The following is a 65,049-nucleotide window of genomic DNA, read 5'->3' on the forward strand; positions in this document are numbered from 1 at the left end:
ATTTATTTGCTAAAACAGTTGATGATTATGCATGATTAAATTATGCGTATTAAATCCTTTTTGCAAAACTCATGTTTTAACTGATTTTGGTAACTGAACAAAGGATTTAATGGATTCTGGAACATGTTGGAACTTAATTTAAAACATTTAAGAATCCTAGGAATTACAGGCAATTCATCAGAAATTCACCGAAGTTGAAAATGATGAAGAACAAGAAGAGAGGCGGCTCACAGGTTGAAGGAGCAGGCTCTTGGAGTCCAAGAGCTGGCTCTTGGGGGACTTAGAGCTGGCTCCAAAGCTAGGAGAGCCGGCCCTAAGCATGCTAGAGCAGGCTCTCTCTTTTAGAGAGCAACCTCTTTCAACGGGTGTTCAGTTTTTCATTTTTCTGCGACTGTATGGGCTACGGGGCTTGGATTTTCACATTTTCAGATTCTATTGGAAACTGTAATGGAGTGTTTAAAGATGTTCTAAGCCTTGTTAAACTTCAGGAAATGGGTTAATGCATAATAAAGCAATAGATGTTCATAGCTTGAACAGTAGTTAAGTCTGTAATAAACTGTTACTAATTCAGTTGGGAAGTATTTTAAATCTATTGAGCCTTGGTTTAAATCATTCTCTGTAAATGAAATTTGATTAATTTGGGATTATTAATAGTCACATGGAATCAGTAGGTTGAATAGTATATAATTTTAAGTATATATCTGGACTGTTCTTAGAGATGAAGGATTTAAATTGCATAACTTTTTGGGTAGCAATTTATTTGTGAAGGGAATTATTGTTTAATCATGTTTCCATGGTATAATATAAGCGTGTTGGATTACGGAATGATTATATGCTTATAATGGATAGATTTACTGATACATATGTTAAATGTATTAATAAAGCTTGGATAACTGTGTAGTAGTGTAAAGTAAGCATGTTCAATTAAATATTTTGACTCTGCTTGTTATGAATTAGTTGGTGTTTACATTCTTGGTCTGTATTATCAACTTCTAGACGGATGAGTTGTATGCACTGGTATGGGACAATGACATACCAGGAATGGTTTAGTTTCAAAATACTAAATCCAACCTGTATTGGAATAAGGGAATGGATTATAAATAAATCCTACTTATATTTATGCTAAGTAAAAGAAGTTGCACAAGCTGAATGATTAGCTGGATTACTTGTTATCTATATTGAGTCAAAGCAGCTGCACAAGTTGAATGGCCAACTGGATTTCTTATAGATGGATATGATAGGACTTTAAATATATTTTTATAGTACCACGATATGAGCTTAAGTCTCAGAGTCATTGGTTAGGGTGCGTATACGCAATGGATGCATAGCTGGATATAGCAGGTAGGTGTACCCTGTTAGGTCTAGGTACTCATGCCCACATTTGGGGTGCGTTTTCGCATGTTGCCTTCTATTCAGGTTGAGACCCCTACTGTAGTCCAGTGAATGTCTTTAGTGTGGATATATATATATATATATATATATATATATATATATATATATATATATATATATACGGATTATATAGTTATTGTTGAGTTGGTTAGAGTGTATATGCGTATCGAGTCTCTGCTTGGATTGTAGTAGGATAGAACTTGTTCGTGGGTCTGACCTACTCCTATTTTTTAGGTCTACGTCAGTTCCGGGCTTGAGCTTGTTCGTGCTGAGCAGAGATGATCTTCCATTTTACCAACGATGTAGGACTTCCTTCCAGATATTGGATTTGGATTTTATCTTCAGTTTTACTTTCATTCAGTTTAGGATTTTTATTAGGAGTCCACTAGAGATGGATTCCTGAGTTGTTTTACTTATGGATGTTTTAGATTATTGGAATTTAAGTATATTTAATATTAAAGGATTTTATATTTTAGTTTCTTTTAGCTCATTTTATTATTTCTTTAATCACTTTGTATTCCGTGTTCGTTTTAACATATTAATTGTTTGATATCCCTCGGGTTTGGGCCTGGGCTTGATCAACTCGTGTCTCGGATCCGAGGGGTATCACAGAAGGTGGGGTTTTTGTTGATCCTTCAAAGATTGAGGCAGTTCTAAATTAGGAGCAACCCAAGAATGTTTTTGAGATCCGAAGTTTTCTTGGTCTAGCGGGCTACTATCGTAGATTTGTGAAGGAATTTTCCCGTCTAGTAGCTCCTATGACTCGCTTGACTCGGAAAGGGATTAAGTTTACATGGAATGAAGCCTGCAGGTCTTCCTTTTAGGAGTTGAAGATAAGATTGATTACAGCTCCAGTGTTATTGATACCTGAGTGTAGCTTGGGTTATGTGATTTATTGTGACGCTTCACATGATGGTTTGGGTTGTGTGTTGATACACGATGGTAGAGTAGTGGCTTATGGGTCTCGACAGTTAAAGACTCACGAACTTAACTACCATACTCATGATTTAGAGTTAGCGGCAGTCGTGTTTGTTTTGAAGTGTTGGAGAAACTACTTGTTTGGTGAGAGATTCGAGGTATTCTCGGATCACAAGAGTCTCAAGTATCTTTTCTCCCAAAAGGACTTGAACAACATACAAAGGCGATGGGTTGAATTTTTGGAAGATTATAATTTTGACTTGCAGTATCATTCGGGCAAGGCAAATGTGGTAGTAGATGCCTTAAGTCAAAAATCTCGTGGGATTTTGGCCGATTTGGCTATTCGAAAATGGAAGATGCTTAAAGATCTAGCAGAAATAGGATTATAGTGTTTTGATGACGATGTTTGCTGTGAGTCGGCATTCTTGTTTAGTCTTGTGGCTCAGTCTACTCTTGTCAGACGAGTGATTGAGTCGCAGAGACAGGATCCAGATTTGGATACCATTCACATCTTGATCTCCAGTGGTGAGACAGTGAAAAATTTGACCTTACATGCAAATAGAGGTCTACGGTATAGAAGCTTGTTGGTTATTTCCAATGGATGTCGTGAGGACATCTTACGGCGTGAGGATATCTTACTGGAGTTTCACACTTCCTGCTTTACAGTTCATCCAGATGGTACCAAAATGTATCACAATTTGAGATGTCAGTATTAGTGGAATGGAATAAAGAAAGATGTTGCGCAGTTTGTGGCTAGGTGCCTTACCTGTCAGCAGGTGAAGGCCAAGCATCAGAGATCAGCCGGTTTATTATAGCCATTGCTTGTAGCGCAGTGGAAATGAGAACAGATTGTTATGGATTTTATGATAGGTCTTCCTAGATTATGGAGGGGAAAAGAAGCCGTATGGGTCATTATTGATATATTGACCAAGACGGCTCACTTTTTGCCTATTAAGGCAGCATATGACGCAGATGCACTTGGTATTCTTTATATGAAAAAGATTGTGAGGTTGCACGGAGTTCCCGTGGCTATTATTTCAGATAAGGATGCCAAGTTTACTTCGAGGTTCTGGGAAGGACCTTAGGCAGCGCTTGGTTCATCGTTGCACCTTAGTACGGCATTCCATCCATAGACGGACGGCCAGTCGGAGCGTACCATCCAGATCTTGGAGGATATGTTTCGGGCATGTGTACTTGATTTGTTTGGTAGTTGGAAGGATCACCTTCCACTTATTGAGTTTGCATACAACAACAGTTATCAGACAAGTATTCAGATGGCTTCATTTGAGGCGTTGTATGGTAAACCTTGTAGGTCTCCTGTTTGTTGGACTGGGGTGGGCAAGACAGCCACTTTAGGACCCGACATAGTACTCAAGACTATTGAGAAGATTAAGCTGATCAGATAGAGGTTGCTCATAGCTCAGAGTTGACAGAAGAGTTATGCGGATAGGCGGAGACGGCCGCTATCCTTTGAGGTGGGAGACCACGTTTTTCTTCGGGTTTTTCCACGGAAGGGGTTAATGAGGTTCGGAAAGAGTCGCAAGTTGTCACCACGATTCATTGGACCTTTTAAGATCTTGGACCGGGTAGGATAGGTTGCTTACAGACTTGCTTTGCCACCGTAGATGGACAAAGTCCACAATGTCTTTCATGTATCGATGCTATGGAAGTACGAGCCGGATCAATCTCACATTTTGAATTAGGTTGATGTGGACATTGATGAGGATGTTTCCTACGAGGAGGGACTAGTTCAGATCCTTGACACACAGCAAAAGGTGTTGAGGAATAAGACGATACCATTGGTGAAAGTTCTCTGGAGGCATCATAGAGTTAAAGAGGCTACTTGGGAGCTTGAACAGAAGGTTCGCTCCAAGTATCCAGAGTTGTTTTCTCCCTCAGGTATGGCTTGATTTCGGGGACGAAATCTTTTAAAGTTGGGAAGAATGTAATGCTTGTGTCTTATATATATATGTAATTGTGGTGTGGGATTATATATATATATATATATGTATATATATAAGAAAAAAAATAGATATTTTGTTGTTAGTGGTGGGGCCCATCCCCACTCACTTATTCTTTAGTGGCTAGAGGCCACATTTTGGCCTCACAATTCTCTCTTTCCCTGGTAGCACACAGTCCTCCTCTCTATTTTTCTTTTTTTCTTTTTCTTTTCTCAAGCTTTCAAAGCTTGATTAATCTTCAACCTTTTAGAGATTTTTGATACCGTTTGTGGCAAATCGAAGAGCTCGGCGAGATTTTCAAGTGGGTGTAAGCAATTTCAGTTTTGGTGCATCTTAGGATTTTTGAAATTAGGGCACAAATTAGGGGTTTTGGAGGTAGGGGTTCCTAATTCATACATCTTGCAACTTTATGAATTATTCTTCTTGTTTGATGTCTAGCATGCTATATTTGTGTTGATTCCTTTAAAAATGACTTAATTGTTGTATCATGAAGTATATGATTATATGTATGTATTTATGTGGTATGAGAAAGTATGCTTAAATAACTTTATTTCATGCCTTTGTAATATATGTGCTGAAATTTGTAACTTAGAAGCATGATGTTAAATTTTAGAGATTTCTATAAAGCATGGATATTGTGAATGTTGATTTGCAAAGAATGAAATTCTTTATTGTCATAACATTGTAAAATAATAAGAATCCATGCACATCATTGGGAAAGAGATGTGAATATGAATTTGAAAAAAAAAAAAAAAAAATGTTTTTTTTGGGAAAGAATTTTGAAAAGGATTTTTGTGAAAATCCCGGCCGCCTAGGAGTTGCCTATGGATCGCGGCGTTAATGAGGCCTAAAGGGGACTAAGGTGATCGCCTTAGCGTGATTAAGTTACTTGAGCCCCAAATAACACCATGGAGTTGCCATAGGTCAGGGACAGTTAGCCAATCTTCCTTTCGTGCCGCCATGGAGTTACCATGGGACGGGTTGTACTAACGGTTTGAAAATGATGACGGATGTGATTTTGAAAATGGGGAGCGACATAGCATAGCATAGCATTCCATAGCATCACATTGTCCATTTTGGCCTTGTAATTTGTTGTATTTTCTCCTCGGCATAGCATGATCTCGCTTCCGATATTTCTATTCATTGTTTGGATTCACGGGGTCACAAGAGGTATGTCATAGGCACCACCTACTGAGCTTTATGCTCACGCTATTATTTAACATTTTTTTTTCAGGACATGGGAAAAAAGTGGCGGATGACGTTCCACCACAGACCTAATTTGGATTAGAGGATCATTTTGCTATTTTTGTATCTAAGTCCCATCATTTTTTTGTAAAACCTTAGTTTGTTATATCTGGTATAGAGACTTATGAACTCTTGTTATTGTAATTTTGCTTCATGGACTGTAAGTTGATGTAATTGGAGTAAAATTCTAGTATGTGAGCATGGGACTATGTATAAGATAGGTACTCCTTTGTTATGGATGAATGGGATGATGATGATGGGCTATTTTGAGGAAGTTGTTGATATTGTTGTTTTGGGAATGTTTTATATTATTTGCATTGTGTGTTGGGACAGGTTGAATTAGTTTTGAAGGTCTAAGAGAGGCCATTGCTTTTTTTTCTTTTTCTTTTTCTTTTTTTTTTTTCTTTTTTTTTTTTTTAATGCATTTCAGCAGGTTGTTGTCAAACCCTTTTTAGTAGAGGTCATGCCGAATTTTTTTTTGTAATTAGTATCATTTTAGGGTCGTTACATATCACATCTCCTAGAGAATTTTTCTGCATCCCGCGACATGTTTGGCCAAAAGTATCCTTGCATCGTTGTTTTTTGCGCCAGAGATCTTCCTCCTAAGTGATTGCCACACACACCTTCATGGATAGCTCGCAGGATCTGCCCAGCTTCTGAGGGGGTAACACATTTCAAATACGGGCCTGAGAAAGACCTTCTATGCAATTGGTTATGGATAATAGCATACTTTACAGCATTTGATCTGATTTTCCTTGCCTCATCTCTTTGTTCGGGCAATACACCATCTCGTATAAAAGTCATGATTGGATCGACCCAACTTGGCTTGTACAATATGACATTCACTTGTCGCAGATCCGCACTAAGTGGTTCTTCGAAGATGAAGGGTTAAGATAACACATCAACTGGAATCACCTTTACTAGTGCTTTTCTAGAACTTGACGCACTACAGGCTAACCAATCGGCATCCTCATTATATTCTCTTGGCAATTGAATGGACTTAATCTGATCAAAGTTTTTTGTTTCATGCGTAACGGCAAAACGGTATACTTCCATTATTTCATCTTTGGTACCATACTCCCCAGTAACCTGCCGAACGATCAGCTGTGAATTGCTAAAAGCAAGTAGACTTTTGACCTTCAGTTGTTTGGTTAGCCTCAGTCTTGCCAACAATGCTTCATATTCTGCTTCATTATTAGTCGCTCTGAACTCAAGTCTGATCGTTTGGCTCAGCGTTATGCTTTCTGGTGTCTGCAGTTTGATCCCAATACTTGCCTCCATTTGATTTGAAGAGCCATCAACGAAAAGCTTCCATGATGAGCTTCCAAGGTCTTCTTCTATGTCTTCTGCATCACATTCCAACAGGAAATCAGCCACTGCTTGCCCTTTTATGGTCGTTCGGGGTTCATATATTATATCAAACGAGCTCAGCTCTATGGCCCACTTTGTCATTCTTCCTAACAGATCTGGCTTATGCAGGATCACCTTTATAGGAAAGGTGGTAAGAACGACGATAAGATGGGATTCGAAATAGTGCCTGAGTTTCCTCTTTGCATTCACCAATGATAGGATCACTCGTTCGGCCTTTGAGTACTTTCTTTTTGGCTCAGCCATTGTTGTGCTGACATAGAACACTGGGAATTGCTTACCTTTTTCACACTGCACCAGAACGACACTTGTTGCAATGCCGGACACACCCAGATACATGAAAAGCTTTTCACCTAGTTTTGGGGCAGATAAGACCGGAGGGTTCCGCGTATACTCTTTCAACCTAGTCAGCGTCTCTTGTTGTTCATCCCCCCAGGCTTTTCTTCCGTGTTCCCTTATTGTATCGAAGAAAGGTTTGTAGCGATCTGAAAGCTTTAAAATGAATCGACTCAGTGCTGTTATTCGCCCGGTGAGTGCTTGCACCTCCTTAACTGTTCTCGGTTCTGCATTTTTTATCAAAGCTTCTGCTTGGGCTGGGCTAACTTCAATCCCTCTGATATTGACCACGTGCCCCAGGAACTGCCCAGAACCTACATTGAACGAGCATTTGGTCGGGTTAAGCTTCATACCGTACTTCCTCAATACCCCTAACACATTTTGCAAGTGTTACAAATGATGGTCCTTCCTTTTACTTTTCACTACCATATCATCAATATAGGCCTCTACAGTTTTGCCCATTTGACTTTTGGAAATCCTGCTAACCAGCTTTTGGTAAGTGGCTCCAGCATTTTATAGTCCGAACGGCATTACCTTATAATAATAGATCCCCCGCTCGGTTATAAAAGAAATTTTTTCCTCATCATCCAGATCCATAAGGATTTGATTGTAACCTGAGTAAGCCGTCTAGAAAGGTCAGCTGTTCATACCCATTAGTGGCGTCCACCATCTGATTAATTTTCGGTAACGGGAAGCTATTATTTGGAGAAGCTTTGTTCAGGTTAGTGAAATCGATACAGACTCTTCATTTCCCATTCTTCTTCTGCACTACAACCACATTTGAGAGCCAAGATGGGTACTGAACTTCCCTGATGAATCCCACATCCAACAATCTATCAATTTCATCAGCTATAATTTGATTGCGTTTTGGAGCGAACCTCCTCTGCTTCTATCTAAAGGACTTGACGCTAGGATTTACGTTGAGGGAATGACATGACATAGAAGGATCGATTCACAGCATATCTGAATAGCTCCAGGCAAACACATATGCGACATATCCTCACCATTATAACATGCTAATTAATTAAGTGAACACGATATTTAAAAACTATAGAATATAAATCAAGGGTTGCATCTCAATGTGAAGAAATTATATGTTGCAACCGTTGAAACGTATAATTTCTCATCAATGTAAGGGTTTAAGTTTTTTACAACAACAATAAAATAAATAAATAAATGAATGAATGTTGTGTTAATTGTCAAAGAATTTACTCATGACGCGAACCGTGTTACAATAAGTAATGTCACATATTATGTGTTGCAAATGAAGATAAATAAAAAATAAAAAAAGTTAAATAAAATACTTATATGTGCAAACTTAAATTTCTATTAGTAAAGTCAGAAAGTATCATTAAATTATCGCTCGGTGGCATAGTTGTTTGTTGCTGCTTCTCACATAATTTTTTTTGAATTGAAATTTTATTTTTCTTTCTTTAAAGAAAGAAGGAAAGAATAATAATGATAATTTCTTAAGAAATTTTTTTTTTTCCTAGTTAATTATCACACGCCTCTCCAAGAAATTATTTGCACCTATCAAAAATTGATTATGAGAATAAGTTCTTAATTTCTTAAGATTTATCATTTAATTGTTTTTCATATTCAAACAAATAGAAAATTTTCTACTTTTGTTGTTAGGATTAATTTTTTTCCCATATATAAAATTTATTATAAAGAGGAAAAACCATACAAAAATGTTTTAAAAAATAATAATTAAAAAAAAAAAAAAGAAGAAGAAGAAGAAGGAGAAAAACACAAATGAGGCCCATGGGCCAAAGAAAGAATCCAGGGAAGGATCCAAACGAAAGAAAAACGCATTACATTTCGCAGAAACAGAGCCCAAAGAGAGCCCAACAAAAACAGCAGCTTTTGGACTAGTATTCTTTTGAGGTTAACTTTGGAGTCTTTAGTTTTAGTTTTATTTTTCATAGATTTATAGTCATAATTGTAGGCTTTATATGCATTAGTTGTAAACATGGAATATAGAATTTGACAAAAACAAAATTTCTAATTACCCAAAAAAAGGACAAACAAATCTTTTTGATGTGAAAGACTAATTTCTCTCTGACTTAATATCTCTACTGGCGTACCTAATTTAATATCACTATGAAACAAAATCACCCTTATTGATTTTGAAGATTTTTTAACAAGCAAGCTAGCTTGCAATTAATTTGCATACAAAAACATAACAATTCGGTGACACACATCCATATTTTTACGGAGGCGTGAACTTCTAACCTCTTTTTTGAAAAGTACGGGCATGTTCCCCGACCTCCCTTTGAATATTAAGGGTCTGTATTGCGGAAGAAGTGGATCAATCCACCTAAAGACTACATTCATAAAAAGTGTACATTACTATTCATGACGAGTCTCCATTTATAGCAAATACTTTCTTTCCAAATGAACACATCTCAAATAGTGAAAAGGTGTAGGGATAGTGATGAAATGGTGAAACCAATTTAACATTTGAAAGCTGAGACGATATTCAATACTGTAACTGACTTGATAATCTCAACTACGTGGTGCTGTTACATATTCACGCTCTTGAAAGTAATGGACTTGTGCTAATACCAATGATGGGATAACACTATGCTTATTATGAATAATTTGACATACATGTATGGAGACATCAAATGTGTTTTATATGCCCTTTTTTAAGGATGTAAGACAACAAAACTCAAATCATGGCACCGATTATTGGGTACTAAAAATTCAAAAGAGACTAAATTAATGGTGGTAAAGTTTTAGGTTGATGTCAATATTCAATTGAGTCCAAAATGTGCTTTCTTTTCCGAATCATGACCATCACTAGCTATCGTCATTCCAATAAACCCAACCCAAATGTGGAAAATTTCAGTCTAGCACGTAATGATTTTTGACTAAAATGAGGAACACATTTGGGAATTTAGACCGCCCTTTCCTTTTTAAATGAAATGGACTTCAATGGAGCATGAAAAAATCAATGGATTTGACGGAACTCAAAGGGAACTATTCCTACATGGAAAATGTTGCTTCCGTGAAAAGAAAAAACAAAATGTTGCTTCTACATATGAACAAAGGTGGTACAAGATGTCCATGATTTTGAATATATTTTTGACATTCGTAGCAAGGACAATGTTATATTATTATTATTTATTCCCGTTTTGATAATTTAAAAAAAATATGTTACTTTATTATTGATCCAATTGTATACTTTCTCCCTCATCAATGATAATCTAAATATTGTCAAGAAAAGACAATAAGAGACCTACAATAACCTACCGAAGCTTAGTAGTTTTTATTCCTTTCTCTATATATATTTGGCAAATTATGTTGGATCAAATTAAATTGAAAGAACTACATGCCAGATTTTTTTATTTTTTATTTATTTCTGCTGCATGCCAGTTAAATTAACTTGCAACTTATAGCTGATCAAAATCTTATATAAATATTAGGGGTGATAATTTGTATTTGTGAGTCATAATCTTGTCGTGTTGATGTAAGGATACTATACTAAATAGGTAAACCTAAACCCGATTTATTTAATAATCATGTCAAGAACCCTCAACACTAACCCAACTTGTTTATTAAATGAGTTTTAAACGTGTTAACCAGTTTAATAACATGTTTATCAAAACGAAACATTTAATATTTAATCAAATAATGAATAATATAAAAAATTTGACACAATTAACCTAAATATTTAAAATAAGAAAAAAAAAAATCATAAGGTATAAATAAGGTTTATGTTAAATGCTCATATTAATTAGGTTTACAAAGGTAACATATTATGAGTTAAACATGTCATAAATGGATTAAACGGGTTGAACCCTCGACCCTAATCCGACACAATTAAGTAAATAGGTTAATTGTGTCAAATCATTTATGACCTAAATCCATTTAATATCAACTCAAATTTACTTCGAGTCATGTTAGCAGATCGTATCGTAATTTGCTGCCTGTAATAACTATACGTGTGTGTGTGTGTGTGTGGGGACCAAATAACCACTCGACATGTAGTAATGTCTACATAAGCAAAAACAAATGGGATACTCAAAAGTCAAAAAAGGTGTAGCAATTGATCAAGTAAGTTGACCAGCAGCCCAGGATCCCACAATATCAGCAGGGAGTAAAAATAGGATCGGCATTACCTGATTCGTCCTCATAGCTAGCCTGCAGCCGACCAAATCTTAACTATAGATCTCAACAAAATCAGAATATAAAGTATAAATCAATTTTGATTATATTGTAAATATCCAACAGAGCATTAGGGGAATGGAAGGTGAAAAAAGAGTGTGAAATTATATTGTAAATTAAAGTCAATTCTTGTATTTAGAGGCCGGCGCTCGAGGAACAAAAAATTTGATACAATTTTGGTGTGAGTTTAATTGACTTATATATTTACCAACAAATTTATTCACTTAAACCATATATATATATTCTTGTATTCAGAGGCCGCATATATATGTAAGTGAATAAATTTGTTGATAAATATAAGTCAATTAAACTCACACCAAAATTGTATCAAACTTCTTGTTACTCGAGCGCGGCCTCTGAATACAAGAATATATATATGGTGTAAGTGAATAAATTTGTTGATAAATATAAGTCAATTAAACTCACACCAAAATTGTATCAAATTTCTTGTTACTCGGCCACTGAATACAAGAATTGATATAAGTGAATAAATTATATATATATATATACGGTGGATTAAGTGAGTTGAATTTAAACCATATATATATATATATATATATAATATTTTTTGAGGGGCATACATATATATATATTATATATTATATTACGTGCAAAATCTTAAGCTTATATCAAAATTTTATATTATAGTTGTTAAAATTCTTAAAAATATTCAAATATATATATATATCAAAATGCATTATTAATACAACATTATTTCAAGTGACTTTGCTAAACCTAAACTAAAAAGTGTGAGCTCGATCCAATGCTAGATTGCCTTAAAGCATGAAGTCTAAAAAATTATTGGGAATAATGTGGCAGAGAATTAATGATGCTTTAATGAACTCAACAGCACACCCATAATATATACACCGTAGATGATAGATCGGAGATGCATTGCTAATATATATATATATTTGGTAATTAAAAAGATTGTCAAGTTCGAGCATGGCTAATATTTATTACAAGCCAGATATATAATTATATAGTATATACTTACATTCATTTCATCCAACATGCATGCATGCATTAATTGGAAAGAAATCAGCAAGAGAATTAGAGAAGATGAGACTAATTAAATATATAGTACATTAATCTAAAGTAAATAATTCAAAATAGACAAAAGTTGTGTACGTGGACATTGAACAAACAGAAAGCTGAGGAACCCAAAGCTTGTGTATCTCTCTTTTACAAATCACTGGAGAAGACTGATCGATATGAAAAGTCCAGCTTTTCCAATGCTTTTTCCCCTAGTGTTATACATACAAACATATACTCCATATGTGTGTGTACATATATATATAGGTATTACACATGACCAAATTAATGCATGGGTCCGGCTTGAATAATTTAGTCCACTGATCCGAAAGATGAGAGAAAGAGTCCCACCTTACATCAATCTCTTCACGAGCTTTCAGTCATGTCTCTGATAAATGTACTTGCATGTTTTAACTGTTCAAATCTTCTGTTCCTCAGCTTTCTGTCCCATCCACTAATATTCCAAAGGAATGTGGGACTCTCATTAGGTCTGCCTCCACCCTCTCTTTTTACTCCTTTTCCTAATCCCACTGACTCTTCTGGTAAATAACAACATCAAGAAAAGGTAAGAAACTTGATAAAAACTACCTTGCCCACTGCAAATCTCATATGAAGAAAATATACGATCGAGCTGTACTACAATAGAAAGATCTCAAGTTATTCGCGTACGTGGGCCTTATACGCATGCAAATGAAGTCAGAATCCTTTCTAGTGTGTAGTACTGTATCGAATGGCTCTTGGCTCAAATACGTGCGCATGAGCCAAGAGCTGTCCGATGCAATATTCCACTTCAGATCTCTACCACATAGGATTTCAACTTTAAATCTCAAACCAGAATGGCAAGGCCTATAAGCATGACCATAAACAAAAATTGCACCATATAAAAATGACTAACCATATAAGAGTCTGTTTTAGTGGGGGTTTTTGTTGTTGTTTCAAAGTAATATTATAAACCCCTCTTAGCTTCTCCAAATGACGTGTTATTGTTGTTATTTCCTGTCCAATCAAAGATACTGAATGGATCCAAGGCCTTCTTGTTGCTTTCTCTCTCCTCATCTCCAGCACTGAATCCTTGAGTGAACAAGAGATTTAGAGGGTCAGCCTCTATTTCTCCTAATTCTGCAAAGAAGTCCTCAGACTGGTTGGAGTAGTAGTCTGGCAATGCTGGCCTGTAAGTCTGAGGAAACCCTTCACTGAACTGATCACCATCGTCTATGTCCATTTGCTTATGATCAAGCTCTTCCATCTCCTCTTTCACAGATGGACCACCTGTTGTGGAACTTTCAGTGACAATGGACGACGACACGTTGTCGGTGAGGCTCTCCTTCTGTTCCTCATTCAAGCTTGTGGTCTTTTGGGACTGAGAAGACGGAGAATTCTTTGAAGCTGCAGTGTTCTTTGATGGTTGGGACCGAGTAGAACCGGCAAGAGCATTTCTCTGGGTTGGCCATGGATGGTTATGTTCTGAAGTGTATGTAATGACCAACATGTTGGGGTCAGTCCGGCTCCGTTCCACTTGTTTCCTCGCCGAACAGCCCTTTGAGCTACTGCATCTGTAATATCCCCTGAATAATTTCAAATAAAATAAATTAAACAAACTATTCATGAAAGGTAAACAAACTAAATTATGATAAAAAATAAAAAAAAAACTAATGGTTCAATAATCTTTAATACTTGTAACAATTTTGTTATTTAATTTGTGTTTGATAAAATAGTCAATGTGTTAGTTAATTCTATGTGTGTTTTCTTCAATTTTCAATTATAAAACTAATTAACTTGGTTGTGTAAAAAAAAGTATACTTATTAAGCTATGTTTGGTACCATTTTTGAACTAATTTTTCTCCGGCCACTTCCAATTTTAAAAGCAACAATTCCATACTACCGAACGTGGCTTACAGATTCTTTGGAACAAGCAAGAAATTAAGATGAGTATATAATAATCTTAATCAAATGTCAGAATATAGAAGAAGTCTTATTGTTCTGTTATTTTCTTATTAAGATATATAATTAATATCTGTAATTTTCATACCTTGGATAAGGAGAACCTTTGATAGGCTTCTGACCATACTTTCTCCATGCCCAGAGATCAGATGGAACTACTTCTCCACTTGATGGCCTGCTGTTTGCTGGAGCTGGTGCTGGTATACAAACTACCTTCTTTGCTTGGCTCTTTCTGGATAATTCGAAATCAAGGTTGTTTTTGTCTTTAGTTTTCACAAATCAAGACACAACAACATGAATTGATCGAAAGAAGCTATAAATATTAATATGATAATTATTTTTATATGTAAAGCTTGTGGGTTGAGAAATTCATTATTTAGGAGTTATTTTTCTTAATTTGGTGTGTAGGAGGTTTTATAAATTTGTACATTTTGGAAGATCGAAGAATGATTTTTGGCTTCTTTTCTTCATGAAAGCTGAAAGGGATAGTAAAATCTAAAGGCCATATATACAAATGAAAACACAACTCTTTTCAGGTGGATTTATGGAAGAAAAGTAGCTATAGATAACTACATGAAAGCTATACATGTCTGTGAATAATATATATTATGACACAACTTGGGCAACCTTTTCAGGTTGATCACGACCAATTCAGACAATGTGTTTAATTTGGTGGTATAATGTTGACAAAAAGCAAACTCATCTGGAATCATAGAGCTGCTTATGATAAAACTTAATTATATTATCTTAACATGAAATATATAACAATTATAAAACCCTATCTTCAGATCCTCAGCATGAAATTAATATAGATATACCCAAATTTATATAACGTTGATTTCCCAAAAATTAAACTCAACGCGTTTATTGTTAATTTAAGAACCCTTCTCTCTTCTATAATCTAGGTATTACATAAAAATATAAACTTGAAAAAAAAAAAAAAAAAACAAAAACAAAAACAAAACTAATTAATATAACATTAAATCACTTTTGTGTTTAAAGACAATTCATGCATTAATCAAGCCAATTTCTTTACCTTCTCTTTATAACAAAAACATATTAATTACCTACAATTCAACACCCCCTTTTGTTAATTGAAGAACCTATATATGTGTTTTCTGTAATATGGTATAGCATAAAATGTGAACTAAATTGACAAAATCAAATCACTTCTATTAAAAAAAAAAAGGGCAATTCATTCAAGAAAGTTACTTCACCTTCTCTTTATACCACTATGCCTTGGAGATGAGATCTGTACCCCAGCTGTGTTCTCAAACAACAAACCCTTGGAACTGTTACCACTAATCACATCATTAGCAATTAAGCCAGGACTCCTAATCCCCCTTGGTGAAGCCGCAACCACCACCGGCGAATCACACCGCGGAACCGGCAGCTTAGTATTATTGGGTGAGATCTGAAGCATCCTTGAAAAAATATTGGAAGGTCTCTTCATCTCATCATCTATAGTATTCTGACCAAAAACACCACTATACCCAACACTTGCAGTATTGTTGTCCTCAACACCACCTTTGATCATAGCAGTACTAGAATTATACTTTGAGTCCTCAAAAAAGCCTGAACCAGGAATATCAAGCTCATGAAGAAGAGGATGATTGCTCATCATGTTCGAAAAGGGATCGCCAAAATGATCATTCATCGGAACTGTATCGATCCCGGAAGTGTAATTCATGGGATCGGAGTGGAAGAACAAGGGTGGTTCACCGGATGTGCCTGTAATTGCTCCGCCGCTTGCTAGGACTATATCAGCTAAATCACCTTGATGAATATGATTCTCCATTCTCTGAAGAAAGTGACTATACATACTTAGAAATCAAACCAGCTAGCTAGCATAAAATACAATTTCATTTGACCTCTCTCTCTTTGGTAAAATATATATGTGTTGTACACCAAATACAAGTAAAGGAAGTGATTGTTTTATATATATATATATATGGTCACTCTAAGTATTTGATTAAGCTAAGAAAAAAATGGGGAGCTGGGTTGTTTTGTTGTTGAGGAATTAGAAAGAATGAAAAGCTGTGTTTTTGAAGGTTCAAACAGGTTTTTGTTCTTCTCAAAAACAAAGAAAGAGCTAGAGAATGGATTTAGAAAGAGCTAGAGAATGGATTTGAAGAGAGAGAGAGAGAGGAGAGAGAGAGAGAGAGAGAGTCAATCGCTGACTTTTCATACAAAACAGCTCTTCTCCATACGCAAGAAAGAAGGGAAATGAGTTTTAAATTTGTAATAATTTACTTAATCTAATAGGGTCTTGAGCTGGCCGATTAATTTATACTATACTATAGTATATACTATTTTTTAATAATATTATCAAAGGGTTCAATTTTGATCAACTGTTTTTTTGTATTTTATATAACACGTAGTTTAACTTATTTTTGTTCTCTCTCACCAGGCATGTTATATTGTTAATTTGTTAATGTATAGCTTTGTTTTCTGTGTATGTATACCTGTAATTTTGCTACTAACCAAATTGGAGACCTTTCACACTAAAAAACAAATGTCATCTTCAACGGATAAGTGATGGAAAAGTAAAGTGGCGGCAACTAGCCGCATTTTTCGGAAACGTTTCGAAATGGGAGCCGTCCCGTTTCATTGCCAATCGGCCCGTTCCTAAATATCCTAAAACGAATGACAACTGTCGCTGCTTTTATATATATAAACTTGGATCCTTTCATGTTACACTGTTTTCATCTTTTATTGTGTTTTATGTCTTTTATATATATATATATTTTTGCTAAATTTTATGTCTTATATTGACTACATTACTTATATAATAAGTATGTATTTTTTACATAGTTGTAATGCTATGATGTATAACGTGTTGCACAAGACCTAAATTCCTGTATACACTGCATTAACATACAAACATATATTCACACACACAAATGACTTATCCACTAAAAGTTATTTCTTTTGAAAAGTTTAGTGATTGTTTGTTTCATTTCTGATAACAGTTTTTAATTTTTGTAAAACAATATTTTATAATTTTTTATTTTGTAAATTATTGAAAACTGTTTGTTTTTTTATTTTATTTTTTATTTTATTTTATTTTTTTAAATTCAATTAAATAGGCTTTAAAGTTTTGTTAAGAAAAAAAGATACTAAAGCCTAGTTTGATACACAAAAATAGAATGTGATTGACATTATATTTCAATCATTCCCTTATTTAATATGACATTTAAAATTTCAAGGAATAAGAATCCATTACACATGCATCTAAACGGATGGAATGAAAATCCATTTCAAGGAATCAACCTCCACCCTCCACACGGCCGCGTGGGGCGCCACCGCATTTCGCCATTGCCACTGCCACCACCACCTTCCACCATCGTTGCTGCCGCTGCCACCACCAACACATTTCGCTACTGCCACCACCACCATTTAAAATTGTAATTATCAATTCATTCCAACATTATTTCACATTTGTAACCAAACAAGATAATGAAAATGACAATTCCATTTCATTTATGTTCTCGTTCCATTTCTGATTTCATTCCATTCCCATCTATTTTATTTATGCATACCAAACTAGACCTAAATCTACTATAAAATTGTTTTGATTGGATGTTATCTAAAATGCGGACATGAGCTCTTTCCACTACAATATGGCTCGAAAGATAGCAATTACCAAACAATAAGCAATACAAATTCAAACGAATAACTTAATAACAAAAATTCACTCTCGTCTCACATTTTGTGGTTTCGGTAATACATTGTGTAGTGCCAATATATCATCCTACTAGAACAACATAACTATCATCACACTAAAAAAAACAAATAACTATCATCACACTAAGACAACATAACTATATGCCAATTTGAAATAAATAAATTTTATTGCACTAGGCATCATAATAGACGTATTTATCAGGCGAAACGGTACCATCACATGAGTGAGACCAAACTGGATAATATATATATATAAACGGATCCTAAAGAAGTGTCATTTAGAGATGGTTTAGTACACTGGGCCAGTGCCAATATGATCGATTGTTGCTTGAGAGAGAGAGAGAGAGAGAGAGAGAGAGTGGACGGACGGTATGTTTTTATATTCCACTAAATCTATACATATTCAAAGTCAACATGGGTTGACTTTTAGCCAGTGGCACTGGTTTTTCTGTTACCAATGAGAGTGTATCTTTGCCTCTCATCCCTCTGTGAACCACTTTATTTCCCACTCAACATTGCAGCCACTTTTCATGATGTGCATGTAGGGATGAGTTCTTTCAGTCAAAACTTCAAACATAAAAAGCTTGGATGTCATAATGATTGTTGAATTCCATCTAACAAGGTATTGTATTAAAAAAAAAAAAAGAAAAAGAAAAAAAAAAAGTAGTTGTCTCAACATACCAGTTTAGGACATGCTAGGTTGATTGAATTTTTAATTATGGAAAGATGATTATCTAGGGTTCTATTTTATTAGGTGTAGGGATTAATTAGTTTTCAGAACTCTAAAGTAAGTGTATTTTATAGTGCTGTAGGTTTTTTCCTTTGTGAAGTTTGGAAGATTAGAAAGCCAAAAAGGGTAATACTATGCTTCTGGGATTTGGTGTAAAAGTTAGGTTTCTTTTATCTAGTTTGGTCTAAAAGTTTGGTTTCTTTGATCTAGTTTGGTCCTACATTATATATATATATATATATATATATATATATATCTTTTTGCTTTGGAAGCCCTTGAAGGGTGAGGTTTCTAGTTGAACTAAGTTCTCTCTCTCTCTCTCACACACACACACACACACACAAGTGTAATAATGTGTGTGGGAATATTATTTATTATATGGGAGGTAGGGATGGCTCTTATTTGGTATTTGGAGGATTGAAAGTTTCAATGGGCCAATGATCATAGAGTGAATCACCGACCTTATAGTCCGATGGGACATTTTGAGAATCTATTAGGGTAATGCTCAATTTCTTCCCCTCTCACAAACACGCGTGCAAGCGATCAAGGAGTCTAAATTCTCGGTTGTATATAGTATGGTGTTTTAGGGGTTTTTTTTAATTATTTTTTTATTTTAACGCAATTGAATCTGTCCATTTCAATCAGATTTGATGTACCAAAAAGCAAAATTAATGTGTTAAAAAATACTAGTATAAATAAGTTTGTTGAAAATCAGAACTAATGTGCTCATAAATTATAACATCATGTGCATGTGTGTGTGTTGTGTGTGTGTGAGAGAGAGGGAGAGAGATGACTTGATCAAACTTGAAGTTTTTATTTTAACGCAATTGAATCTGTCTATTTCAATCAGATTTGATGTACCAAAAAGCAAAATTAATGTGTTAAAAAACTACGAGTATAAATAAATATGTTGAAAATCAGAACTAATGTGCTCATAAATTATAACATCACTGCAACAGAAGTCCTTACAGTAGCAAAGAACACCATTGCTGCCAACAATATCTGCTAACTAATACCAACTCCTTGCAAGCTAATCCGTTCAAATTCTCACGCTAGCTTAGCCTTCAAGTTTGATCGAGTCATCTCTCTCCCTCTCACTACAAGAAATGAGGATAGTAGGGACGAACTATTAAGGACAGTTTAAAATTGGTCTCAAAAGCTAGGGTTAATTGAGACAGTTTAAAATCCGTCCCAAAAGCTAGGGTTATTTGGGACAGCAAAATGCCTCTGTCCCAATTAACCCAAAAAATACACGCGGGAATTTTTTTGGAGGGAAGAATTCAAGGAAATTTTGGTAGGACTGTCCCAAATTCTTTTAGGGATGGAATTTTGTCTGTCCCCATAATCTTATTTCCACGTGTCACTCTCTACATCAATTTGACAATATAAGAAAATTCCTCTTGTGTCCCCAAATTATAGAAAAGTAAAACCTACTACGTCGTTTTGTACATTAAAACAACCCTCTAGATCCTTTCCCCGTTTTGCCCTCATTCATTACTGATCTCTTTTCTCTTAGAACAATGGAACCCCACACGATCTGCCTCTCTCCTCTCTGAAACCCAAACGTCAAAAGTTACAGCAATTTGCTTCTCTCCTCGATCTCATTCTGAACTACAACTAGGTCCGGCGAGGATATGCTGATTCGGAACTCAGCGATCAGGCATTACAAATAGGTATTTTTTTTTAACTCTAGCTCTTTCACTCAATATATATTTATATATTTTTTGTATTCTATAGTTTTTTCCTAATAGATCGACACTCAAATAACAAGAAAAAAGAAGAGAGAAAAGTTTCATTTAGAGAAAGTGCAAAACCCTCTGTTTCTTTCCTTAATGCTTTTGATTGTAGGTAATCAGCCTGTTCCCAACTTTTTGAAGGTAATTTTTTCAATAAATTGAAGGATTTATGGGGTGTATTTTTATTTATATGCCTCTGTTTGTGTATTTTTCTTCTATTTTATGTGTAAAACCTTTGAAGGATTTGTGTGTCTTTATAAGTACATCCAAATGAGAATAAAGCATGTGAAGGAAATTTAAAAAACTAGAACATTTGTTTATTCCGAAACGTATATGAAAAACCAGAACATTTGAAGGTATAGTAGGGGGTGTTTTAGCTTTTTCAAACTAATATGCTTATGTATATAAACGTATATGGATAGTGTAGACACACGTGGTACTGCGGCTCTTTGAAATACCTCACATTGTTTCTCCCTCAATCGAAACATAAATGTAAAATCAACACATAAAAAACAGTCTCTTTATCACTAACATAGACATTGAAACTAAGAAACTTTCCTAGTAACATCGGTTCAACATCTATAACCAAAAAATCCTTTGATTTGTTTTGGGTAATCACCATGTTAATTGGGATCATTGCTCATGATTACATTCTACTATGCTATAACAATTGGTTGAAGATTCCGAAATCTCATAAACAGTTCTTATATTGTAAAATAAAGGTTTGTCTTAGCTTAAAGTTAGAGTGTTTCAGTTTTGCCTTAATTCCACATAAAATTGGTTTTCTTGATGAAAGCAATAGAAATTACTACGTATTACTTATCTAGGTTGCATCAATTTCTCTATTAAATTACTTCATTGACATTTCAAAATGCAGGATAATATGGTGGCCCAATCAAAGAAATCTATTAATATGGATGCTAGTAGTCCAATTCTAGTGAATGAACAAATATTGGAGAATGGTCTTGGAAAAGGAAAGGGTACTTATTTCCGTGGGTTTGGTCATAGAAAGAAGGCTGCACGAGGACATAAGAGGAATGCCAATAGTGCAGAATTGGTGGCAGAATTAGAAGCTGAAGAAAAATGTGATGGAATGATGGAGTTCATAAATGATTTGAAGGCAACTGTGGCTAGTTTTGCGGAGAATCAAAACAAAATGTGAAGAAAGTTTTTGATTAGAAACTAATTTTTTGGGATTATATATGATGTTTTTTTTGGTACTGTTTTGAGAATTGTTGGAAGTGTGATTTGAACTACCTCTATATATATTTTAATTAATGGTTATTATTAGTGTTAACATTAAATTTAGTTTGTGTGGAAGTAGATTATGAATGGATATAGCATGTAGATTATAAATGGATGGATATAGTAGGATATGAATCGAATATGGCATATACCAAAAAATAAAAAATAAAAAAAATACATCATCCGTCCCAAATACCAATTTGAGATGGTATAAACATCCGTCCCAAATACTCAATTGGGACATGGCATAAACATCCGTCTCAAATACTCAATTGGGACAGAATAAAATTCCGTCCCTAATGCTCAATTGGGACGGAATAAAAATTCTGTCCCTAATGCTTAATTGGGACGGATAATTATCTTCCGTCCCTAATGCTCAATTGGGACGGAGTTTTATTCCGTCCCAATTAATCCGTCCCTAAAACCCTTTTAGGACGCTATATATAGAGACAGTTGCATTAGCCGTCCCAAAAAGGTATTAGGGACGGATTGGGCACCTATAGGGACAATTTTTTTTGTCCCTAATATCACCATTTCTCGTAGTGTCTCTCTCACACACACACACACACAACACACACATGCACATGTTAGCTAGTTAGGTAATAGTCTCATTACTATGGTATGTGAAATGAATATTTATGAACATCCTGTCCAGACAAATGAATTCTCCACGTGAAGTTGGGAATTGAAGAATAGTGCCACTGGCCTAGACTGACCTAGTCATGCATATACTAATTAAACACATCATCAGCTATGCACCTAAAGACCTACGCTACTATAATATAAACAACTTGGTCTAGTTGCTCTCCTCATGTATCAATTTTCTATATATGTATCTCTATTTCCTGATTTAAGAATTTTACAGGCTTTTCTTAATACACACAACTAGCTAGCTAGGTTTTCATGGTTGTCCATTCCATGAAAACCCTAGTTTTAGTATTTTGAACCAAATGCTTGGCTACAAAAGCGGCCATCTAATTAAGTACTCTCTCACTAGAAAACAAAATAACACTGGGATTCTCTGAATAATTAAAACTATATACTATTATATAAAATGTGTCCTCCCAAGAGAATCAGAAGCATCCTTCCATGTGAGGGCATGCATAACCATAGTTTAATCATTATTAAATAAATAAATCACGACCCCCTATGGTTCCATATAAGCAAACCAGGTCTAGATGCTTACGAATGCCCTTGGATTTAATTAATCAAATGGAGGGACTAAAGTCATGTTTAATGGCTTCTTAGTCTTGTCTATGACAATGCCAATGCTGTTGATCTGCACGCGAGACACTTGCCTAAGCATATGACATTTTCTGATGTCAGATGTCTACCAGCCACCTCACCAATTACGACCATCGTGGCTGTCTAAACCGTTTACGTGGACGGCTGGGATTGACGGCCCACCTGTCTTTTGTCCTAAACTATCATATTATAAACCCTAAATAAACAAGTCAAAGTGGTGGTCCATTGACCCAATCTTCATATGTGAGAGAAATGCTACATTTAGTAGGGACTTGGTCACCAAAGGACACCTTTAACTTAATTCCTTTCATTTCCTCACTAGGTTCAAACTTTGTTTCACGAGTGACTAAAAAAAATTAAAGTCTTCATATGCAGTTGGAAATTTTGTTACTAATCACAACCAGAATGTTACGGACAGTCGCTATTTATGTACAAACTCTATTTTCTACTACTAGCATTCACACCTGAGAGAATGTGAATTTTATTCATGTTTAAAGGCAACCCGGATATTAAAAATTACAAAAACAAAACATTGTGAGGTATAAGGACTTATTTGTAATTTTATTTTAGAAAAAACTAATAGTGGAGCATTAGAAGATTGCTCCCATTCAAAAACGTACCCATGTCTTTGCACACATTTATGTGTGTGTGTGTGAGAGAGAGAGAGAGAGATTAATTTAAGTGTATGGATAATTAAGGTACCCTCGGATTGTGTGGCACGTTGAGTTGTCCCAAATGAGCTAAATGACTTGACTTCTAATGAGAAGAGCTTAAGAAGTGTTTGCCTTTTATTTTGGGGATCATTTAAGATCGTGAGCTCCTTTAAGTGCATCCCAAGTTTAGAAGACCATAGTCATGCATATCTATGGATCTTTATTGATCATTGTCACATGTGAAATAGCACGTTTGTACATACTATTCATTGATGTTGTTTCCACTGAATTTCAGTGCTTAATTAAGAAATTAATTATGTGGGTTGATAAATTAATATTGATATATTCATGGTATAGAACATGCTTTGTGGCCATCAAGATATTAACAAATAACAACTAGTTGGGCCAATAAGGTTAGGCTGTTTTGACCCAAAAGAGGCTTGACCTTCTCAATATTATTTAACATGGGCTTTTGCCTATTTAGTGCATGCCATTCCTTGATCCATACACGTTCCTTTTAGGCCCATCATGAATATATATACATATATTTTTGGTAGGTAATTAACCCATCAATCTGTTATAAGCCCTAAAATCACTCCTCTCTTGGGCTCCTAGAGGGCTTAGGGGGAGTGCCTCCACCAATTTAGCTACTCACCTCAACATTTATTCATTCTCACGATTTTTCACCTATTTATTTGCAACTTATTATTGTACCAAGTATGGGACGAGTTGGAAACCTATGAATTGCTCCAACAATCCCAATCAGAGCCCCCTCACTGTGGCAAAAAAAGATAAGTTTGTTTCATTGGGGTTTGGAGCTCACGATTTCGGCAGTAGCGGGATGTCTGGATCAATCTAAATATTATGGACAATTTTTTTTTAGTGTTTTTTTTTTTTTTTTTTTGAAATTTATTTATTTATTTTGTTTTGTTTTTGTGGATAATATTAGCAATAGCGGGATGTCAGATCAATCTAAATATTCTGTGCATAATATTCTGATAATTTTTTTTTAGTAATATGAAACTATTTTATGATTTTTAGAATTCCCCGGATAGATAATTTTTTTTTTTTTTTTTTTTTAAGTATTATGAAACTATTTTATGACTTTTAGAATTCTTGGGAGAAACATATCGACGTCGTCCTCAATTTTTATTTTTGCACATCGTCATAATATCGTTTTCAAAGAGACATGGACGCCATAATCCAGCCTCTTCTCACTTGGAGAGTTGAAGGCTTATTAGAGTGATAGGTGGGGTTTCCTATGTTGGGCGGGGAATTTCGGGCGAGTTCAGAGTTCAAATACCGGCTCGTTATAACTTTATTGTTTTTGAGAGCTGTTAAAATTTCTCACTTCACGTGTGGGTCATTTAAAACTAAAATATAAAATGCCTTAAAATCAAGAAGTATCCAAAAATAAACCAACAAAAAGAACTCTCAAAGAAAATAACAACAAAAAAAATTTAACAAGACAATAACTCTGAAAGAAAGATTCAATAAAACAATAACAAAGAAAGATTCAACAAACCAAATACTCTCAAAGAAGAAAGCACAAACAAATCAATAAAATAAGATTCCCGGAATTATTTTTGAGAGGTGTTCCAAATGAAGATGCATACCTGTTTAAATTTGGTTTTTGTATATTTTTATTTGAGTAGCAGAGTAAAATGATTATTTTACCCTTTTCAAGAATTTCATGGTTGAGTTCTTTGGGCTTTGGTTTGTGTTGCATGATTAATTTCATGTTCTTCCAATGATTTTGGGATGTTCTGGATGCAATGGCCATGTCTTTTTTTTTTTTTTTTTTTCCTCCTCTATTAGAGTTTCACCTAATTTTAGGTCATTTTAGTGTGTTTGGCCATTTGGTCCGTGCGCTTGTAATTCAATTCATAGAACGCGCTTGTAATGTGGTGTGCAAAATGAAATGGATTAAAAATAAATTTTTGTTATGAGTAAATAGTAATAAAAAAAAAATGATGCAAGCATCCTCTATTTATTTTTAGAGTGAAGCAGTACCAATTTTGGGGGAAGTCATAAAAAAAAAAATGATGTAAGCACCCTCTATTTATTTTTAGAGTGCAGCAGTACCAATTTGTTATGACTTCCCCAAATTGAGTGGGTTTATACTGCTCTGCCTATTGCCCTTTTGGTAAAAAAATAATAATAAGAAGAAGGAGAAATACATAATAAATATAAGAGTAATGATAGTTACACCGAAGTCATGTACTAATTTGTTGGGCAGAATGATGTGGCAGTTCAGCGGGCTGAGAACGTAATTGAAAGTGTTCACCATCCCATCCCTAATTTCAAAAACCTCTCTGCCATCCCCAATTTCTCAGACGAAGATCGCGTAACAAATCCAAATGTTTTGACGATCTACAATAAGATTTTGACGATTTGCAAAGTACCAAATATATATATATATATATATATATATATATATATATATATATATATATATATCAATCATATGTATATGCTGCTGCAAATTTTTTTTTTAAGAGTTCAACACCAATGTCAATTCATTAAATAGAGATTGATTCAGACGATTAGTACTGATTAAACAATTCCATCTAAATAAATAAATATATATATATATATATATATATATATATATATATATATATATATACACACACCAGAGGTACTCAATAGTTCAAATGGTTCCAAATCATCAAAATTAAAACATTTGGAGTTGTTGCAGATCGCGTTAAGAGGAAAAGAAAACGCAAAAAATTGAGGATGATTAGAGAAATTTCGTCTGAGAAATTGGGGACGACAAGAGATTTCTGAAATTAGGTATGGGATGGTGAACACTAAAATGAATAATTTGATTAGTAAAAAATCACGTTAAATCACATTTTCTACCAGCTAGATTGCCATATCATTTTGCTCAATAATTCGATACATGACTTTGGTGTAACTATCATTACCCTAAATATAAAATCAAATGCATTTGTGCATGATGCCTGATCTGAAAATCAAATTGTACACACACACTAATAATGCTACAAATAACTATAGATAATTTTTCAAGTCTAATAGCTCGTGTATAATAAGGACTCTTGTAGTATTAGATAAGAATAAAATCTCTCATCTTAAATATGTTTATCAATAATTGACACATGTCACACATCAGTCCAAATAAAAATAAATTGACAAATTTTTTGTTTTTTCGTATGTTACCGTGTATGATGTTCCACCATTAGCACCATGTTGTACTATCTTTGCTCCAAGATCGTAACCAACTCGGATGGAAACAATATCTGGTTTGGAGTTTATAACAGTTGCCCTTATCCCGGTTTCGTTTTCCCATCCTCTTCCTCCTATACCACCATATGGCCCGAAAGTAATTGTCTGCCCGTTCGCCGTGGAGTCCTTGAAGCTTTAGATAAGTTTAGTATTTCAAGTTTGCATGAAATACAAAGTAGTTAGAAAGGGCCGGCCCTGAGAGGCCCAAAATTTTAGGAGGCCTCTTGACCCAAATTGGAGGCCCTAGGCAACCGTCTGGGCCGCCTAGGCCAAGGGCCTGCCCTCTAGTTAGATTGAAAGGTATATATACACATCTATGCGTTACATGTTTGCAAATATGCAATTTTAGAAAAAGTGATATATATATATGCATGCAGGGGCGGCTCGATGTAACTCGGAGCCTTAGGCTAAAAAAAAAAAAAGCCTTTTCATTTCATAATATGTAATATATTAATTATTAAATAATAATTAATTAAAATCATCCATTGTTTTAAAACATATGGATAAAAATAGTCACAAGACTCACAACTCACAAATAAATATACAAATATATAAAAAAATATAGATATATACAAATTTATAATAACAAAAGTTAGTAAAACTAAAAAATAATTAAAGAAAAAGAATAATATAACCTGATTTAGAAAGCCCCAATTCAATGCTGTTGCAAATTCTTCAATAAAAAAAAAAAGTGCGTTCAAATTGAGATTTGAAACTAATGAATATTTAGTAGAGAAGAAAGAAAATTGTAAAGTTGTAATAAGAGAGGACTGAGAAAGGAGATGACTTGTAATTTGTTAAGTTTGCTGAGAGATAAAAGAATGAACGTGAGGATTAGGAATAAGAAAAAATAAATAAATAAATAAAATAAAATCTAAAAAAAAAAAGAATATAGAAAGTTTCTTCACTTCCCAATACGACGACTAAATATTTATTGTTGTGCAACTTACCAAAAATATATATATAGTGTTGGTGTAAAAAATAGTGTGTATAAAAAAAAAAAGTGTATGACGAAGAAAAAATATATTATTTAAGACTATAAATATTTGGGCTCATATTGAGTGTGTGTAATGCTTAGGGTTTGGTTTGCTAAACAATCGTGAGTGAATGAGGAGGAGAGAGAAATTGTGAAAAAAAAAATGAGATATTTTAGGAGATAAATTAAAAAAAATGAGATATTTTAGGAGATAAATAATTTCTCTCTGAATTGATAAGGAGAGAGGAAAAAAAAAAAGAAGCGTGATTTTAGGAGAAATTATTATTGTTCAATTAGGAAACAATTACAATATATTATATGTACAAGACAACTATAATATTTTTGGACTTTTTATTGGATGGGGGTCTTAGGCGACCGCCTAACTCACTTAAGGGTTGAGCCGCCCCATGATTCACCTATGTGTTACATGTGTGCAAATATGCAATTTTAGAAAAAGTGGTAGAACTACAAATGAAATTAGTTTCTCCCTTTTATGCGGCATCATTTCACATTCCGCGTTTGGACTTCTGTCAGCATATCACAACACTTTTATATTCGGACAGTTGTGTCACCTTAAAGACAGTTTCGATTTTTGTTTTTTTAAATTAAAGCAAATACACACTCATTATTCACGATAGGTCTCTATTTTAACTCATAATTAAATTTATGATTGATTTTTAATTATCTTAGACTCGATTAATAAATAAATAAGCTCAAACAACCCTTACTCGACTCAATTCCTGTGTGAACATGTTCGCGAAGAAAGCTCATGAACATATTTGCTAATATAAAATTATACATATACATATTATGATTTTGAATCTATATTTTAATTTATACCCAACTCATTTAGTTTATATATACAAGACCCCATTTAGAGTAAATAGAATTCAACTAAACTCTCAGCCCAATTAAAAGCCCATAAACAGATAAAACCCCCAAGCCCATATATATATATATATATATATATATATATATATGTATATAAGACCCTAATCCAGTAACACTAGTCTAACCTCATCATCTATTTTTTTTCACTACCCCGTACACAACACCTTCATCTAAGGCCATTTGCAGTACCCTCTCTAAAATTTTGCTCTCTGAATTAGCCACATAAGTTTTTCTAGAGCCATGTAGGCAACTTCTGCTCTCCAAATTTTGAAGCAGTAACAATCTCTCCCAATTTTTGTTCTCTAAAAATAATATTTTTTTTACCACTAACTATATTTATAACGGCTATATTTTTAGCTTATCTAATAACTCATTTGCTCATTATTTTCGAATCATCACTACATTCATCTCTTTCATTGTAGCAAAATATCATTATCCATCTCCTTTAATCTCGAAATTTTAATGGCTTCGTCATCACAAATTTTTCCTTTGCCATACTCAACTTCTCCATCTTCTAAATCGCGATTATGCTTAGCAACTTTTGCATTGTGTGAGGCCAGAGAGGAAGTCTTTCAAGTCCGTAAGAAGCGGTATATTCATCGTGACCGATAGGGAAGTCATCACTAGCTAATGAAAGACTACTATCAAGTCCGTTTTGGAAAGATTTGATTGAACATTTTTGGAACCACTTTGATGATGGAGACGTTTAAATTATGTTTTTTTTTTTTTTTTTTAAATTATTTTTTTTATTTTTTATGCGTTGAAGATGTTATGAACTTTTATGTAATAAAATATTTATTTTATGAAATTACAAATTCAGATTAGAAATGAGTGGGGATATTTATAGAGTTGAAATGTCTTTATTATTATTATTATTATTATTATTTTAACCTTTTTTAAAAAAATATAGTTGTTAAGGCACTGTTGTGCCAGCCAAATAGTGCCTTAACAGTTTCATTAGCATATTTAAATGAGAAGAAAAAAAGTGAATTTTTTTTAGGCACTATTTGGGTCACCCAAGCAGTGCTTGAGGACTATATTATTTATTTACTATTTTTTTTTAAAAAAAAAAAGAAAAAAAAAAGAGAAACCAAAAAATGTGAAAAACTAGTTTTGTGGGGGTTTTAAGGACCAGGCAAACAGGCCCTTAAAACCCCCTTCAGTTTTGAAAAATTGGCCGTTGCCAATTACTGTGTGCTCCAGCCTCTTTTCTCTCTTTAAATTTTTTTTTTTTTTTCCCAACCTCAAAACGTCGTTTTGAGACTAAGTTTTTTTTAAAAATATTAACAATTGCTGGTCAGCTCGCCTGGGTCGGCGAACGCCTGTGGGCCCAGTCTACTTAAGCGAGCCCGCTGTGGGTTAAAAGAGCCCACTTGCTCGCCAAAGTCCCTTTGAAGAGGTCACTGCAAGTGTTTAAAAGGAGTCTCTCTTTCTCTGTCTTCATCTACAGCGTCTGTGTCTCTTCATGCATGTTATCCAAAGCTAATCTTACCTTCTACAAGCCTTTGTCTCTCATACATATGTATTGCAGAAAGCTAATTTTTTTTTCTTTTTTTTTTCTTTTAAAAAATTATGTAATAATTCTTCTTTTCTTGAATACATCGATCTATTTAATACATATATATATATATATATATATATATATGATTCTTTTGTAATTTGTATTTCTGAACTTGTAATTTGTATTTCTCTCTAACTTCTACTCCGATGTATGTATGATTATTGTGTAATTTGCATCTCTCTTTGATCTTGTTGTATTTCTCTGTGAATGTGTATATATATTTGTACTATATGATAATATGAAGTGTGATACAATGATGTGAAACGAGCCTTGAGCTCAGCTCGATAGCTCGTGAACTTCTTTGAGCTGAGGTCGAACACTAAACTATGAGCTCGGCTCGAGATCGGCTCGATCTAGAGCCGAGCTCGAATATACCCTCCTGTTAGAGTTGAGTCGAGCTCAAACAGCTCATTATTCCGCTTGGTTCGACTTTGCTCATTTGCTGTGTTAACATGAGTATTATGCTCACTTAATGAAACTTGAGGTTTTTTTTTTTTTTGGACTTTTGCCTTAATAGTTTGTTTGAAAACCAAAATTAAAGTGTTTAAAAATAGAAACAAATTTGTTGAAAAACAGAAGTTGTTACAGTAGAGGATCTAGACGCCACAAAGAACACCATTGCTACCAACAATATCTTCTAATTAAATCTCTAAACTAGAATAGAAAAGGATACTACTGTTTCTACAATTCCAATCCCATATATATATTTGGACTTGATTATTTATTAATAATCCAAATGCCTTTTCTCTTGTCAAGATTAAGATTAACCTCGGTGGGACATGCTTCTCTATCAAAGGAGGAAAGGTTGATTGATTCTTTATTAAAGTCCACCTTTTTTGGATTAGCTTTAAATTTATATTTTTGTATTTTTTTTTTATATAAAATAATATAATGTCAAAATCTAAACAAATATTTTTCAAGACATTGAGTGAGAGAACATCTTACGATTATCATATAATTTAGGGTATCTAATAATTCCCCTCAAACGAGCCAATGGCCGGATAGAACGTCATCGACCATTCGGTCGGCGAAGGGATCTTGAGTTATTTACATGAGATTCGTTACGACTAGGCTCTAATATTAGTTGTTGAGTTGGGGGTATTTAATCCAAAAAATTAACCTATTAGGTAAAACGACTCTTGCCCCGTATAAGTCCTAGATTTCCTTCTTCATCAACTAATGTGGTACTCATTTGACTGGCTGACATGTATTAGAGGCATGTTTCGCTGTATTGGTCGATATGTCATAGCCATTTTTTAAGGTTTTCATATCGTTACACATCTACATGAACTGGCCGATTTAACCAGTTTACACCGATATTCGTCTGAATCCGTTACACAGCAACCGCGAGAATCCTCAATGAATTTTAAAATTAAATAAGAATGTCATACAAATTAAAGAGAAAAGTATACATAGTATGTATATTTTAGTAACATAATTATACACCAAATGAGCATCTAGTCTAATGGTATAACCTCCCTACTAGGAAGTACGGATACTTCTAGAAGAGGGACGTATCTGTATCGGATACGTGTCAGATATCGATATTTCACAGATACGTGTTCGATACTTTTTAAACGAATCCATAATTTTAAAATATAATTTTTAATTTCTAACACGTATCTGATACTTTGTTTTTTAATTGCATATCCGACACTTCTTAGATATTTCATAACACATTTTAAACAAGTTTAAACATTAAAATGTAACTTTTCCAACATTAATAGCACAATATAATTGTTAAGAAAATTTCAAAATTTATCAAGTGATGATTTGAGATGCTAGTTTTATGTGTTGTGAAACAAACTTCTACATTATATTGCATTTAGGTTTATAATATTTTAAAAAAATGCTCAAAAATTAATTTTTTGTACATGTAAAAATAAATTTTATTAATTTTTTTTATTATTGTACCCCGTATCTTGTTTTTTGATAGATATTCATCGTAGCCGTATCATGTCGTATTCTTATTACGTATCCATATCCAAATGTCCTAGCCTCTCTATCTTCAAAGAGACGGCGAAGAATTCAAACCTGTGGGCAAAAGGTATGTGTGAGTGAATGTGTGTTTCTCCCCTTGAAAAGAAAAAAAAAAATGTAACACAAATATACAAAAACAAATTCAAAAATGTGTGCTCTAGTTTTTTCCTCATTCCCTCTTACAATATATACTTTTGAGAATTTTTCAATAATTCAAATTATTTGAACTATTTTCTTTTTAAATCAAAAACTAAGTGAGAATTAGATTGAGTCAAATAGAAAGAGTATCACGCTGGGTCTTCACTCTTTTCTAAGGGGAGTATATTCATAATTTTCATGTGTCATTTACAATATAGGAAAAGTAGACGATGATACTATTTAGGGACTTTTTCGTATCTTCCTAGAAATTTTGATTAAAGAGAGAATTGTTGAAAGCGAGTTGTGTATTATAAAAAAATAGAGGACTAAAAGTGATCAGATAGATAAGAATCGTGAGAGAGATTAAATTGGGGACAAAGGATTAGATGTGAGACAAATTTAGAATTTTAAAATTCTATATTATATAGAAATATAAAAAATAAAATAAAATAAATTGGAGTGGGGCGGTAGTTTGAAGTTATATATACGAAATGAAAATATAAAAATTGGAAGCGTAAGAATAAAAATTGCTATCATTGGCGGCACGGGCTCTTTGGATTTGGGAGTATAGAGATTTTAGTATAAATTTTGCTCTAAATCTTCTTTAATTTCAAATTTAAGACACCAATTGAGTGCTCCAAACATAACAAATGTGTATTTTGTGCATTAGTATTGTGTTATTTTCATTGTGGGTTCATACTTCATATGAGTCTGGACTCTGGAGTCTCCACAACGTATGCTTGCAAAAGCTTTTTGCACATAGATAAGACACACAATGCATTTTGATTAAATAGTAGAAATGTAATAATCAAGTGGCACGTAAACTACTCCTTTTTATAAATGACTTAATTGTTTAGCAATCTATTGATGGAATTTTGAGTTAAAATAGAAACTGATTACCCTAATCTCCGGTGGTTCAAAAATAACAGATGTCACTGGCAAGGGACAACAAATGCAGAGGCTAGAAATCTAAATGGTCTTGTAATCAAGCCATAAAAGCCATCAGAATTGTACATAGAACAGAGGTAATAAGCCCAATTTTTGTAGACACAAAAACAGAAAATCTAAAGTTGATCCAAGAAACATATTTGAACCATTAGTTTCTGGGGAAGAGAGAAATATCTCATTAAATCTAAGTCCTAATAGTTATAAAAAGAACAATGTTATTCAGACCTAATAATATGTCCGAAGAATCTAGTTGAGGGTTTGATGCATTGGGGTAAAATCAAAGTTTTGAGCTCATCCAATGCAACAAGACTCTCTCGGCTAGGCTCATCGCTTAGACTGTTAGGTCTAAGAATCATTATCCATTATAAAAACATTACATAGTATTAACTTTCTTTTTCCACTGCATCACTTCTGTAAGAGTAGGACCTTCACTAACTAAGCAGTAGCTGCCCAGGCTATTATGTTTAAGTAATGGCTGCTCTTGTATCCTTCTCAATGGATCTGCTACTTCTTTCATACTTGGCCTTCTGCTTCCACTCCTTTTTATGCATCTTTTGGCAAGATTCGCAGCAGTAACGAACTCCTCTTCCCGACTTTCTTCTTCAACTGCATCAGTTGAGCAAGAGTAGGACCTTTCACTTACTGAGCAGTAGCTGTTCTGGCTATCATGCTTAAGTAATAGCTGCTCTTGTATCCTTCTCAGTTGATCCAATTCTGCTTCTACTTCTTTCATGCTTGGCCTTCTGCTTCCATTTGTTTCTATGCATCTCTTTGCAAGCTTCGCAACAGCAACAATCTCCTCTTGCTGACCATCATTCACAATTTGTGCCTCTAGAATTTCAAACAAACGATTTTCCTCCATTGATGATCGAAAGTGAAATACAAGACCTGCGTTGGATATATCAGAAGAGACAGCTTTTTTTCCGGTCAGGAGTTCAGCAACAACTACACCAAAAGCATAGACGTCACTTTTGTCAGTGAGTTGGCCTGATCGAAAATACTCAGGATCCAAGTAACCAAATGTGCCCCCCACCAATGTTGTCAAATGAGTCTTGGTAAGAGATAATGACCGTGAAAGTCCAAAATCAGACACTATAGCCCTGTAATTTTCATCCAGTAATATGTTGCTAGACTTGATATCCCTATGAATGATAGATGTAGAAGCATATGAATGCAAATAAGCAAGTGCCCCTGCAACTTCCCTCGCAATTCTCAATCTAGTATTCCAGGACATCGTCATGGCATGATCCTCCTCATGGAGATGGTGGGACAAGGTGCCATTTGAGACGTATTCATATACTAGCAGTGGAACTTCTCTCTCTAGGCAACAACCTAGCAATTTGACAATGTTCCTGTGGTTTATGTAAGAAAGAATAATAACTTCATTAATAAACTGGCCGACTTGTTTTTCATCAATAATATTTGACTTCTTAATAGCCACTATGCTTCCATCTGATAACATCCCTTTGTAAACTGTACCATGTCCTCCCTTGCCTAGGACTCGACTTTGGTCAAAATTGTCTGTTGCCTTCTCCAACTCGTCTGCTAGGAAGAGTTTTATCTTTGCCGCACGTTCTTTAATTGCAGATATTTGTTGTTGCAATAGCAAACCTCCATTCCTCCTAAAGAACTGCCGTTTGATTTTATTTTTCTTAAATTTGCGGTACAACCATAAAACAATAACAACCAAGACCATAACAGCAATTCCAACTCCTGTATGCGAAGAAAAGGTAAGCACAATTTCATGGAGAGGAAGGTAATTAAAACGGAATGCAGAGGATAGTACCTAAAGGAACAATCACTGCTAATATTTGTCTCCCAGCTTGTTCAGGTATGCATCCAATTCCATTTCCATCAATGCTGTGGTAACCAGGTGGGCAAGTGCAGGAGTAGTTACCCTCTGTGTTGTTGCAAAGAGCCCCCTTTGGACAAGGATTGTTTTTTGGGTCTTCACACTCATTAATATCTTTTGAGTCGAAAAGAAAAAAACAAACAAAAAACAAAAGCATAAAAAAAAGTAATAATAATAAATAAATTGTACATTAATTATAAAATTTCCATACAATTAAATTCCTTTTTGTTTTCTTTTTCATGGTAAATAAAATTAAAATGGAACTCATTAATTATGACCAACAAGCAGGAGATCCTCCAGATTGTTAAGATAAAGAAAGAAAGGAGTAAATATATGTTACCTTGGCATCCATTATTGAGGTAAGGGTTCCCTTGGTAACCTGGAGAGCAGCTACATCGATATCCCACAGCATCATTAATAACGAAGTCAGTGCAGTTACTGTTGGGGCTACAAGCATAGTCTTTTCTTCTTCGAGCTTCATGGCAAGAGATGTTCTGGATTGCCCAGTCAAGCACCAGTGGGACAGGAGGCAAGGTATCGTTACCAGAGGGGTTGAATTTGTTGAATTCTGAAAAGTTCTTTTCTGCAATGAAAGCAATACTACATGGGGCCGGCTCCCGGCACCCTCTATATCCCCTCCCTCCATATTCGGTTTGTATGGTTCCAACGAGCAAATCAAAGGAGGAGAGATATTCAGGAATGTTAATCTGGCAGCAATCAATGCCGGAGCAAGAAGACAGATTATTTTTGCTAGTAGCAAAAGGACCAACGTCGAACCCGGTAGTTGTGTCATTGCAAAGTGATGCACAACCACTCACGTAGTTGGTAGTGTTGAATTCAGTGATATAGGCGAATATGTTACATCCTACAGCTACCAACTTATTTTGGGTGCCGGAGACACTGAAGGGTTGGCCACACTTGTAACTTAAAGGGGATGAAGCATACCTCTTGCCGCGACAACGCGCAGAAGCTGGACCATCAACAAGTAAATAGTCCATAGAGATGTTGAACACTTGCGCTTCATTTCCCAAATAGGAGACAGTTGCAGAATGAGACGAGTGATTGCATGTGACTTCAAACATGTGGTTCAGGTAGCATCCTTTCCCTATACCAAATGGATATGGAATCTTCAAATTCCCGCATTTCTCTTGGCAGTTGGGCTTCGCCATAGAATAATTAGAGGCCGATGATGATCTTGTTTCCTTTACTAGTAATAGCAACATCAATATTTGCAGTACTGCCATTGATCTTTTGCTAGCTCGATCCTCCTAAATTCCTAATTTTTTTTATATATATATATATATATGCAGAGATCTTAATTTCACTATAATATAACTAGTGGAGAACAAATGAATGAGCTATGGAGTAATCTCTTGCTCTACTTGTATATATATTGACACTTGTACTTGGGATTTAGTTTTCAGAACTGATCTGTGAGAAAAGTCAATATTCCAAAGGAGATTAATTAAGTGTATGTGTAACAGCTCAAGGTGATTGAAAGCAAGTGCGCGTTGTCATGATATATAAATTAATTAGCTAATCCCCTTTTATTAAAGCTGATGATGATACGTAATAAATTGGGTCATTTTGGTACGCAAGATGAAGCTACGTAATATTTTGATTGAAATGACAAAATAACTTAATGAATTTGGTGGGGGCTCAACATTTGTATGAAAATGGAAGAGTTGAAATAGAAGGGATCCTTGTCATTTTAATTGCACTGCATGACAATATGACATATCGAGATCAATCATTCAATGTGTGTAAATTCTTCACTCCACAAAAACTACATGGGTTTGGCATCCCAAATTAGAATCAACATGATATAATCCAATGAATTAAAACAGTAATGGAATGATTCAACTTTTTATTATTAATATTAGTCCATCTAAATATTAATTTATCCAAGTAAGTTCAAATCAGTTAAATTTATGTTTAATATTAACTTATTCTATTAATAATTTCTGAACTCATTCTTAACAACATATATATGATTTGGTTATATGATATTTCACAACGTGGAAGGAGAGATTGTTAACCCTAATTGTATAAATATATTTTGAAAGCAAAAACAATAACTATAAATTCTGACTCTTTATCATGCTCTAAAGCAATTAAGGTAGATATATATATTTATCACAGGAAATTCTTACCTTTAGTCTTAATTGATTACTCATTATATATTTTTGTTGTCATGGATCATAATTAACCTCGGTGGGACCATGCTTCTTTATTAAAAGAGGAAGGTGGAAACATACTTTAGACTGCTTTTTTGCCCGATTGATTGATTTAATAAAAAGGAAAGAAAGGACACCCCAATCAAACAAACTAACATTTCCCATATGGGGAGCCCACTTTGAAAATTGGAGAGCATTAACCAATCAAACCCATCCATTTTGTTGCTTTCATTGTTCACTTTCTTTTGGTTTCGTTAAACATTATTATTAACCCCTTAACAAATGTTTTTATACACTACGTATGTTAAAGGAGAGTTGGTGGAGCATAAAATATACTCGTAATAGTATTATCTTGTGCAGAGCAATGTGAAGACATGAAATTAGTGATGTATTACCACCACAATCAAAAACACGTGAATTTAATTGCCGGTCCAAGTCCACCCACTGCAATCGAACAATTAACATTCCCACTCATGAAAAAGTAAGTAGTTCTGTATATCTTTTCCATTGTTCTGTTTTTTTGATAAATATTTTTTTCAGTTTATTATAGATGACCTTTTCGATATCTAACGTTGCACAATATTACATTAAAATTTTACATGTTAAATAATGAATTTAATAGCATAAACAATTTTTCTTAAGTTAAGGCTTCAAATGCACTCATGTTCCTGTTAGGATATGTGTGTCCTAGTATAGTAAATTCTAATTTTGGATTGTAAAAGTCATGGTTTCTTGTCTGGATATTATTATTAAAGCATTATACAATTGGTGAATGGAATGTATTATTTTTCGATTCTTTATGGAATTGATGGTGTCCGCTTGATTACAAAATATATTTATATATGTATGTAATGGCAATTAATACTATGATATAAATTAGTAATCATAAATGGTTTAAAGTCAGTAATTATGGATGGACATTTAATTAGTTAAGACTTAAACCGAGTCCACGATAGATTGAGATATATTGCGAGAGCTGTCGTATGCAATTACTCTCTATTACAGTCATGGCTTTTGACTCTCAAGCATGAGAGAAGTATAGACTCTTTTATTAATCAATAATTACTTTGATTTGTTCGGCGGATACCTCGGGATCCTTAGATCGACACTTTGAGTAGTTATGTAATTAATAATTAGAGGTCTATATTCTCAATATTTGCATCAGCGCTATTTGTATTTATTTTGTTTTGATTATGGTTGATCACAAATTAAATTCGAAGGCTTTCGTATGTTTTAGACAAATGTTTTATATATATATTTATTTAATAAATTATTATTATTTTTTGTCAAATAAATATTTTATTGTGATCGAGCCGGAAATAATCAAAGGTAACAAAATAATTATATTAATTATGTTGTCGGATTGATGGCTTTAATTATCCGATAAATAATTAAGCATAGAGGGGTCAAAGTGCAACATTGACTCAGAAGTTATTTACTATTTAATTGGAGTGCAATTAATTTCTTTTAGTGGAGTAGAAATTAATTTATGAATTAATTGAATTGGGTCCATGGTTTAATGGACCGGACCAATTATTAATTTATAAGAGCCAAGAAAATAGTAAGCCCAAAAGGATTCTCACCAATAGCCCAAGTTGATATTGTAGTCATGTTAGGATTGAGAAAGTTGAATTAGAGATAGAGAATGATTTATTGTTTCCTTATTCTTATTTTTATTTTGCCTATATATACATGAGTTCATGTATATTTTAGGGAGGACTTGGAGAACAAGAAAAAGGAATACACTTTCTCTAGGTTTTGTTTTCTCTTCTAAAGGAGGCTACCACCAACCTATATTCCAAGGTCATTCATCAAGGCATATTGGTGATTCCTAAAGAGAAGATAATAATCGAACGGAAGGAGAAATGATCTTGCTAAAGGGATCTACAATAAGTGAGAACATTCACTTTAGAGGAAAGTTCAAAAGGTTTACTCAGACCTTTGATGTAAGTATTCAATCTGTTTATTGAATTATGCAGCATCTTTTATTTATCTTTGCATAAAACTTGTCTCCATGTAATGAATCAAGATTTATGATTGCAAATCCCTCAAAAAGTTTTAAAAACTTGCACGTTTCCAAACAGTTCCGACAATGCAATGCAATGGCATGAAATTAAAGTTTTGAAATTAAAATTGATGGAACTGAAAAAAATAATTCAAAAAAACTAACTAAATTTTTTTTTTTAAAAAAAAATTCATAAATTCTTATTTTAATTTTGAGACTTTAATTTTATGCTGCCGTCTTAACATAATTACTAGTAAAAGCACTTTGAATCTTCTTGTACCGTGGTCCGTGTACGGGGTTAAGGCATGCCATTTATGAAGAAACATGGAGAAAATATGAGTTAAAACAATACAATTGTAGAGATGATCTTTATCTCTTGATGATGTCTCACAGGCCACTACAACTTTTTGAAGTCTACGTTGAAGTCGTATTGTTATGGACTTTTCCAATAATATAGCTGGAATCTCCTTTATTAAAGAAAACAAGTGGGGACAGAAGAAACAACTGATGTACATATCCCAAGTGTGGTAGCGATCGAACAACCTAGTTTGTTTCCTAACCACTTTGGTAGAATGGAAATGGAACAAAAGGAAAAGAATGATGATAGTGGGAGATGAGAAATAGTGTTTGTTATGGGAAATGTTTGGATGGAAGGATCTAACAAAGTATGAATAATAATTTTTGTTAGTCTCTAAAAAAACGGAAGAAAAGAAAAACAAAATGTTAATTTTTTTAATGAAATTATATTAATATTAAATTTATTCTTATTTTTATAAAAGATAAAATCTATAAAAAGTTGTGTAATTATAAATTCATAAAAGGAGTTTTTCCTTATCATTGTTAATAAACCGAACAAACTTAACACTATCTTACCTTCTCTTCTCCACTTCTCTAATTCTAATGTTATAATTTTTTCTTTTTTTCTTTTTCGCTAAACAAAATCAACTTCAGGATAAAGATAAGGAAAACATCGCATCACTATCCAATCAGTAGTTGAGCCATATACATAAAGTGATGGAAGGATGTTTACGTGGTCCATTTTTATATAGATTGATGATAAATCCAACAAAAAATCACCTATTCGATTGTCATCTAGAATTTGTTAAGATAAATAATATAAAAAATAAGAGAAAGAGACAAAAGAAAAAAGAAATGAAATGAAATAAAAATTAAAAATAACCTCTGTTCATATTTGCATAAATTATGAAATAAAAGAAATGAAAAATAAGACTAACTTCTCTCTGTTCATGTTTGCATAAATTATGAATTAAAAATATGAATAATCTCTGTTCATGGTGGCATAAATTATGAAATAAAAGAAATGTCATTTACTTCTCAGAATAGGTGGGAAGGGTACGAGTCTTCAAATGAGGGAGCAAAATGGGTGTGTGTGAGTTTATTGCCAATGACCAAAAAAAAAAAAAAAAAAAAAAAAAAAGATAAATGAGAAAAAAAAAAAACTATATTAATCAATTTATTATTATGCCCTAATATTAATGTGGGACTTAAATGTCTTTAAAATTTCTATTTTAAAATGTTAAGATTATTTTTTATATTATTATAAAAGAATATTTAATCCAAATCTCTCCAATTTTTTTCTTTTCTATCTTGTTAAAAATCAAACATGAAAATCAATATCTCATCCACCAACTAATATAAATATAATTATTTATTTAAATATTTATTAAGTAAAGAAATTAAAAAAATTAATTAATTTTTTATTGGTATAGAACATAATTAATTTATAATCTATATATTAAAATTACTTGATCGAGTTAGAAGATGAACTTATTTATATGTAAAAATATATATTATATTATATATGATATTGCTCTCTTATATTGTCATTATAATAATTATTATTTTTTTGTTACATATTGCTAACTTAAAAATAAAAAAATAAAAAAACAAGTTGGACATTTGATATATGTTCTTAATGTTTTTTGTTGTCAACTGTTCATTTCATATAAAATGAAGAGTGTATGATGTACTGGTTAAGTATCCAGAATGCGTTGACCAAGTATTTGATATATGTCAATCAAGTATTCAATATGTGTCAGCCAAGATTTCAAAATAACAAAAAAAAATATTTTAAAATTAAATAGGGTCATGAAGTATTGACACATATTTAAGAGTGTCTGTAGGAACGAACCCATGAAGGGCCCAGTGGGGTAGCTGCCCCCATTGAATATTTTTTATTTACAAAATTACCTATAAATTTTGTAAAAATCTTAAAAATATCCTTACTGTTTTGTAAAATTTTTAAATATGTCTTCACTCAATTTCTAATGATATCCCACCATAAGCCCCCACTGACTTCAATGTGCCTCCGTCTATGCCCACCATACATTATTGTTGCTCAAAGCTGCCACTGCTCATACAAATCTCATCGGTCACTGAGTGTCGGACACCTTCACAGAAATGCCTATACTTTTTAGAATCCAACCAGCTAAACCCAAGTTTCTATGTGTAACTCGACTCAATTAACTTAATATTATTTAATTATGTTTTGTGTGTGATTTTCAATTTACCCAAAAATAAAATAAAATAACATAGTAAGAAAAAGGAGAATGAAAGAGATAAGAAGAAAGAGATGGAATGTCAGTGGCTAAGTACTAAAATAAAAAATAAAAGTTAAAGAGATTATAGTAAAGAAAGATGCCTAATAATGAGAGTAATTTATTTGATTAATAAGGTTGATATTTTGCAAATTAATTTAATTAAATAATCAGCATGTGATTGTTAAAAAAAATTGTTGGCTCAAAGTGACATGGACCAAACCTTAAAATATATAAATGACAATAGGAGGAAAAAAAACACACTTTGATGACTATTGTAGAATATAGCTAGCTGCCACGTTCCTCGCTTCCTCCACAAGTATATTTATGATTGCTTCAGACAGGTAGAAAGTCTAATATCCCAACCCAAAAAAAACCAGTCTTTCAATGTTCAAAGATGCATTTTTTTAATCAAAATGAATCACAAAAATCTATACTCAATCTATAGAAGTTGTTCATACATTGCTGCATTGGTCCCTAACTCCGTTCATGCAAATATTACAAAACCATTTGGATTTTTCCCTAACACCGAGGAGGCTTTAGCAAGTAAACTTGCATCGGTCTTGCAAGCCTGTCCAGGCCATTCTGTGCTTCAACAAGGCCAACAACTTCACTCCCATATCATTGTCAATGGAATTGGCTTCACAAGTTCTCTGGGCACAAAGATTTTGGGTATGTATGTTCTTTCCTGCAGTTTCTTGGACGCCAGGAAAATGTTTCATCAGGTTGAATTGTGGTATGCTTCGCCTTGGAATTGGATGATTAGAGCCTTTACTCTGATGGGTCACTTTGATTTCGCATTGTTGTTTTACTTTAAGATGTTGGGTTTTGGCACTTGTCCTGATAAATTTACTTTTCCATATGTAATTATGGTCTGTGGTGCTCTGAATGCTGTGCATTTGGGAAAATCGATTCACAGAACAATTCGGTTAATGGGTTTTGAGATGGATGTGTTTGTGGGTAGTGCTCTGATTAAATTTTATGCTGACATTGGTTGTATTGATGACGCACGCCACTTGTTTGACAAGTTGACTCAGAGAGATAGTGTTCTGTGGAATGTGATGCTTAGTGGTTATGTGAAAAAAGGGACTCAGATAATGTTATTGGGTTGTTTAGGGAGATGAGAGACACTGAAATTAGGCCCAATTCGGTAACATATGCATGTATATTGTCTGTGTGTGCCTCGGAAGCATTGATTAATTTCGGTACTCAGCTTCATGGGCTTGTTACTAGATGTGGATTGGAGATGGATTCTCCAGTGGCTAACACATTGGTTGCACTGTATTCTAAATGCCGTCGCTTGTCTGATGCTCGTAAGTTGTTTGAGACAATGCCAAAGGTCGATTTAGTGCCTTGGAATGGGATGATTGGCGGGTATGTCCAAAATGGGCTTATGTGTCAGGCTTCAGATTTGTTTTGTGAGATGATCTCTGCTGGTATCAAACCCGACTCTATCACCTTTGCAAGTTTTCTTCCATCAATTGCTGAATCCGCAAGTTTAAATAAAGGAAAGGAGGTTCACGGTTATATTGTAAGACATGGCATTACTTTGGATGTGTTTTTGAAGAGTGCACTTATTGATATATACTTCAAGTGCAGGAATGTAGAGATGGCTCGCAACGTTTTTAACCAGAGTACTGCAACAGATGTTGTCATTTGCACTGCAATGATTTCAGGGTATGTCCTCAATGGGATGAATATTGACGCTTTAGGAATTTTCCGGTGGTTGCTTCAGGAGCAAATGACGCCCAATGCAGTAACACTGGCAAGTACTTTACCGGCTTTTGCTATTTTGGCCGCTCTGAATTTGGGTAAGGAATTGCATGCTTACATCTCAAGAATGGGCTTGTAGGAAGGTGTTATGTGGCAAGTGCAATGACAGATATGTATGCAAAATGTGGAAGATTGGATATTGCTTATCAAATTTTCAGAATGATGCCAGATAGAGACTCTGTTTGTTGGAACTCAATGATCACAAGCTATTCTCAGAATGGAAAACCAGAAGAGGCCATTGATATTTTCCGCCAAATGGGTATAGAAGGAGCCAAGTATGATTGTGTCAGCGTATCAGCTGCTCTTTCTGCTTGTGCAAATTTACCAGCACTCAATTATGGGAAAGAGATCCATGGTTTTATGATGAGAGGTGTGACAAGCTCTGATCTCTTTGCCCAGAGTGCACTAATAGACATGTACGCTAAATGTGGAAACTTGGACTTAGCATGTCATGTGTTTGACATGATGCAAGAAAAGACTGAGGTTTCATGGAATAGCATCATTTCTGCTTACGGGAATCACGGCTGCTTGAAGGAGTCTCTGACCTTATTCCATAAAATGATGGAGGAAGGGTTTCAGCCGGAACATGTCACTTTTCTTGCGATAATATCTACTTGTGGCCATGCAGGTCAAGTCGATGAAGGAAATCACTACTTCCGTCGCATGACCAAAGAATATGGTATTGCAGCTCGGATGGAACATTATGCATGTATGGTTGATTTGTTTGGGCGAGCAGGTCGTTTAAATGAAGCATCTGAAATCATAAAGAGCATGCCATTTGATCCGGATGCAGGTGTGTGGGGGACACTACTTGGAGCTTCTCGGGTCCATGGCAATGTTAAGCTTGCGGAACTGGCATCGAGGCATCTTTTTGACTTGGACCCACAGAATTCTGGCTACTATATATTGCTATCAAATGTTCATGCTGATGTCGGTAAATGGGAGAGTGTTCTTAAAGTACGAAGCATGATGAAAGAAAGAGGAGTACAAAAGATACCTGGTTACAGCTGGATTGAGGTGGACAAGTGTACCCATACGTTTGTTGCTGCAGACACAAGTCACCCACAGTCTTCTCAGATCTATCTATTATTGAAAAATCTTCTTCTTGAGCTGAAAAAAGAGGGATATGTTCCACAAGTGTACCTTCCAATGCACCCACAGACCATTGGGGTATGATTCTGAGCGACAATTGATCATTTACGATTTTGAAAGCAAGAACTAGGCTGAGAAAGTTTTGTTAGCAATTTAACCAAGGTAAGTGGGGCTGTTACATTTTTTATTTTCTAATGTGATAATTTGCTCTTCGAATTAGTTTTTTTTATAAATTTTTTTATTTTTAGTTGATGTATCTCTTCGATATTGGTTTGACTAAAGTTCAGGCTTCAGATGGAGTGGAGTGGCAAGACAGGATTCATGTAGCCAACCCCAAAAAGTTGAAAAAAAGCCTTTGTTGGGTTGAGTTGTGTGGAATCTCTTGGATACAGAATTCGCTTATAAAACACACCACAGTGAACGCTTTGATTAATCTTGTCATCTCTCTAAAAAATAAGAGTGGAGAAATAAGATATTTGTTTAACAAGGGCACAACCCAGCCCAACAAGCCTAAGGCAACCAGGTAACTGTTAACAGTTTCTTTGTACATGATAATAATTGATTCAATTGTTATTTTTAGTGAAATTTGTCATACTAATTATGTTTTTGATACATTTCTTGTCATTGATCTTCTAATTAATTTGGAATCTTAGCTTTTAAGATGTTCAGATATCTTATGGAAGCATGCTATTGAAAAGCTTCCCGAGAATCAGCATTTTCCAGGAAGACACTTCCAATATTGTTCGTGACTAATACAGCAAGGTAACATGATTTGCAAGCTAGTGAAATACTTAAATTTTCCTTAATTCTACTTCTTGAGGACTTACATTGCCTTAGAAGGAATGTTAGGAAATTCAGTTCATTCAGGTTTTTCTTTAAAGATAAATTGATTACTTCACTACACTAGGAATCTGTTCATAGTTTTGTATTGATTTATACAAACTGATATACTTTGACCAGTCCTAGACTCATGGGTTGAAATTAGTTTGGAATTGCCACAAGTAATGTTGAATATATTGACGCATTTAAGAGTAAAACAGTAAACCATTTACTCTAATCTCTAGTGGACCTAGTGGTCCAGGAGTGAAAGCAACCTAAACAAAGAACATAAAGAAATAAAAAGATTGATTTCATGATATTATTTACCTGGGCTATCAGATATCACTAGTAAAACACAAATTTAGCTGCTCGATATCTTAAATAGTTTTAATACGATATCCGTACAAGCTTTCAAAATTACACACTGAACAAAGGTGATAGTCAATCAATCATTGCAGTTATTCAAAACCGAAAAAAACTGATCTGACAATCCTCCTTAAACCCCTATTATTGTTCAGAAAAGAAAATAGAAACTTCATTACATCTAGTACCTTGGAATTTGACCATAAGAAACATTTCATATCATTAACTTTCTTCTTCAACTGCATCAATTGTGTAAGAGGAGGACCTTTCACTCACCAAGTCGTTGTTGTCCAGGCTGTTCTGACGAATCAATGGCAGCTCTTGTATCCTTCTCAATTGGTCCAATTCTGCTGCCACTTCTTTCATACTTGGCCTTTTCTTCGCATTCATTTTTAGGCATCTCTTGGCAAGGGTAGCAACGACATGAATTTCCTCGTCTTGGCTTTCATTGACAACTTGTGTGTCTAGAACTTCAAACAGACTATTTTGTTTCAGTGATGATCGAAAATGAAGTGCAAGACCTTCTTCATAAGATCCATCAGCGGAGATAGCTTTTTTTCCTGTTAGAAGTTCGGCAAGAACTACACCGAAGGCATAAACATCACTTCTATCAGTAAGTTGCCCTGATCGAAAGTACTCGGGATCAAAGTAACCAAATGTGCCCCCGACCAATGTCGTCCAATGAGTTTTATTAAGGGGTACCGACCTTGAAATTCCAAAGTCGGACACCACGGCCCTGTAATTATTGTCCAATAGTATGTTGCTAGACTTTATATCCCTATGAATGATAGCTGTAGAAGCACACGAGTGCAAATAGGCAAGTGCTCCAGCAATTTCTCCTGCAACACTCAAACGATTAATCCAAGCCATCGGAACATAGCCCTCATCATGAAGATGGTCGGACAGGGTGCCATTCGAGACATATTCATACACTAGTATTGGAACTTCAGTTTCCAAGCAGCAACCTAACAATTTGACAATGTTTCTATGATTTATATGTGAAAGGATAAGAACTTCGTTAATGAATTGGCCGACTTGATTTTCATCAACTATGTTAGATTTCTTAACAGCCACTATGCTTCCATCTGATATCATCCCTTTGTAAACTGTACCAAGTCCACCCTTACCAAGGATTCGACTTTCGTTAAATTTATCTGTGGCCTTCTCTAACTCTTCTGCTATGAAGAGTTTTGTTTTCACCACACTTTCTGTACTTGAAGAGATTTGTTGTTGTAATAGCAAACCTCCGTTCCTCTTAAAGAACTTCTGTTTGATTTTGTTTTTCCGTCTCTTCTCAAATTTACGGTACAACCATAAACCAATAGCAATCAAGAGTAGAATGCCAATGGCAATTCCAATGCCTGCAAGTGCAGAAAAGGTAAGCATAATTTCATGGGGAGGAGGGTTAAAAGGGAATTTCAGAAGATTGTACCTAAAGACATAACGAGTTGTAATGATCGTCTCCCTTGGTTAGGTATGCATCCAGTTCCATTTCCATTAATGCTGTGGGAACCAGGTGGGCAAACGCACGAGTAACTACCTTCTGTGTTTTTGCATAGGGCACCAATTGGGCAAATATCCTTTTTCTGATCTTTGCACTCGTCAGTATCTTTTGAGTCCAAAAGAAACAGAACAATTGCACATTGAGTTTGTATAAGTTCTTCAAATCCGAATATTTATGGATCATAAATGATATAACAAAGGGTTCTCAAAGATTATGTCTATTTTGTTTGTTAGATAAATCACTATGAAATAAGGCTCCACTAATCTGTATTGGAAAGCATTTTTTTTTTTTTTTATAAAAAAAGCACACCTTTTATTAGTGTAATCTAATGGTTCTGATACCACCGTCCGAAAAAAAAAAAAAAAATCTAATTAAATTTTAGAGTTAAAATAACAAAATACCCTTCTACTTTTTAAATTATAAAATTTTCAGTAAAATTATAGAAACCTCTAAACTAAAAACATTATCAAGTTATGTTGAATTAGGGTGTCATTACCTGTACATTTGACCATAGGATATTGTATTCTTGATTCTATGTCTAGAAGTACATTTGATCATAGAAGATTGTAAGCTTTATTCTAGGGATTATGTCTAGAATCAAGACATATATATATAGTTTGTACATATTCAAATGATACAACATGAATGAAAAAGAGAAAAAAAGATACAATTCATCAAATTAAAGAATGGAATTGGGACAAGGACTTTAAGACTCAGAATATTCTCATATACGAGATCACCATTAACATGAAATTTTTTATATTTATTTAATGTAAAATTAAAATGCTAACAGTCAAAGTAATGAACCAAAGTAATGAGCCACGTGACTAACCTAACAGAACAGTCAAAGTCAAAGTAATCAACCATATAAAATAGACCTTCGGATGCAATTATGCACCAAGATGCAACATAACAGTCAAAGTCTTTAACCGAAAAAAAAAAACATAGCAGTCAAAGTCAAAGTCAAAGTCACTTCAGTTTACAAAAACTTAACCTAACGATTTAATAGAAATAACACTTTTTCCTATTAAAAGATAAAGTTGAATGAAGCATTGAATATGAAATTCTTGCCCACAAGATCAAAACCATTGATGAAATAAAATAGCAACAGATTTATACAACTACATACATATAAGAAGAATATTATCATCAAAAACAAAGCGACAACCATTACTAACCAGATATTGATTCCTATTTATTGGTGATTGCACATAAGTTATTTAATCCTATGAAACTTAAAAGAGTTTTAGTGATAAGAAATGAGACTTGTATGCTCTTTCATCGAAAATATAACCCTCTTCCACAATATTGTAAGAATAACTCTCAAACAGAGTATTGCATTCTAAATACTCTGTACCTCCAACAGAAATTTTAAAGTAATCAAAGGTTTAATTGTCAACTAAATTATAGTTCTCTGTTAAAACTAATAAAGAAAGTAGTAGTAGTGTTACCTTGACATCCATCGGGGAGGTAAGGGTTCCCTTGGTAACCATGAGAGCAACGACATCGATACTTCGCGCCATCATTAATGATATTGGATTCAATGCAGTTACTGTTGGGGCCACATGCATAGTCTTTTCTTGCGCGAGCTTCGTGACAAGAGACATTCCCAATTGCCCAGTCAAACACCAGGGGCACACCAGGCAACACATCCAGCTCAGTACCGTTATCGAAGATGTTGAGGTATTTGTTGAATTCTGAGAAGTTGTTTTCGACAATGAAAGATGTGCTGCAGGGGCTGGAGTTCCGTGACGGTGCCTCTGTATTGATGTAAGTGGCGCCAACCTTGAAAGAGACGAGTTCATTTGGAAGACTAGTCTGGCAGCAACCATAGCCGAAGCAAGAAGAATCGATGGTCCTACCCGTGTTATAGCAAACGGATGCGCATCCAGTTATGTAGGTGGTATAATCGTTTATATCAGTGAGATAAGCAAATATGTTACATCCCATGGCTACCAACTTATTCTGGCTCTGCGAGAGACCGAACAGGAACAGTTGGTCCCAACCAAATTCCGAATATGATGAACCACTAAGTCCAGACGAACAACTAACAAGATTGGAATGACCACGAACACGGACATAATCCATGGAGATCTGCAACACCTCTGATTCTCCGAAGTGGGGGAGAATCGCTAGGTGCGATGAGTCATTGCAATTGACTTCAAACATCTTGTTCCGGTAACATCCTTTCCCTATGCCAAATGGATATGGAACGCTCATATTCCCGCATTTCTCTTGGCAATCGGGCTTCACCATAGAATAAGAATTAGAGGCTGCTTCCTTAATTAATAGGAAGAATAGTAGAGAGTAAATGATGGACATTTGCAGTCGCATTTTTTTGCTCCCACCCATGCCTAGCTACTACTCTGTGACAACCCGAATCCGTAGGTCCGAACCGTTAGTCGGGTCCTTAACCGAACCCGAGATTAACTAGGGACAACACCATTCTTTGGGTCCTTAATCGAACCCGAGATTAACTAGGGACAACACCATTCTTTCCTACATCAATACATATTATACGTGTCATTCCGGGTTTTAAAAAAATAAGTAATAATAATAATAAAATGAAATTATAGCTACGAAGTATGTCAAAACGGTTTACTAACCCATCGAACCCTGTGGAGGAGCGTCGTCCATCACTTGTCATTCGTGTCCTGAAAAATGTTAAAATGATGGGGTGAACTAAACGCTCAGTAGGAAGTGTCTAAGACACGCTTCTTATGACCCCGTGAATCTACATAGAGAATAGAAAGCAAGAGAACGGGATCATATCTCGGGAATCAAGTAAAACCACTGTATCATCAACAAACATACATATCTCAACGCATTATCAAATGCACCACGTATGCTAATGATGTGCCATGCCATGCAATGTCACTCCCCGTTTCCGAAACCATACCGTTTCAACTTTCAAACCGTTAGTGTAATCTGACCAAAGGCACCTCCAAGGCATCACGAAAGGGGGATTGGCTAACCATCCATGACCACAAGGCACCTTCAAGGCGTCGTATCCGGTCTGGTCCGCTCAATCACACTAGGGTCTCTCCCTAGTCCTCTCTATAGACCACACTAACACCACGGACCACTAGGCGCCTCCTAGGCGTCCGAATTTTCACAAATACTTTTCAAAAACTTTTCCCCAAAACAATTTCATTGGAATTAAAAAAATATACTTTTCCCCTTTTTCTTTCCCAATGGATGCATAAATGTTTCATGATTCCAAATGCCAAATTCAACAACTATATTCCATAGATTTTACCCATATCATAATCATAGCTTGTAAAAGAATATTCTAAACATTTATTTCTACGATCATGACATCAAATTTCCATGGCAATTGAAATACATAAAGTAAATCCTTTGTCATTTCTAAGCATGCTTCTTCACTTCAAGGATGTAACTAAATTTACAAACTCATTTATCACATAACATACATCCACCAATTTACATATAATCTACCACAATCACATAGTCAAAATAATTGAAATTAAACATGCTTATACTCAATTTAAGAAGGAAAATTCACATAAAACCTAAGAAATTGTGAATTAGAACACCCCTACCTCAAAAGTAGCCAAAATATATCCCCGGCCGGAAAATTCAACGCTGGTCAACAAAAGTCAACGCCGGTCAACAAAAGTCAACGCCGGTCAAAGGCGGAACGGAAAACTGTTCTGTGGGAACGTAGCCATCGACGAGGTGATTCTACTGTTCCAAAGGGTCATCTCTGGAATCCGACTCCAAGTGGCCCAAAACCCCATCCGAAGCCTTAGATCGGAAAATTTCAAAAATTCGTAAAATAATCACCACTCCTCAGAAAATTAAATCCTTTGACTATATGATAGAGAACGACGAGATGAACATTTTCTATCAAGGAGCCATGACCGGAAACCCGACCGTTTGGCCGGAAAATGAAGGAGAATATTTGAAGCTCAAGAAAAGAAAAAAAAAAAAAGAAAAACAAAAACAGATGGAGAGTATTTGACGAGAGAGAAAAAGAATGAGAGCTTCATTCTGCCAAAATAGTTTAAAGACAATTAAAAAGAATGGTAAGGTGGGTCCCACCATTTTTCTTTTCTTTTCTCTTTTTCTTTTGCTTTCATTTTACACCCCACACATATATATATACATACACCTATTAAATTACAACCATATAGAATACATTAAATAAAATGATTATGATGCAAATGGACCCAATTAAAATTCCCGTATGCAACAGTCCCGGTAGCGAGTCCCACATGAAACCGTCCGGCCCGAAAAATAGAAAAATGCCAAAATGGTTACCCTTGCATGTTAAAGAGTCCTGGACTCAATGAAATGCTCCAAACAACTCTCGAACACAACCGCACACTCCGCAATGCCCGATACGCAAAACGATAAAAGACGAAAATACCTTTGAAACAACAAAAATTCCGAAAAAAAAAAAAAAAATGATAAAAATTAGAAATATTACATACTCTATGGTCGATGTTTTGCTTGAAGAGAACAAATTAATGAGCTAGCAAGTGAACGCTCTCACCACCATCTACTTATTCAATTTTAAATTTGGATCATTTAAAAAAGAATATGTTTTAGCAAACAAGAATCGATTAAATAATCCCAATCATATTGTTATAATCATGGATGATGGGGTATAATATTTTAACTCGAGCTGAGCTCAAGATGAGACTCATTCAATACCATTACATAATACTACGAAAACGACTTTGGTTGGGTGTGCGATTGTCTTCATTATTATCACTGATAAAGACCCAAAAGTCTATGGGACAAGTTATACAAAAATCCATTATCTGTTATAAATTTTAAATGTGGGGTCCACCACAATGTATTATTACTTTCACTAACTTATTTAAAAGCATTCACTTACGGCTGTCGTTGTTATCCAGGGTTGTTTTCTTTTGCCCGTATCAGTTAGTTTGTTGTTAGCTAGTTTTTGTGGTCGGTATAAAGGTCGCTTGGTCATGTTGCCTTTCTGTAGGGTTGGATCTTTCGCTAAAATTGACACCTTTTTCTGCCTTGTCAAGCCAGTGATTTTGACTATAAGGGTGTTAGTAAGTTTAATTAATGTATTTATCCTTTTCTGTATATGGCTGTTGCTTCTTGCTGGTCTCTCACTCTGTAGATGTCGTATGGCTTTTTGGTGTGTTTTTGCCAGGAAACAAAAAAAAAAAAAAAAAAAAATGCTTTCACTTATAATTAGTGCTGATAGAATATTTGTTTAAAGAGACTCATTGTATGAATGCGATGGAGAGAAGGTGGAAGCAACACGGCATATTGCATCTACAAATAGATGACCGTGTATAATATTGTTGTATACAGAATATGAATTCATTCTCCATACCTCTATCAGCTCTTTCCTCTTGCTCACTGGTCCCTTTTGTAATATTTTATATATTTATACGAACGTACGAGTCTCTTTTTAATCAATTGAGATTTGAAAGAGAAGCTCTCACTCCTTCTCTTTATCTCAACTAATATATCTTACTTGTGATATTGATTTTGATAAATCACTCATTCTCTTTATCTCAACTAATATATCTTAATATTAGTTTTGATAGATTGTTGAGTTTGTTTATTTTGCTGAAACAAATTTATTTCTCACTCTAAAGATAAGCACTTCTTATATTAATATCATTCAATATTTAAGTGAAATATGTACATATTTATAATTATAAGGGTAGGGTCTACCGTTCTACCACCTTTATTGTTTATTATATTCTCTGATTTATGATTTAATCGCCCTTATTATTTAAAATCTTGAATATGGTTGGTTTATAATTTAACCGCCCTTACTCTATTTTCTATATATGATTTTACCATTTTTGTTATATACACATGAATTAACTAGTAGTCTAGTACTGAACAGTATTATCATTATATATACTCATAATATATATATATATATATATATATATATATATATATATATATAGACTATTCTGAGTTCGAGTAGTAGAAAGCTCCTCCTAATATATCATTCACCTGATGGGTTGTAACCAAAAGTGTTGAAAGTGTAATACATGACAGATCTGATTCGTGTCCTTTTTTGACTAAAAGTAGAAGAAACAAGTTATTATTGGTAGGTTTTACGGTCATTTATGATTCGTAAATAATTTGCTGAAAATTGATGAGTAAATTATTATTGTTAGATTTTAATTATTATTATATTTTTTTACGACAACCAAATACCAAAAAAATAAAAAATATTTTTTAAAAAATATTTTACATCTAAATAAACGGAGCCTAAAGCTATACAAGCCTAAAGCCTTTATAATTATACAATGAACAAAGGTGATAACCAACCATTGCAGTTATATATTCAAACCCAAAAAAAAAAAAAAAAAATTGATCTGGCAATCCTCTTAAAACGTCTATTATTGGTTGGAAAAGAAAAAGAAAATAGATGGAAACTTTGTTGTTTCAAGTAGTAACTGGAATTTGACTATAAAAAACATTTCATGTTATTATCTTTCTTCTTCAACTAGGAACACTCACTCACCAAGTAGCAGCTGTCCAGGCTAATTTGTTGAATCAATGACTACTCTTGTATCCTTCTCATCCGGTCCAATTCTGCTGCCACTTCTTTCATACTTGGCCTTTTCTTCGAATTCAATTTTAGGCATCTCTTTGCAAGGGTAGCAACAACATGAATCTCCTCATCTTGGCCTTCATTGACAACTTGTGTGTCTAGAACTTCAAACAGAATATTCTGTTTGAATGATGATCGAAAATGAAGTGCAAGACCTTCATAAGAACTATCAGACAAGGTAGCTTTTTTTCTTTTTTATCGGTAAGTTTCCCTGATCGGAAGTATTCAGGATCAAAGTAACCAAATGTGCCACCGACCAATGTCGTCCAATGAGTCTTGTTTAGAGGAACTGACCTTGAAATTCCAAAATCGGACACTACAGCTCTGTAATTGTCGTCCAATAATATGATGCTGGACTTTATATCCCTATGAATGATAGATGTAGAAGCACATGAGTGCAAATAGGCAAGTGCTCCTGCAATTTCCCCTGCAACTCTCAAACGATTATTCCAACTCATTGAAACATAACCCTCATCGTGAAGATGGTCGGAGAGGGTGCCATTCGAAACATATTCATACACTAGTATTGGAAGTTCAATCTCTAAGCAGCAACCTAACAATTTCACAATGTTTCTGTGATTTATATGAGAGAGGATGAGAACTTCATTAATGAATTGTCCAACTTGATTTTCATCAACTATGTTAGATTTCTTAACTGCGACTATGCTTCCATATGATAACATCCCTTTGTAAACTGTACCAAGTCCTCCCTAACCAAGGACTCGACTCTCGTTAAAATTGTTTGTGGCCTTCTCTAACTCTTCTGTTATGAAGAGTTTTGTTTTCACCACACTTTTTGTACTTGAAGAAGAGATCTGTTGTTGTAAAAGGAAACCTCCGTTCCTCTCAAAGAACTTCTGTTTGATTTTTTTTTTTCCGTCTCTTCTCAAGTTTACGATGCAACCATAAACCAATACCAATCAAGAGTAGAATACCAATAGAAATTCCAATGTCTGCAAGTGCAGAAAAGGTAAGCACAATTAATTTCATGGAAAGGAGGGTAAAAGAGAATAGGAAAAGATTGTACCTAAAGAAATAATTAGTTGTAATGATCGTCTCGCATGGTAAGGTATGCATCCAGTTCCATTTCCATGAATGCTGTGGGAACCAGGTGGGCAAACACACGAGTAGTTACCTTCTGTGTTTTTGCAAAGAGCACCAATTGGGCAAAAATTCTTTTTTCCATCTTCGCACTCATCAATATCTTTCGAGTCGAAAAGAAACCAAACAAAACAATTGTACATTAAGTACGTTTAAGTTCTTAAATTCGAATCTATATAGATCATAAATGATATAACAGGGTTTTCAAAGATTATATATATTTTGTTTGTTACATAAATCACCTTAAAAAAAAAGGCCCAACTAATCTGTAATGTAAAGCATTTTTTTTCCTTTAACTTTCAATTGTAGACTAAAAGTAGGAAGTAGATCATGTAAAGTGGTTGGATCCTGTAACATTAGAATCATCTCATCACTTACAATTTTTGAGTTCTAATAAATCTCTTAATCCAATAGTTAGCAGTTAACAGGATAGTTCATGAAATTTTTATTATTATTTTTTTCATGAGAAGGCTCTCTTGGTAGTCTTACTCGAATTTTTTTATAAGTGAATGAGAAATATCATTAGGAAATCTCTCTCTCACACAGTACTTGCAGATATACTACCAAATCATATCTTGTAATTGGTAAGTAAATAGGGCTCTTTTTATTATTTTTTTAAAATAGTAAAATGATTGTAGGGTCCGAAAGTGTTGGAATAACATCAGGTGATGACGTTAATTATCTCCCACTGGATGGATCAATTTTGGAACGAAGAATAAAGAAAGTTGTACTACGGTTACCTTGACATCCATTGGGGAGGTAAGGATTCCCTTGATAACCTGGAGAGCAACTACATCGATATTCCACACCTTCATTAATAAAGTGGATTCATTGCAGTAAGTGTTAAGGCTACATGCATAGTCTTTTCTTCCGCGAGCTTCGTGACAATAGATATTCCCCATTGCCCAGTCAAGTACCAGAGGTTCACCAGTAATGGTAATGTGCTCGGAGATATTGCTGTATCTGTTGAATTCTGTGAAGTTGTTTTCAACAATGAAAGAAGTGGTACATGTCAAGAGTCTGAGAAACGTCCCACTGTATTGAAGAAAATGGCGCCCGTGACAAAAGAACGGAGTTCTTTTGGAAGACTAGTCTGGCAGCAACCATAGCCAAAGCAAGAAGAATCATCGATGACCATGTGTTTATTAAAGCAGACCGCTGCGCAACCAGTTATGTATGCCTTACTGGTATATCAGTGACATAAGCAAATATGTCACATCGAATGGCTACCAACTTATTCTGGGTGTGCGAGAGACGAAACGGTTGGCCCCAATAGTCTGTGGGATATGATTCATATGAACCATTAGATCCAGTGCTACAAATAATAAAAGTTGGACCATCACGAACACGGACAAAGTCCATCGAGATATGGAGCACCTCTGATTCGAAATGGGAGAGAAATGCCAAGTGCGATGACTCATTGCAAGTGACTTCAAACTTCTGGTTCCGGTAACATCCTTTCCCTATGCCAAATGGATAGGGAATGCTCACATTCCCCCATTTCTCTTGGCACTTGGGCTTCGCCATAGAATTAGAGGCTGCGGCTTTAATTAATAGGAAGAGTATTAGAGAGTTAATGATCTGAAATATTAGCAGCTGTGGCATCTTTTTGCTCCCACTCATGCCCTTTATACTAACTAGCTAGGATATGACGTTTTACTTGAAGTGAACACAATTTCTCATTCTCCAGAACTTTTAACTTCTTTGAATTCCCTAGCCCTTCTGTGTCTTGGCACAAGATTGTTTGGTTTTCAGAATCTTATTCCAAAACATGACCATTAAACACAAACTGCCAACCTATGATTCCCATTCTATGCCCCATTCTTTTATATCAGGCTCTGATTATAAGAATAAAATTAAACTCCGACTGTTTTTTTAGTAGTCCCAAGTCCGAAGAGGGTTGCCTCTGGTAACTTGACAGCCGGAGTAAAACTTTTGTCATTACATGAATCTTATAAATACAAGAAAAAAAAAAAGGTTTGGTTGTTGTTGTTGTGTATATGTAAACAAAGTTGCACTTCGGCAGTCTATATGCTTTGGAGTGAGGGAAACCATAGAGTTTTCAAGAACAAAGCATCCCCGCCATCGCTTACCGTATATATCAAGGATATTATTGTCTGCAGCAAGCTATTCAAGAACAAAGCATTGCCGGCGTGTGGAGCCTTCCCAGCTCTTGTTTCTTGGTGCCCAACAATAATTGAAATGGCCAACTTTTGAGCATCAGTTCTTGAAGGCCATTGTTCTTTAAGGTCTCTTGTATTTATCGTCTTTGTTGGTTATTCTGAATTTCTGATGTAGAATATTTTTGTTTGATACTTGTGTTCTTTTGGGGGTATTTTGAGGGAGCTTGTAGAGTTGCCACAACTCGGATGTTTCGCGCCTGTTTGGGGTGTTTTTTGGGCTTGTTTTGTGGGCTCCTCTTGCCTTGGTCTTTCTGTAAATCTCCTTTTGTATTTTTGTTTTAATACAAATTTACTTACTGCAAAATAAATAAGTAAATAAAAATCAATGAGACCTAGGGCGATACTACTGATAGTGGAGAAGAGATTCTGAAGGAAATGGGAGTGAGAGCATATGGAGTGAGAAAGCATGTGAGAGCGACATTCGTTGCGAAAAATTGTATAACTTAAAGGTGAAATTTGAGAATAAGTGAAAAACACTCAAATCTAATTATTTTTATTTCAAAAGTTGGGTCATTTCAAAATAATCTTTATAGCAATTAAAGAAGAAGGAAATTAATAACCCGGTTTTTTCAAAATTATATCAGATCAAGTAAGACAACTTTCAAACTACCCGATTCGATGCTCCCAAAACACAATATCAAATAAATTAATATTAATCTTTTTTCCTTCTAGAAATTAACTACTTCTGAATTAAGTATTGAAGGAGCATGTCAAAAGACTCAAAACACAAACAATATCGATACTCACAAGATTATGAAGCGATTCAAACAACTTTTATAATTTATATAAAATCCATGAGTCTGTCATATGACCCAGGAATTACGTTACTATAAACTTATTGCTGACATGGTGTGATACCGATATTTCCATCGGAATTATAATATGACTAAGGAATTACTATAAATTAATTGCCAACATGGTGTGTAAGGGACATTTCCTTAGGTATTATAATAAGGATTAAAGAATTACTGTAAACTAATTGTAAACATGGTGATGGTGTGAAATGGGCATTTCCATGACCAAAAAGTTCATGCACGAGCAAATTTTCCACGCAGTAGATGCAATGCATTTTCCATCAAATGGATCTCATTGACTTTGGTGGAAAATAATAATAATGGGAATTTTACATATGATAAAAGTAGGAAAATTCAAGTAGTGTTGTCTTTTCGAGGATTATACATTCAAATCTTCTCATTAATAACGAAGAATATAGTGGAAACAATAACCTGGATCAGATGTGCTTTTGATTCAACTTCCAAACAAAGTCGAGCTCAAACTGGGTTTGTATTGGGCTAGAATATGTCCGATGTCCTGACCAGCCCAATGATTATTTTGAGCTTAAAATATTACACATTATCCACAAGATTAATGGAATGGGTTGCCAAGTCCACCTCTACAGCCCTTTTGATTGATTTTAATGTCGAACTTGCTCTTTTGATTGATTTTTAGATAATTTTAATTTTATCAAATAAACTTAAATCAATCATACATACAAATAAATATAATGCTGGAAAGGCAGGCGAGTTACAGATATACAATCCCACATTACTTGAGTAATAGAAAGGTGGAATGCTTATATGTGCTGGTATTGTCTTCAATTGGTATGAGACCTTTTGGAGAAAAATTCAAGAGCAAAATCGTGTGAGTTCAAGTCCAAAACGGGTAATATCATACCATGTGGTGGAGTGGGCCATTACAAATGATATCAGAGTCTAACCCAACCGGAAGTGTGCCGTACTTTATATGTGGTGGTGTTGTCTCAAATTGGTATGACTCCTTTTGAGATAAAACCCAAAAGCAAAGTGAACAATATTATATCATGTTGTGGAATGGGTTGTGAGTCATACGCAGCGGAAAATACTTAGAAAGTTTTTGTTTGTTTTGTAAACAGATCTGTGTGTCGTTACCAACTTTACTTATTTTAACAATTAAACAATTAATCACATGCAGATAAAATAAAGCAAAGTATAAAGTTAGAGATGACACCAGGATTTTAGTAAGGAAACCCCAATTGATAACATACGTTAACAATTATAGAAAAAAACCTCGTGGACTGTGTAGTCCAAAGTAAACCAACCTACTATGCTTGAAACAAAGTATACCGAACTTTAACTTTGGCTCACACCCTATCGTTCTACTAAACACCAACTGTTAACAATCCTCTGGCTTTGCGACTCCCCGTCCAACAGCAACTTGACCTCAGGCTTATACTTGATATTTGTAGAAGAGCAACAGGTAAATTAGACAACAGTCCTCTAATGCTCCAACCATTTCAAAGTGTGATTGTTTTTACTTCTGTTCTTCAATCGTCTAAATGATATAAAAGAAGATCTGTTTTCATCTGATCGTTGTAGATGCAACTGTATGATCACGATCAGGATTTGAACACCATAACTCTAAACTCACTATGTGTTTCTATGTATGTGTTCTAGAAAGATGATAGAAAAACCAACTCTGATTTTCTGCAAAAATAATCTTCCTAAGGCTTTTTAAGAATAATGAATTTGTAGAATAAAAGCCGTGAATAAACCAAAGTATATGACATGGTTTATATAGAGGTTTGCAAAGTCCTATTCCTTTTGAAAATAAAGGAAATTTCGTGCATAGGACTTGGAAGGAAAGTTGGATCGAAAAGGTATTAAACAGAACAAGGAAACTGGAAACCTTTTACAATAAAGACTCGTGGAACTGGTTCCCATATTTGGTACTGGTTCCCAAAGGATAGTAGTATTCTCGAATATTAGAACTTGGAACCGGTTCCCAAATCTTGGTATCGGTTCCCACTTGAAAGAATCCAGTATGAACTTGGAAATTCTGTATTTTTTGAACTCTGTAAATATACCATGTATATCAATGTGTCCTAAGTGGGAAACAATGTCCTAATCGTTATTCTTTCCTTTTCGATGATCAACAGTACTTTCCTCTTTTATTCAACCTCTGAATTCTGCAGTTAATGTCAAGTCTGATATGGTAACTAAAATTACTACTCGACTAGGACTTATTTTGTTACCGAAATATGCCAATTTACAAAAGTATATCTCACAATTTCCCCCTTTAGCAATTTCATGACAAAACCCTAAAAATAATTTATAATCTACCCAAAGCAAAAAAATAAATTACAATTGTTTTAAAAAACCACGGAAATATTTTATCTCTATTCTCTTCAGCTCTTGGACAAACTTTTACCTAAATTCCTGCACATAGTTCAAGCAAAACTACCAGTGAAAGTTTAATAAAACAAGTTTTAAACTCCCCTTGAATAATTTATCCAAAAATTTAGAATTTTGTCTCCCCCGTAATGTAACCTTGCTCTTCCCCTTTTTGGAACAAAATTGACAAAGTAATAGCAAAATAACCAGAGAGAAATAAAACTAAAATTGAGGAAACAGAAAACAGTTTAATACATGTCATAAACCAAAACAAAATATCCAAAAATATTAAGTCATGACAATGTAAAAACTAATAAAAAATGATGCATGAATGATATGAACATAGAATCAAGCATCGGGATCATCTCCAGCAAACGGAACTGTAGATGTCAGAATATCCTAATCACCACCATCAGTGTCACTCCCACTATCATCCTCATCGTCCTCTACATCATCATCTGACTCGTCATCCTCATCTCTATCATCCTCAGCCACAAGTGACTGATCTGGAGGGGCTGGTCTGTATACATCCTTAGAAGTACCACCCGTCCTCTACTCCTTAAGCAACCTAACATCCTTATAAAGATCAAGAACAACATCCATCAAGGATTTTTGATTCTAAAGAATCAATGAATAGAGCAAATTGGCGTCCAGAGTGTTAAACGCCTGCTTGGTTGGAAAAAGCATAGTAACCTCAGGAAAAGATGATGAAGACGCAGCTGCACCCCTGCTAGCTTTCCTAGATGAAGCTCTTGCAGATTTGGCTTTGTTAAAAGCCTTCACATCCATCTCGGACACGATCTCAATATGATGAGCACGGGGTGGAAGTGTAATCTCAAAAATGCTGATATAATGCCATAATGATCATAGGGAATGGAGATGATTTCTTCTTGGTATTATTCTTATAGTGCGCCACCATCAATCCATAGATAGAAGAATCAAGATGAATCACAACATCAATGGATAAGAGATAAAGTACCTCGGCACGATCTATAGAAATAACATCCTTCTTCTCGAAGCAGCTAAGGTTGGATATCACAAACAAATTGAGAAAAGCTGCCTCATCTGTCAAATAACAATTGGGAATGTAGTCTAGAAACCTTAGTGAATCTAGAACACACAATTCATTATAAATATCTTCCCACCGGAGCCCAGAATGTTCAAGTAGAAAACGATAGTCAGTACTTGAAAAATTCTTGAGAATGCTAAGAACTTTGCCAATCACATCTATATGAACCACATAGTCCTTCCTGAATAATGAAACCTCAAAACATCCGGAATCATGAATTTTGCGGATATTCGAGTAGAAATAGTGAACGAGATTAGGATTGTAGGAATTCGCCATAGTGGTAAAGAACAACCACTTGTGCTTCTCAATATAATCAACCAATTTCTTTCCCGGACTATCTCTTAACTTCTTCAAGTTCACATTGCGTTCTTTATCGGACCATCCTTATACACTTTATTGTATACTTGCCAAGCATGATCGCTATAGAAGTGTTCTGAAGCAAACTGAACCTTCCCAGTGTCAGAAACTGATGGATACCCAGATGGTATCTCAGTGGTAGGAGAGCTAGGCGAAGACGTTTCATCCCTTGGAACATTCGAACCTTCTTGCGGTTCCCGTATAAAAAGCGTTGTTCGGGCTTTCTTTGGGGGTGGAGGTGATGCAATACCGTTTCTTTTGGCTTTCTGAGACAGTTTTGGAGGTATCTTGTGTTCAAAAAATTTTGGTTTAAAGCTTCGAAGTTCACTCGGTAATTTTCACAAACACTTGGTGTACGTTTCACAACTTGATTTGAATCTTTAAAACCCCCAGAACAATCAACATATAAAGCATAATATCAATCTCAATGTCTTCAATGTTAAATCCCCAAGACTCATCAACAATCTCAACCAAATCCTCTAAAAATTTGTGATAAACGTCAAATATTGTATATTTAAGCGCCCTTAATTGCATTAGTTAAGCCTATTATTTAATCTATGCATAGAGATTTACTCCATTTTTATGTTTTTGCAGGTCTAATTGCGAAAAAGAAATAAAAATAAGGTTTTAAAGGGTTTTGAAGCACAAGTCATTTCGAGCTTACATTTCAAGTAATCATCAAAATGAAATGACATGAAGAGACGAATGATGCAACCGGAGCTAAAGAAAGGATTCTGTGCTAGAGTAGCATGCCTGGTGTCCGGACGCTACCTTCCATAATCTCGCGTCCGAACGCATGCTATGGCGTCCGAACGCCACATCATCAGGGCCTCGCGTACGGATGCCGGTCCTCGCGTCCGGACGCGAGACCACGGGCCCCGATGTTATTTTAGTCCGATTTTGTCTATCTTAAGTGAGGGATTTGAATTTTAAACGAGGATTTTGTATTTTGAACTCACGAGAGGATAAAGAGGGGGAAAGGCTGAAGGAGAGAGATCTTTTGTTTTTGTTTTTGAAAAGATACAAAGAAAGAGGAGGATTTTTAGGGTTCTTGGAGGCTAAGCTTGCAATAATGGTGAGAGAGGGGATTCTATTCTCTTCTTCAATCCTGGAGGTTGTTGCCATATTCATGAGAGGCTAAATCCCTTTTCTAGGGATTTGATGTAACCTAGACCAAGTAAACATGGTTTGATTTGTATTTCAATTTGGGGATTTTTTATTGTATATATTTAGTTTCATAAATTAAAATTATTTACATTGACTTGATGTTCTTTACGTTGAATTAATGCATGTGTTTATCATATGAATATATATTTGTGTTGATTTGTTATCTTGTCTTATAAATCATATTGATACAAGTATTACACTTGATTTCCTATAGTGACAATGGGAAAAAATTTATGGAACTGCTATATTGGCATGAAGTTGAGCATTTATATAGGTTATACCTAAGAAAGATCGACCATGCTACACCCTTAGATTAATGTAGTTAGGTAGATGGTCCATACCAACTGAAGATAATCTATGATATTTAATTGATTTCATGTGCTGCAACATACTATTGAAGGACCTTGATAGGCCATGCCTTAGGAAGATGGTTCATACCATAATCTAGTTTAGGTGGATGAACCATGCTAACCAAAGATGGGTTATGCTTAGTCCTGAATGTATAATCTTCTTGACGATGTTGTAGTAGTTTTATGCTCCTACACATCATTTTATATATATAATTTTCAATCCCCAAGTTGAGTGCAAGTTTAACATGTTTAAGAGGTTGAGGTGAAGTCAATTCCCTAGCCTTCTCTTTATAAGTTCAATCCAACCTATTCACATTATTTATTGTTTTCTGAAAGTTAAATTCGTAGGTTAAGTGACAAACCAATCGATTTATCATTTCTTTTATCAAATGGAGAAAGTAGTTTTATAATTCTGTTTGCCATAAACTAGCAATCCTTGTGGTTTGACAACCCCCTACTTTAGCATTAATCTGCAATGATGAATGTGTTATTGTTATAAGTGGTATTTTTAAGTGGTACACATTTGTGCGCATCAATTTGTAAAACCCCAAACTCTAAAAATTCTCTTCAAACTTCAATCTTAACCTTCAATCTTCAACTTTCAAGATCATGTGAATGATTTCATGTTTAACTTGCAAATATAGGATGAGTATGATGCAAGGTTGAACAAAATATATGAAGATATATATGTGAGCAATATAGAGAAGATTGCCCCCACACTGGAACAATTTTCTGAAGGTATGCCAGAACAGGTAAATGTCATGTTCTCTTGCTCTGGAAATAATCCTTATTCCAATACATACAATCTGGGTTGGAGAGATCATCCAAATTTCTCGTGGAGGCAACAAGCCCCACAAAATTCATCATTCCAAGGTCATGGGCAATCAAATCAATCTAATTCTCAGTCCGTGAACCAGCCATTTCAAGCTTCTTCAAGTTATCGTCCTCCTTTGTATAATGCAAATTTTTCCAATCAAAATCATGTTCTTTCTCAACAGTCTCAATTTGAAGAGCTAGTAATTTCCAATAAGCAGATAATTGCTACTTTTAGTGGTTTGCAATCAACTGTGCAATTGGTTAATACTCATTCCCAATCAATAGCCAATATTGAAACCCAATTGGGACAAATGGCTAATTCAATAAATCAGCTTCACAAGAAGGACACAGGAAAACTTCCAGCTCAACTTGTAGTGAACCCGAAAGGGCAGTATATGATTGATGAGATCACTCCTCCGAGTGGATCAAATCTTGAGCAAGTTCAAGCAATCACCACACTTCGGAGTGGAAGAGTTGTGGATAATAAGGTTAATGAAAAAGATGAAATTCTTGCTCCCAAGGATTTGACTTCTTCATCCAAAAATCTGAAAGATAGTCCAAAAATTCCAAATCCACCAATCCAAAATGTTCATCTTATGAGCCTAAGGCTCCTTTTCCTCAACGTCTCATAGAGTCCACACATTTTGGGGGAAAAAAAATGATAAAATTTAGGATATGTTTGAAGTCTTTAAGCAAATAAAGATCAATATTCCTCTC

The 65,049-nt window shown here is 34.6% G+C and overlaps 3 protein-coding genes and 1 pseudogene across 3 annotated transcripts; 1 reads left to right on the forward strand and 3 right to left on the reverse strand.

The window, feature by feature from the left end:
• Positions 1-12,529: 12,529 nt before the first annotated feature.
• On the reverse strand, positions 12,530-16,514 carry LOC132312420 (probable WRKY transcription factor 14). Its single transcript, XM_059810792.1, has 3 exons — positions 15,587-16,514; positions 14,458-14,601; positions 12,530-13,993 (listed from the first exon to the last, which is right to left on the reverse strand). Exons 1-3 carry the CDS (start codon positions 16,189-16,191, stop codon positions 13,375-13,377), a joined length of 1,368 nt encoding a protein of 455 aa, XP_059666775.1. The 5' UTR covers positions 16,192-16,514; the 3' UTR covers positions 12,530-13,374.
• A 16,899-nt stretch (positions 16,515-33,413) lies between these two features.
• LOC132312426 (wall-associated receptor kinase-like 6) lies at positions 33,414-36,759 on the reverse strand. The gene is made up of 3 exons (XM_059810798.1): positions 35,601-36,759; positions 35,195-35,374; positions 33,414-35,121 (listed from the first exon to the last, which is right to left on the reverse strand). The coding sequence occupies exons 1-3, from the start codon at positions 36,502-36,504 to the stop codon at positions 33,782-33,784; spliced, it is 2,424 nt and encodes an 807-aa protein (XP_059666781.1). The 5' UTR covers positions 36,505-36,759; the 3' UTR covers positions 33,414-33,781.
• Positions 36,760-42,254: 5,495 nt separating this feature from the next.
• LOC132312436 (pentatricopeptide repeat-containing protein At4g21300-like) lies at positions 42,255-45,477 on the forward strand (annotated as a pseudogene).
• A 549-nt stretch (positions 45,478-46,026) lies between these two features.
• LOC132312442 (putative wall-associated receptor kinase-like 11) lies at positions 46,027-51,659 on the reverse strand. Its single transcript, XM_059810820.1, has 5 exons — positions 51,115-51,659; positions 50,158-50,205; positions 49,003-50,050; positions 47,480-47,656; positions 46,027-47,408 (listed from the first exon to the last, which is right to left on the reverse strand). Exons 3-5 carry the CDS (start codon positions 49,901-49,903, stop codon positions 46,270-46,272), a joined length of 2,217 nt encoding a protein of 738 aa, XP_059666803.1. The 5' UTR covers positions 49,904-50,050; positions 50,158-50,205; positions 51,115-51,659; the 3' UTR covers positions 46,027-46,269.
• Between the last annotated feature and the right edge of the window lie 13,390 nt (positions 51,660-65,049).

This window comes from Cornus florida, unplaced genomic scaffold (assembly GCF_030987335.1).
Source record: "Cornus florida cultivar Cherokee Brave unplaced genomic scaffold, ASM3098733v1 CherokeeBrave_3.0.0_Hap2_Chr01, whole genome shotgun sequence".
Lineage (NCBI taxonomy): Eukaryota > Viridiplantae > Streptophyta > Magnoliopsida > Cornales > Cornaceae > Cornus > Cornus florida.

Coding starts and splice junctions, on each gene's coding strand:
- LOC132312420 (XM_059810792.1), bottom strand. CDS start 16,191: ATGTATAGTCACTTTCTTCAGAGAATGGAGAATCATATTCATCAAGGT. Junction 14,602..15,586: donor CATAGTGGTATAAAGAGAAG/GTGAAGTAACTT, acceptor CGAATTATCCAG/AAAGAGCCAAGCAAAGAAGG. Junction 13,994..14,457: donor AAAGGTTCTCCTTATCCAAG/GTATGAAAATTA, acceptor GAAATTATTCAG/GGGATATTACAGATGCAGTA.
- LOC132312442 (XM_059810820.1), bottom strand. CDS start 49,903: ATGGGTGGGAGCAAAAAAATGCGACTGCAAATGTCCATCATTTACTCT. Junction 47,657..49,002: donor CCTCCCCGATGGATGTCAAG/GTAACACTACTA, acceptor TGGACTCAAAAG/ATACTGACGAGTGCAAAGAT. Junction 47,409..47,479: donor ACAACTCGTTATGTCTTTAG/GTACAATCTTCT, acceptor CTGCACTTGCAG/GCATTGGAATTGCCATTGGC.
- LOC132312426 (XM_059810798.1), bottom strand. CDS start 36,504: ATGGCAGTACTGCAAATATTGATGTTGCTATTACTAGTAAAGGAAACA. Junction 35,375..35,600: donor CCTCAATAATGGATGCCAAG/GTAACATATATT, acceptor TCGACTCAAAAG/ATATTAATGAGTGTGAAGAC. Junction 35,122..35,194: donor AGCAGTGATTGTTCCTTTAG/GTACTATCCTCT, acceptor CTTCGCATACAG/GAGTTGGAATTGCTGTTATG.